The following is a 72089-nucleotide window of genomic DNA, read 5'->3' as shown; positions in this document are numbered from 1 at the left end:
AAACAATTGGCTGTGCTGACAATTATTCTCTCACAGATGGACAGACACCATACTGATAGCTACCTACTCCTGCTAGATGAATAAGTTGAAAGAAATACACTCAAAATATGTTTCTTGCCCTCTGCTGCAGGTAAAAGGTTTACCTTGTCATTAGGCATATCAAGCTGTCAACAATATGAATGCAATTCAGCCATTTTCACTTCTCAGAATACAGTTGAATGGGGTACACACAACCAAATGTCCATGCATTCTACAATTCAGCATGACTCAATAAAGATGAGATTAAGATCACAATTTTTCAAGTGGCATCAGGCACCCGTGCCTTTGCTTTACTCATCTTCCTGTCAATAAAAATAAAAATAAAACCACCTTATGCACACCAATTTTAGTTCTGTCTACTGGGCTTCAACGTTACATGTCTTTTTTTTTTTTTTTGCTGATGTTGCTTTGCAGGTGTTAAATAAGATGAATTAAAAAAAAAAAAAGAGCAGAGAGTATAGCAGTTTACTTTGGCCAGGTTGTAACAGAAAGGGGAAAAATAAAGAATGCATGTCCTCATGTGAGGATTGTCTACTTGTGTGGAAAAGCTGTTATTAAAATACTAGTACTACAGAAAAATTCATGGTTCAGATGAGCTAATAAGAGATTTCCAAGCAATCATAAAAACTTGTACTTACATTACACTAACTGTTAGCTTGCCATTACATTTCTTAACAGTCATAGCCGTTAACAAGCAAAATCTTCCCAGGAACGTTTTCCCCAGTGTGTCATATCACTGGCTTAGTTATACAGAAGCACCCAGGACTGCCAGTGTCAGCTATCTACCATTCTGCATTTACAGAGGGGTCAAAGGGACCAGTACTCGGTCCCTTCCACTTTGATTTCTGGGTCCTGGCTGCAATTCAGTGCTTGAAGCTTTAGATCCTGGGAGATAAAAGGAAAGGAGTTGTGCAGAAAAATTGACTATCATTTTGAATTTCCTCATTAGCATGAAATTTTCTGACAAAATCCAATACAAACAGAAATACCAACCCCAGTTTGGTCTCTAATCCCAAATCACGCAGTTGGTCTAAGCCCTATTTGGCCATCAGTTGGCCTCTCTAATGCCAACAAGAATATTTTGAGCCATCCAAAATGATCCGTTTCACTTAGCCGCCTACGCTTTGCCATGGTTACGTGAAGTAACTTCATGACACATGGCTGACATTTATTGCATTTGTTTGTTTGTTCAAGCTCCAGGAGGCTATCAGTGATATACATCTGAGAGCGGAGGCTTGAGTTGACATCCTTCTAGCCCCCGGACTGTTAATTTTAACAATATGAGTAAACTCACCAGAGTTTCCCCATTGAGTGTGTTTGGGGCATACCAGAGAGAAGGTGGTGCAGAGGGGGCCTGCAAAACAGCAGATGAAGGTGGTTTCATTGCCATGGGAACCAGACCGCCCATGGGGAAGGGAGCAGATCTGGTAAACTGGGGAAGGGGTGCAGAAGAAACACGTCATTATCTAGCTGGATTTATTTTTAAAATTGTTTGTGGCATGGAAATGTCACCAATGCATACTCGAGTTTGGAGAGGACTAGGAACAACCTTGGTTTAAGGTGTACAGCTCTGCATCTGCTATGATTATCCTTACAAAGGTCCAGGCCACAGTGCTCTTCTCTGATACGTTTCTGTATTAAAATTGGTGACCTCCTGGATATATTTTCTTATAACTGACAGCAGTATGGCCTGTTGGGCATTCATTGTGTGGATGCTGTCTGAAAAAGCAAGCCAAATCATTTTGGTCCTCGTGAAAATTAAGATTACATCAAATGCTGAGCATCTTTAGATGCTGCTTATGTCATCTGCGTAGCTCCAAAATCAAAACGTCCTTCTGTCCATCGCTGTTATGACCCTTTGAGTTTCTGGAGCATTCAGATTTAGGATAGATAAGTTACTGTTATATTACTATTATATTACTTCAACAGTGCAGAATCTCCCTTGTGACTCAATCAACAATGCTTTCATTGCAATGAAACCAACAGAGATGAAACTTAATTCAGGTGATTAAATCATCAGTATTATTTATGATTCTAATCAACAAGCAGGAAGACTGAAATCAATTAGTAGTTCTCCACTTGCTTTGCATTTGCAGTGTTTTATTTAATTCTCTAAAGGGGAGTTGATTCCCTCTCTCTTGTAGCCATTACAGATGCCAATTGCAACTGAATAAAAATTTCATTTGATGCTTCTCTGTCATAATGGAAATATGCTGTGGGAAACATTCTGAACATTTATTTAAGAAATTATGTTCTGTAACTGAAACTGTATTTGGCTCTTATTTTTTAATTTTTTTACCTTTTTCAGTTTTTTTAACCTTTCATTTTATTAGACAATCACAAAAAAACACATAAAAAGGTCATTTATCATTGAAAGAATATTAACTTAGGTTGCATCCCATCCCATTATGTTTTGGTACAAAGTAAGATTCAATTAAAATGTACAAAAACATCTAAAAACATCAAATCAATAAAACTTTATAAAAAGTGTTCTTGAATTGTAACTTTTTTTTTCCTATACGTCTAAACCAAAGCAAGCATTACATATCATTAATAAGCAGACATATCTTGGTTAACATGTTTGTCAGTGTTTCAGAATTACAAGGTCTTACTGCAGTTGTTAGGGTGAGAAAGACAAGGTACTGGTTCCTCATTTTGTAATTAGTTCATAGCGTTGTATGAAATATTTATTGAAATACTTTCATTGAATGAGTATTCTTTACACCTGCAAGTAGAGCTTACTGCTGCCAAAAACTGCCACATTGCTTCAATAAACTTTCAGTTTGCATACTTAATGACTTCTCCTATTGATCTGTAGTTTGGCCTGTTTTAAAACTTCAGCACAAACACAATCTAGTCAGTACATTAAATGTTAAATTATATTTTGAGGATTTAAATAAGTTGTAAATTTAGAGTTTAATGTACATTGTCTTGTTTTAAATTTTTATTTTAAATAGGCATATTTTATGAGATGTTAGTGAGCATAGGGTTTTTTAGAATTAATTTTTACACCTTTTGAATACTGATTTATTTGGTTTTGCCCTTGGATATTTCCTCAGATATCAAATAGCACTGGACTGGGTCCTGTATATTCTCTAAAACAGATTTTTTCAGTGAATATTCCTGTATTGATTATATCTATTTAAATACAAAGAAAGTCCTTGTTAATAGAAGGAAAATAGTTTAATGATTTCAGCAGGGCTAATAAAATCATGCTATTGCTTTCCAAATTATACTGAAGAACTTTTCAGTCAAGGATAAAGCTTGAAACTAAGGAACTATGACAAAAATATCTGATTTTACTTAGCATCTGTTTAACTCTTATGTATGTTGCTGAAGCCTATTTACTCTGACAAGAAATGTAACAAACTAATAGTAGATTAAAACAGGAGATGTGATACATCTTTCCTATCCTTTTTGATATCTTGGCAAGGAATGTTTTGTAGACTACTGAAATTCAAAGGAGTGGTCACATATTGAAAAATAGTTTTCTTTAGGAAAATTCCATAAATTTAAGCTTCTGTATGTTATGAAGGTTTTTCATAATTGCAGCTTTTTATGGTAAATAGCTAGTACTATGTACAATCCATTGCTTATATCCAGCACTAACTCTTTCTTTTCAGATGAATTTTTTTTTACCCCCCTTCTCTAGTTCCATAATAGAGTGAAGCATTTGATATTAGGATATATACGTCTGATGTATGTGCCTTTTATAATATGATCCAATTCCTTTCTATAGACAGACCTTCATGATTAAATACTGGTCAGTTTGTACTGTTGCTTTTATAATCCCTGAAGCTTATTGGTAGCTGCATTAGACTATAACTACCTTAGATCAAAGAAAATTAAATTTTTATTTGCTAATTACATTTTACTCTCTTGCTTGCTTTAGAAAAAATAAATCCATCTATGAAACAACTGGAATAACTATTTAGAAGTTTAATTGGATTCATAAGAGGTGGGGAAGGGTAGGTCAATGCTAGCTCACCTCCTCCAATGCTCTTCTGAAATAGCAAGGTTTCTGACCTGCTGGCCATTTGATGACCGCTCCATAGAAGACAAAGCAGGAAAGTCTTCTGCTGCTTTGCACCTGGTTACACTCCTGATTTTAAACAGAATGTAATCATCCAGATGACAAATGACTGTAGTAAATGGCTTTTCGATACCTCTAGAGAAGCTTCACTTAAGATTTCTCCTTCAGATTAGCAAAGATTTTAGCCCATGATTTACAGAAATTATATTTCTTAAAGTGTTGCTACTTCCATTTATAAATGTAGCTGTAAAAATCAATCAGGCGACTGAAGTAATGTGAAAAATATTTATTGTGGTTCTTACCGCCTTGGATTTTATAAGTAATCCCTCTTTACCCAGGATAGTTGTGTGACTGAGTACAGGATAATCTACTGGTTTCACAGGATTTTTTTTTTTCAAAAAGAATGACACCCGTGTCAACTTAGAAAAGATGAAGGAAAATATATGCCACAGTTATCACAGCTGCTTAAAAATTATCAGAATTTTAAATCTGCTAATGAAATACTGAAATATTTAATAACCATATTGGAAGGATTAATACTGCTAGAATATTTCAAACAGACATAAAATGTTTTGTGGTGTGAAAAGCCATCCCAATATCTAAGCAGAACAAAACAACAAATTTATTTAAAATGTAAGTCTAAAGAAAATTCTTTAAAAATATATTGACAAAACAAATCTCTATGGGAACTTGGACTCGTGTGTGTGCATTTTAGAGGTGGCTTTTCTTTATTTATTTTGGTAGGGGCAAAAAAGAAAAATACACAGTAGTGAAAATTGGTGTCAGAATGTTGGAAGAAATAGAATAATGAAGTATAATTTAGCTGAATATAGAATAATAGACTCTACACATATCAATTGACAATATCATGTCAATTTTGATACTGTGGCTTTTTGACACCGTTATTATTTTCTAAGCAAATCATACCTTTTTACCTCAGCTATGTTACTGACTTTCATGTACATTAATTCACATTGTCATCTGAATAATTTTAAAATTAAATTGTTTTCATTTAAAATTGTTGATAAATAATGGAAGTTGGGATTTTTTAAAATTATTTCTGAAGAGCCAGTTCTCCAAATATGTTGTTTTCCTCATATCTTTCCATTTGTTTTTAATTACTAGCTACATTTCCATGAAGAATGCAATCTTCTGTTGTTTATGGGTTCCTCTGCCCATGTTGCTTATTTCTTTCATGCAGACTTAATTTGTTGTTTCTGGCAACCAGGTTATCTTTAAAGACACATAGTAATGTTGCAAACAGTGAATAGTGACTTCAAGAGAGAAATAAGTAAACTTTTCAGCAATGTACAACATGGATCAAATCTTGAGGTGTTGTGATCTGATAGAGTTTTTGACTTGAGCCAGACTTTTAGTTTTCCACTACCTGAGTATTTATCTGCTTGTTCTCCCATGTAAATGTTTTCAGTAACAATCAAGAGAGGTAAAAACTGAAACTCCATTGTGACAAAGCTTGTAAAAATAAAAAATATAAAAAAAAATCAGGCCTGCCATACAGCATTCCTTTGGCTTTTGTGGTTGACTTTGGACATATAATATAAATATAGTGATTGTATGAGATGGGTTTCAATGAGAGCAATATGTATATCGCATGAATTAACAGTAGTTGTATCAGGGCTGGATGAAGTCTTAATGTAAATGGGAATGCTGCTCAGCTGCACAACTCTGACCACTTCACATGTGAGGGAAAACTGCATTTTACTCAATGGTGCTAGTAAGGCTGGAAGGGAAAGTTAAAGGATCTCTTACATTATCCATTAATAAGCAATGTTTTCTACATAGCTTTTTTCATGGTTTGTCTTCTATTTTGTACTTTGATTTAAGATAGCAATCTTGCAGACCAAGCTTTTCCTTCCCAAGGTAAAAAAAAGTGAAAAAAAAAAAAATTAAAAAAATCCAGAAGATATTGCTCTCCAAACCTACCTCATTGAATGTGATCCTTTCTTAGGAACAGTGCAAATTATATAGCCATCATTTTTCATTACAAAATACTAGGCAGCAATGTTAAGCAGCTGGCTATCCTAGTTCATTCCCACTTCTGTGGCACAGGTCTTGTCACTGTCCTCCAAGCTGTGCTGGCACAGCTGTTTATGGGACAATCCTATGAACTAGATCAGGGGACTGTCTACTCTAAATAATTTGAAAAAGTATGATTTGAAATTGTCACCTCACCAGATACTATCAGTACCACAGACTGAACATACTTTGACAGGTATGGGAATCTCACTTAGCAAAATAGTCCTACTAAGGACAATTTGGGTGAGACCGACGACATCAAGCTCTTCTATTCTTTATCAGCATCTGATTCATTTGTATTAAAAGCTGGCTAGATAGCTGGGAGTGTTGGGAAGCCAGTATGCTAATTACCTTACTTTAAAAATAAATGCATCAGAGCCACCAGGGCATATCTGTTGTGTTTTAGATTATTCATAGAAATTATGAGGTTATCAACAGTGAATGTGAAATTGCTGGGCATATGCTCAGATATCATCTTCCTAAGCTGTGCAATTATTCAGGATGTCATCTCAGTCTTCCAGCAACCAAGAACTTCTGTTTCTACATAAAACATCATCAAGGTATTAGAAAGCCTTTGGCAATAGAATACAATTAAAATACCTCAAGCAGTGAAACCCATTAATATGAAAGAGGCTAAGTTCAAGAGAAACAGTTATGGCATGTCTACTTGACACAGACAGCAGCACAGAGCCCTTAGTGATTAAAACACCCTGCTGAGAATCTGAGGTCTGTGTTGTAATGGAGACAATACAGTGCAAGAGTCGCTACATTTAAAGCTAATTTGGACATCTCTGTGCTACACTTCAGTGGCTACAGGCTCCAGCAGTACTTCTTTTGTAAGGGCAAATCATATCAAGGCAGGAATAGTACAGATGTTTATGTCACCAGCTTCAAACTCAGTTGCATTACATTCATGCATTACATTCCCTGTTCTGCTACTGCTTCCCTCTCATGCCACAGCTGAGTCCTTTCAGCGCACCTGTATGGACATGTCCAGCTTGGGCAGCTTGGATATAAACCACAGGTTCTGCAGGAGCAATAAAAGCAAGGAAACATTCACCCAACTCACAACTAACAGTATCCTTTGAGGTCAAGAATTCTCTGTCAACATTATAGTTCTGGCAGCAAATTACGCGGGCTTCTTGTTAGCATTTTACATTACTTTTACTAGCAAGCCTATGGAGATAATGAAGTTTTCATCTTTCAGAATGAAAAGGATGAAATACACTGCACTGTAGAGAAACATCTTTACTTAGATGCTTTGCTAAGGTATCTTCTTGGATGATTTTTGAAAACCATACTTAAATGTTCAAAATGTTATCCAGATTCTTAAAATTCAAATGAAAAAAATATGTGCAGGAAGCTTTCACTTCACTGTTACTGCATTTACTTTCTAAAGTTACAAAAAAAAACCAAAACATTTGTATTTTCTAACTATAGAAACTTCTACAAATAGCAGCTTCAAACCCATGACTTTCTCTACCCATAGAAGCACAGAATATACCACTGCAACATAGTTCTACATGCTATCTTGCTGATGTGTTTGGGATCTGACCCCAAGCAAATATCTCTGTGCAGATGAATGTGGGGTCTGTGTGCTTAGTTCTTGAACTCTGCTGAAATTGCCACCTGTGATGATTTCTGGAATCCCATCATTGGAAAGAGAAAAATCTATTTCTTCTAAACTAATTTAAGAGCTTCCACTTAAAGATGGAAACCACTCTCAGACATTACTTGTATGGCCTGACCTCAAGAAGATCATCACTTTTCATTTCTTTCTATATAATAAATGAATTACTCATTTCAATTAATGTAGTATGACCTTAAAAATGGTGGACCTATTCTTTCTCTATCATCTTGCCTCATGAGACTGTGTTTTCCAAGATGGCAATGTCTCTTGCCATCACAGTGGTTATGGAAGAGTCAAATTATCAGTGGTGCTATCTAGATGGAAATCTTACAGTTTTGTATGGACAAATTAAAGCTGTATATCCCTGTCCAGTGAAATTATATCTTTTAATTTAGCATTTTGCCTTTTATTTATTTATTTACTTATTTGCCATAAGGCCTGTCTGCTATGGGCAACCAAATTATCATTGAAAATGATCAACCTACCAATAATAATTTTAACTGTAAAATTTCCTTTCCTTCCTCTCAGCCTTTCTCATTAATTGAACAACAACAAAAGAACAAAATGTCGTGGTTTTTTTTTTTTAATATATAAAATATTATGAATCAGTGTACCAGGTCCTTTAATAACATTTGCATTTAATATGTGCTGTACTTCCATTTCATAAGTTGTTTTTATGATTTGATCAAATACCTAGTCAGAGCCTCTGACATTATTTATTAACTGGTTAATATTCATAACTACAGTTTCCTGTAAGTACTTACAGACCTTCTTATTAATATCTCTGCAACCATCACAAGTGGTATTATATAGCAGATGGCACTTGCCAAAATCATCTTGTACCCTGCAACATAGCCTGGCATCCTGCAGGTCTCTGCAGTCTCACTGAGCTCTGAGAGCTGCCTTCCATCACGATTGCTGGAGCCCCTGACTGAGTGTTCGTATTACCAGTCATAGTCCACAAACTGTTTTTTAGAGGTCACCATACTGGTGTTGGCTCTCTTAAATTTCTTAAGTAATTGCTACCCTTCCATTTTCATTTAGGTGAAATAGAAGCCTTTTATTTGCAAAGTATAAAGACATACTCACTAAATAAGCAGTGTTACAAATGAATGCTTGAAATAATGTGACAAACAACGATCTGAATAGCTCAAAGATATTTTTATGATCTGTATGAGATTGATGTGTGAAATGGGATCTGTGGCTTCAGTGAAGAAAGTCTCTCTTTGCTTGGTGGCTCTCATTTTTTCCCCTAAAATAAACTCAGACAAAAAAAATAAATAAAAATCAGGTTTTCAGATTTACAGCATGTTTTTAGAAATCTGCATGTTCTATTCTTGCATCATCTTTATATTCTGAATCTCTGCTTCATGTAGCCCATTTCTTGAATTTTTCCCTTTGATAATCAGACACCAGATGACCTGCAGCAATAGAATTCCCCACTTCCCTGTCAGACCAGGGTAGGTGTAAAAAGGGGGGAAAAAAATCCAGCTAGGTCATTTCTGTACAATGTAACCTCATTGATGAGCATTTGTATTGACTGAAGTCTGTCACTTTGCTTGGAATTTGTTTAAGCTATATAAATGACAGTGATGATGATTCTTAGATTTGTGAAAGTGAATAGGAAACTGCCAGATATGTTTTAAAGAGTATCATCTCACTTTTGCATTCAGAGAATGCATAACAAGACTGATGCTCAGCAAGTACAGCAGAGTGTAGAGGCTGGTGGACAGAGCATGAATGTTACATCATTACAACCAAAGACTTGGAATACGACTCCAGGGACTTTATCTGAGGGTCTTGTTTCATTCTGAGGTTTGTAATGGAGATTTTGTGATCTGAGTGAAATAAATGTGGGGAATATGAGGTGGTTCTGAGGTGGTTTGGCAATGAGGGATGGCCACTTTGGAAGCACTACAGAGTTGACTTTAGAGCACTTTGGGCCATGCAGCTGGAAGCATAGCTGTAGTGAGCAGATGGACCAACTATTAGAGCATTCACACTAAACTCAATGGTGCTCTTTAGGGCTAGAGCAAATCAGCAGGAAAGAGCTATGCTTTGATGGATGCTGATGATGATCAACACTAATGACGAGATTTGAGGTGTGTGGAATCTACAGGGAGGGTAATCATGAACCCTGAGTTGCAGTTAGCCATTTGGACAGTAACAGTTTGAAAATGTGCTGTTGGCCAAACAGCTAATGTATGGCAGGGCAGCATTAGATGTGTGATGGCAGTCAGGAGCATTAGACAGACAAGTGTGTATGGGACCCATGCTGCAGGAGGGCTTAGGCTGGAGGAATGTCTGGTGAAAGTATCCCCTTCCTGGCTGCTTTTCAGGTGTTCTTCACATAGGCAGAGAGCAAACAAACACCAGAACTGCTGTGCATATGAAGGAGATCATTGCTGCAGTCATAAGGCAGACCAGTAGACCCATGGATGTATTACGTGAACTGAATATATCCACAGTAAACCAGGGGTTGCAATGTCTGCATGGTAGACCCAGGCATATTTCAGGAATTAAGACACTTAGGGCCCTAAGTGGCCCTGTGTTTGCAAAAGCCAGTCCATAGAGGGCTATATGTGAGAGGCATTGGTTACTTTATACTTCTTCCCATGTAAAAAGGCAGCTGTGTTGTTGTGCTCCCAAAGGATATCTGATTTCTTATGGGTTGGAAAAATCAGCTACAAAATAACTAAGAAATGTAGTTGAATTTCCCAAAGCCCCAAATACAAGCATGCTTATTTAGTACAGATAGACTGAATCTAGCATGTGTTTCTGCTATAGGTAACTAGCAATAGAGTTGTGTTTGGACAGATAATTCTATTGTCCAACTTCAAAGCCCTGTTGTGGAGAAACTTTCCTTCCTTTAAAGGAATGTTTTCTTCTGATTAGGTTGTCATTGATGAGGTTATGATTAGCTGTATCAAAATAAAGCTTGCTATATGTCATAAGTCAAACAAGGCACAGCCTCTTGCGTTCCCTTCCTCAAAAACAGGCAACCCACAGTGTTGTCATCAAAAAAACAAGGCATACACACACCACAACAAGGAAAGATTCCTCAGTTAATCTTGAATTTGCAGTTGATGTTCTGGTTGACTTGTTCAGAAGCTTATTCACATCTCTTGGATTCTGTAAGACAGAGTGATAACACGATAGATTTTGATCTTGAGGTTTTAAATGCTATTTCTTCCCTCAAATCCTTTGGTATCTTCTGTGTTTTCATGAAAAAAAACGTATTAGCTAATTTATTTAAAACCATAGCCAACTGGCTGGTTATTTTTCTAACAGTGTTAGTCACTTGTCTGACTTTTAACATGACTTACTCCTCTTTCAAATGGTCTTCTATTATGTGCCACTTTGCCTGAATTCCTTTTCTGAAATTGCCATTAGTGCTTAGGTAATAAAAGCACAACAGCCTGTACATACTTCACATCACCCAAGAATCTAGCTGTCAGGGCTGTTATTTTTCTTAGTAATCTTTGTACAGGTAAAAACAGCAACATCTGAGAGGCTTTTATCAATGATTAGCCTATTGTAGAGCATATTTCATATACTGGGAAATGTGCTGTGTACCACTTTGGGATGGTATTATGGTATTAAGGTTTCATAACATTCCATCAGCATGTAGATATTGCAGTAAGATGCACCTGATTCTGACTTTGCACTAACTTTGTACTGGCATAACTCCATTGCTTCAGATGAATGGAGGAGAAACCAAAATCAGGTCCAGCAGAGTTGCATAGATAGGTGGCTGGCTAAGGAGAATCTTCTGGACTTTTTTTGGAAGCTATAAACATCCTCAGTTTTGCAGGTAGGTTTGACATCTTCCAGGGTTTTACTTAAATGTGTTCATAGAATCACAGAATGGTTTTGATCAGAAGGGACCTTAAAGACCATATAATTCCAACCTCCTGCCATGGGCAGGGACACCTCTTGCTAGACCAGGTTACGCAAAACCCCATCCAGCCTGGTCTTAAACACTTGCAGGGATGGGGCATCCACAACTTCTCTGGGCAACCTGTTCCAGTGCCTCACAACCCCCTGAGTAAAGACAGAATATCTTATCTAAATCTACTTTTTTTTTGTTGTTTGTTTGTTTTTTTTTTAAGTTTAAGGCCATTCCTCCTTGTCCTATCACTACCCTCTCTGACAGAGAGTCCCTCCCCAGTTTTCCTGTAGGCCCCCTTTAGGTACTGAAAGGCTGCAACGAGGTCTCCTGGGAGCCTTCTCTTCTCCAGGCTGAACAACCCCAACTCTGTCAGCCTGTCTTTGTACAAGAGGTGCTCCAGCCCTTTGGTCATCTTCAGTGTTGCAGGTTTAGTGCTTGTAGGGCTCAAGTCTTTTGTCAGACAGTTTTATTTGGCTCCATATGCATTTTTCCAAGTGTCGTCTTTCCCAGCACCAGGGGAGCAATGAGTAGAGCAGTGACAAGCATCACTCACAGTGGGATTCTTACTTTCATGATGTTACTGTTTTTCATGTAGCTTTTCCTAAATTAGCTTTAAACTAGCTGCTTGGGTCCTTCTAAGAAAATAGCTGCAATTGCATAGAATATAGTACAGCTTCCAGAGAGACTTGGTAAATATCCAGCCCATTAACGTCTGCTGAGATCCATGCTGCTGTACCTACGCAACTGTCAGAACCTGACCTACTTAAAGTCAGTTTGGGTAGAATTACTCAGGATGCAGTCAACCCTGTTTGTTCAGGGTTTGTTTGTTTGACCTGATGAACTCTCAGGTCCAGTGTCTATCATTGCCATCCAAAGCACAATTTTATCCATATCCTCATACGTTTCTGTGTAGTTATTTGCATAATTTCCTCTCTATATTACCGCTAGTGTAAGTCTTAGTTAATGAGATGACTGTATGTTGGCAGCCATTTGCAGATATTAATTTTTTAAAAATACAAAAGCTTTCTTCACTAAACAAACTTGTTATTGTGCAAAGACAAGTAAAGACTAATGTCATCAATTTTTATATACCGTTCCTTCTCTGTGGTGGCTAAGGCTGTTTGTGTTATCCTGTATGGTTGCACACTTTATGCTTTATGAAGTCTTATAGCCAGCCAAAAATTACAATATCCTAAACATTCTCAGAAGAGCACAAGTGTGTCCACTTCCTGCTGTCCATTACCTTCCCACTGCCCCAGAGTCAGAAATTCTGGATTAGGGATACTTGTGGGTACCTTCCTCTTTGTATCCATTTATGGTCCTCTTGTCCATGAATGTATGCAATTGCTTTTTGAACCTATCAATCCTGTCTGCCTCCACTATTTCCTTGGTGAGTCTGGAAGGGAAAAAAATCCTCTCGGAATACCACAGTTACACAAGATAAGTTTTCTGAGTGTTTGTTTAAAGGTTATTTTTACCATAAATATCATCTGTCAATATTTTGACTTTTTACTGCAGCAGGTAGCTGCACAAACCAGAATGAATTATTCATTTTGATTTATTCATATGGATTTTTAGTAATGCTATTGACATGGCATGTATGGACCTACTGCCTGACTCCTATCATAATAAAGAAACACAGACAGAATACTGTGGATGGCTCCAACCACATATATGAATTATAGCAGTTATACAGCTACAGGCCAGTGTAGCTTTATCTTCACATACATGTAGAATCACAAGTCCTTCTTATAGGCACAGCGGCTTGTTTGGGTGGACCCAAAGGTGGAATAGCAGATTAAACTTCAGAAAACAACAGACCTGATTCTGCCAGACCCTTGATAACGTGCTGCAATGTAAATGTGGGTTCCTTCCCACTGCAGTCCATGGTAGTGCTTATCTGAGAAAGCCAGGCTTGAGCCTGGAGCCCCCTGCTGAACTGGAGCCTGTCGACAAAGCTAGGATAGAGAGTAGTGTGGGGAAGGTTTGTAAACAGCTGAAGTGGAGTCTTCTGGGTTTAATGTGTTCCATAACCAGTTCAAACAGGGCAGCGACTGAAAACCCCAGATGTCAGAGTTACACAACAGCTCCTTCAGAAAAGCAGCTTTAAGTTTTCAGTGGGCTTTATAATAAAAAGCATGCAACAAAGGACTGAAATGTTCACCCACAGATAGTGAAGTGCTGGCTTTGCTAGCAGCACTCACCCACTATCAGCTCTCAGCTCATCCTTTCATGGAGGGAGAGATGGATCTAATATTCTTCTTCATCCCTAATGCATGTTTTTACATTACCCTTATGTTATTGTACGTGGGCCGTGTATAGCAGACTTAATGCAGCAATTTGTAGACCTGCATCAATTTAGTGCCTTTTTTTTTGTTTGTTCTTAAATAAATGCTATATTGAGTGCAAAGTTTGAGTTTTTTTTTTTTTTTTTCTTCCACCTGGACTAAGGTTGGGGTCTTTAAGGAGAAGGAGGTTCTTTCAAAACTAACAGAAGTTTAGTATTTTCTATTCATACCTCTAGCTTCATATCCGAGCAGTACCCAATTCCGTCTGATCTGTTTCAGCCACCAACCATGGGATGTGGTAAGATGCAGCCTGTGAGCAGCATTTCACCCCCCCCCCCGAAGGGAGTCATCGGTGAGCAAAAACATCAACCCTTGTTCTGAAGCTGTTTAAAAAAATTCACCCCAGGTAAACAGTTTTTAACTTTCTAACATGTCTAAAATTTTCCTGTGAAGCTCTGCAAATTTCATCCTTCTAGGGGACCATTAGGTCAGGATTCTTCTACCTGGCACTTGTATTTGGCAAGGTATTCTTTTCTACGATATTATGGAACTATAACAGCATTGATGCTTGTTTTACAGTCTAGCAATTTAAAATGTCCAGTCTTTTTAAATAGCAGAAGGCTGTTTTGATACTGAAGAATGATTTAAAAGGATTTACACCAGTCTGTGAATTCTGATTTTGTATGACTAGAACTTTGGTCTGGTTAAGAATCTAAACTGGAGTGAACTTCCGTTAACATGGACCCACACAGTCTCCAACATCTGTCTACATAATTATCCTTACTATAATACAGCCTTTTCATACAAGGGAAGAAACAGCCTCCAGCTCTGCCATCCCTTCAAATCCAAGCTGCTATCTCCTCCAACCTCACAGTGCTGGGCCTTCTTAAAAGGGGACTACTTCTGGTTCTGAAGTCTACAGGATGCAAACCTTCACCTGCATTCATTGCAAAGCTCTGCTGTATCATAAATTGTCTCATTATCACACCCAAGACCCTTTAGCTTTGGTGCTTCCCATCTACTTAGACCACCTTCAGACTGCCTGGAAGGTTGTGAGATGATCAGGACTTAGCTGAGCACTGTCATCTTTCGCTTTGCATTTCTCTTTGCCTTTTCCCTCCCCCTTTGACTCTTTCTGTCATTTATCACCAGTCCACTGGTCTATACCTATTTGCGCTAATGAATTCACGCCAGTGTTTTAATGTGTCTACAGTGAAAAGCCAGTCAGGGTGTCACACCTCTCCTTCTCACACCTCAGTATGTCCCTTACCTTACCTCTGCCTCACTAAAATAAATACTAATGCTAACATCTAGAAAATCCATCAGGAAAAAACTTCTGCTAAGAGGAACTGTTTGTAATTGCTGACTGTTCATTGGAGCACTATAAGTGCATTTTAATAGGTTTCTTTTCCTATCAAGGCTTAGTCAGTGAGGCTTGACAATTTTTTTATTAACAAGGTGTCTTATTGTTCCATGGACTGTTTGCTTTTTTATTGTACTTACTGAACAGTGTAATATTCTAAAAAGCATGAGGACACATTGGTTGCTGATTTGATTTTATATAAACCAGCAAACATATCATCTTACCTGATTATGCCATTTCCTTCCACAGGTGTGACGAAACAAATGACAATTTCCTGGGTAGCTTTTCACCTTTCCTATTTGATCAGCTGCACAGCACACTGTTTTCTGCTAAATGCCTTGGACTCACGGAAGTAAGAACAAGAAGAATCTAACAGCTATCCCTAACTAGCAGCAAACCTTGTGTGGCAGAATATCAGAACAGCAGCTAGCTGTGGTCTGGTTCTGCAGTTAGGCGAGGAAGGTGCTCTCAGTAACTCCCTCAGAGGCATTCTGCATGTAAGATCCTGAACTGCTGTGTTAGCATTTGTTAGTGAGACAATGTATGTGGTTCTTCACAGATTACTAGGTCCTACTGTATGCCTGTGCATCAGAGGCAATGCACCAGAGTGAAACCTACCCTGCAGACTTCATGACAAAAAATCAGAATGAGCCTCTGTTTCCTATCAAAGCTTCACATTTTTGGTATATGGAAAGTATAATGGTCTCAAAATCTTCTCCTACTGAGTCATCAGTGTAGTATCTACATTGTCCTCTCCATTGAATTGAATCTGTCTCTCATTTGGAGATTGAATTTGGGATCAAATCAAATCTGCCAGTCATCTGGGGATGATACAGAGATTGAGAACTATGAGAACTAAGAGTGCAATGCGCTTCCATTCATCTATTGTCTCAGCATGTTGTATGCTTAGAACAAAATCCGTGCTTTGAGCTAGTGGAGATGAAAAGGTATTAATCGGCATTTAGCAAAATTTATCCCAAAATCTGAACTTAACCATCCTTGCTACTATGAGGCAAACCACAAAATCTATTTTCAACAAACTTTTAGTTATTCCATCATCTCTGGTTCCTACTTCAAATTGGAACTGCAACACCACAGGTACTAATTTAAAAGCAAGCTCATTTTTCTTCATAATAAGACCAAGTCTTTTTCTGTATGAAGTTCTTTTCAGTGTCCTTGATGCAGGAGTGTGAAGCATTTTTTAAAACAGATGGTTCTAGCTCAGCACTGTAGTATACTGATGGCTGCTGCTTTATCCAGGTGGCCAGGACCCTCTTCTCTAGAGGAGACTGATGACAGCAGGCAATGCCAGTGAAAGCCTAAAAGGGTTGAGAAACATGATGAATTGCCCGTTCTGCTCCCTCTCATCTTATGCCTTTTTTCCCCAGACTGTTTCCTTGAGGGAAAAGCTGTAGTGTATGAAGGAATAGGGTAATTCATCACATTTTTTTCAACTGATAAGGTCCAAGGAGTCCCTACATTAAAACTAACAAGATATTCTTGCTTTAACTGAACTGGCAGTTTTATTTATTTGTTTTTCTGGAGTAGAGATGCTTGTAGGGTCAAATTCACTTTCAGTTTTGTACAGTGAATGTCTCTTCACACAGGGGCAACACAAACATTCCTGCCTGTTTTGAGGACATAGTCCTTATAGTGTGTGCATCCCCACCAACCTCCCTTTCAAATGCAAGAACCCTACGCCACAGCAGATAAACTGACTTTGTTACTTACTTAGCTTTCTTGTGACTACATGATTTATCATTGATTTTCTGTCATAATTTTGCTTTTATGGAGAGAGCAACTTAATATAACTGTAAGAATGACTGGATTGTGGTATGGAGCACCTAGAGCTTGCACTGAAGGGAATTTTGAAAGTGGTGACTTTTCCAAGAGCTCCTGAAGGAAGCCAGGGCTTACTTGAAGATCAAAGGCTTTGGAGTTCAGTCTAAGTGATCACAGAATGCAGGTCACTACATATATCTGCCTGCTCTATAACTGACAAGGTTGTCATCAGCCTTACCCAAACATACTTTAGGCAGCTTAAAACCATCTGGGAGAGTAACAGCACAGAACTCTGTACAATCTACTGTCTGAATACTTAAACTGGATGAAGGTGTTGGGAGAGAAATGGAGAGGAATAAACAAGTTTTGGAACTCCCAATGAACGCCATATGATTTACAGTGATGCTATTGGTGATACTCAGTGTAAGTAATACAGAAGATAGCTTGGGTGCGTTCAAACAGCTGTCATTAACTCCTTTTGATTGCAGTTGTGTATATTAAGTGTGGTAGCTAGTGTCTTTTGCTCTGATTTTTTTTTTTTTCCAGACCTGGAGACCTCATAAGATGTCACATATACCAGCAAGAGTAACAGTATTGTTTCAAATTTTGGGCTCTTCCCCTGGACAGATTCAAGCTGGCACTCCAACAGGAAGAAAGCTCTCCAAGGTATTACTGTTTTTCCAAAGCAGCTAATCATCCAAGAGAATAATATGAAATATGATTAGCTCTAACTACTCCTCCAATCTGTGGCTTATTCAGTGCTCTTTGAATTCAAAATACAGTCTCCTTTTGACTTCAAATAATGTAACTCTTGTCTTTTGTAATAATTTTCTAATAACCTCAGTCTCATTCACTTAACATGGTAAGCACTCCTATTTTGTGAACTGTGTTTTGTTTTGAATGCTCAACTCTCATCTAAATTATGAGAAATACTTGAAAATAGCACCCTCTTCTTCTCAGCATGTAGATTTTTTTCCATAATTCTTGTGAAATAAAAATAAATATACGGTAAAAGATCAGTCAGAATTAATGTAGTACATAACTCCGGAGGCATTGCTATCTGGCAGAACAAATCCTAATGAAATCATCATTCAAAAGAAACTCTGCTCCCGTGTTGCAGAATGAATATGAAAATGATCAATTAATGTGCTTAAACAAAAAGTAGATAAATAGACAGAAGGCATGGTTGAATAAAATTCAGCTAACTTGGGTAGTTTGTATTTCATTTTGTGCTTATAAATTCATGTTATAAGTGCCTAGTGAAGACTTGGTATTTTCCCCTGGTTTTCCATCAGTAAGTCATCACTGTACATTTCTCTGATGCATCCCTGATTGATATCATATCACTGACTATCCTGTGGCAAATACTCCCAGCAGTTTGGTGCATCCATATTACTCAATTTTAATCAGATAAGCCATTTCATTCAACAGCTGCTCTCACCCTATGCTGGCTTTAAACTTAAATAATTGATACTGATAACTGATTTAAGTATAGTGTGGTAATTAAGGTATTCCCATTTAAAAACAAAAACAAACAAAAAACAAAACTATCTTCTTGCAATGTAGAATAAAATTTACTCACAGTTTTGATACTTTAAGGGACTATTTTATTATCACATTTAATGGGTTTTATCAGTAAGTTATACTGATTTCACTTGGAGTGGCTTCATATACTTACATTCAAGAAGGCACAGCCTTATTCTTGTAGTATGACTCTTTCTGCAACTCAGACTATTCTATCAAGACTGAAATTGGGCAGTTTTCAAGTGTTTCTCATAGTTGTTCAGACAGGAATACTATGCTAGTTTCCCTTTCAGCAATGCTTGTAGTTCCTGCACTCCCAGAAAAATGTAGGTATGACTGAGAAGACTGCTGAGGTGGTGCCTGAGGAGGAGCTGATATGAGTTACTCCACAGCTCTACCAAACTCCATAGGTTAGGGTCACCCTCTGAATTTCTTCTTCCATGATGAACAACTGCCTCTCACCAAGGATGAAAAGGCATTGTTCAGAATGAGTCCAGAGTACAGTAAGGAGCAGTATTTTTATTTCCCTCGAGGAACAGTGGTCATATTACACAGTTAAAACAGTCCAGGTTTTGATTTTTCATTTAAGAGACAAAATTATTTGTGGCTAGCCATAGTTATGAAAGATTTACTTTGAAGAACAATATAAAACTGCTGATGCAATTAAAACGAAAATATTATTCAGAGGTAAAGCTATAAGAAGTAGGATGTATAAAAGCAATTTAATTTCACTGGTTTCAGAATCATTGCCTTTCATCTATTTTAGATCTATTTTTAGTAAAATTTTGCAGCCTGGAGGTTAATTCATATGTTAATGTATGTTTGTCTTTCAGAAGCTTATTGATTTGAACCACGATTTCTACGGAGGTGGTCTAGAAATATTACTTTACATGCACTGTATCTATATTTCCTCTGCAAGCTACACAAAAGGCTTTTTATCAGAGCTTCTTTCATTTACTCACTTTTCTGGAAAACCGTGCTAAATACAGGTTGGTACAGTAATAAGTTTCTCTGTGATCCCTAACGTAATGAAGTTTGCTTATAAGGGTCTGAGCCATGTGTCCTTGACCTTCCCCACTAGGATCTTTCCCTCCCATGTCATATGCTCAGATCACTTGCCCTACTGTGCTCTTTATTTCCCTCTCTTGTCCCTCAAAACCAACAGGTCATGCCATGGGCCTTGCTTTCCTTCTCTGGCTTTCTGGCTGAGCCAGAGACAAAAATACCTGCCCACTGTTTGGCTGGCCAGAACTCATCTGGCTTCCTAGACACAACGTCTCTTCGCGTTAAGTAGTGCTCTGTAGAGTTACTTAACAGGGTGTTCATTTAACTCACAGACAGTGACAGCTCCTGCTTTGAGCCAGATCCTTACTTGACAAAATCATGTGTAACTCTAGATAAACCAAGGACTTAAACCTAAATCTAATCCTTAGAGTGGAAGTAGTAGGTGTGGAGGAAACTGCTGGGTGATATAAACTGAAGTAATCAAGTCTTTGATCCTGCAGTTTTCTACAGGTTACTGTACTAGCTCATCATTGCTTCGATCCTGCCCAATATTTGAATGCTGCTATTGCAAAATGATTCTTTCAGAGGTTCGGTATGTTCTAGGATTTCTTGGAGAAATACGATGATAGCTGTTGTTCTGAGTTTGAAGCCTGAAGGTATCCAGATGAAGAAGAAACTATGCTCATTTTGCAGATAATTTTAAAGGGACTTTTATAGCTAAAACCTTATTTTAAAAACGTACGTATGGTTTCAAGCATAGCCATGTAAGCACCAAAGTGCCTGCATGTATAATGCCAACTGTGAGACTAAAACAGTATGAAGCAGAAATTTGTTTGTTCCAATTTTGCCAACATTTGTTATTCTCATTGCAAACCACGTAGTGTTTGCCATTTTACATACCTATTCTTTGAGTCATGTATTTTTATTTTGTATTTTTACATTTCTTACCTTTCATTTAAAATGCAAAACAAATTTTATTCTCACAGTTATTGAGAAAACAAGAAAACACGAAAATGGTGTACTTCAAACAAACCAGAACAAAGACCACAAACCCAAAAGTTCAGAAGCCCAAAGTCTAACAAGAAATGCAGATATGCTCATTCTTAAATCCCAGAGTCTTTTTTAAAGTCAATTTTGAATTATGATTTTAGGGAAACACTGACTCATGAGTTTTGATTAATATAGACCAACAACAGTTCTGTATTATAATCAGTTATTAAAATGGAGAAAATAACCAACCATTCATACCTTGTGGGCAACCTTAAAGAAACAATCAATGCTTGTGTTTTCTAAAACAGTGGCAACATGGATTGAACAAATCACATCATCAGTGGAAATAACTATATTCAGGTATCGCTATTGAAGTGTCAAGCACTAAATAGAAAAGAACAGGCAGTCCATGTGGTTGCCAAAGAAATTGTTGAGGAAATGTATCAATCAGAATGTAAAATCACGTCTGGAAAGTCGGAAGTCCTGGAATTACACCTACTCATTTTGCAGCCCCTGTCTGATAAATATTGCTGGAAGTGCGTTTCTGAAGTGCCGGGATGCGGCCGTTCCCTCCTCTGCCGAACACCAAACTGCTTCCACCTCCCCTTGTCCTAGCACCTCAGTGCAGAACACAACCTCTCAACTCTTTGAAACTGAGGTCCATCTAGTGGGCACCGCTGGATATTACATCAGCAAGAAAGTCAGCTTCTTAAAAGGTACATTAACATTGTCTATACATACCAATGTGATTTTTCTTTTTTTTAAATGAGATAGACTTATTTGAAAATTGTTCAAGCCTGCTAGAGAGGTTCTCTGACAGATTGCATTCCTAAATGAGTCAATTGTTCTTGACAGAGATGTATTCTCATTTTTCTTTCAGGTTCATACCTACATCCTGATGATGCTGGTGGCTTTTCCTTCATGTTCAAAATCTGGACTTTGGCTGGCCCCCAGCTGATAAATTTGCTCCCAGCTGATAAACTTAGTCCCCAGAGAAAAAGGAGAAATTTTGGAGAAGAATGATTGATCATTTCCTGAGAGATATGACCCATATAAATGAATTAAAGATGCAGTTCTGCTATCCCTCTCTGTTTCCTTCAGCAGACATTACACCAGGAAAACTCCTGGGAGACTTAATCGAATCATCTTGCTTGTGTGCACTAGATCTTGCTGCCTAGGAGATGTACAACTGGCATATCTAATAGGCACAGTGTTCCCAAAGTGTTTAAAAATAGGAACCCCGTGACACACAAAGGTAGAAATTTTAATTAGCATAATTAACAAACATTTTCATATCAAATTTACTTATAAAGAATAGTTAAGAGTATCGTGAGTCCCTCATCATCCTTGACTATGGAAGTAAACATGGGTCAGAGGAGAGGAAACATATTGCAAAACCCTTTTGAAAATATGATGTGATTTTGAGACCATCTTATCAAAATTAATAAAAAATAAAGCTTTTTCCAGCATCAAACCAAAAGGATGTCCTGCCAGAAATGGACATGCTGCTGCATTTCACATCTGCTCATGCCAGCATGGAAAGGTAGCACTGCTGTACCCATCTACTCTCCATGGAGCCTCTCTTCACCCTTACTGCTGGAGTGAATGAGTAACTGATGAATCTCAAGTCTCTGGATCACAGCCAACACACTGATCAACCCTCCTAACTCATCTTGTCTACTTCAGTGATTTAACAGAAAGGCCATGACCACAGAGCAACTGGAATGTGGCTGCAGGTCTTGCTTTGATGGCCCCTGAGCACTGAGTGACCTGCTGTGCCTGCTCTTTTTCTCCTTCATGTACCCATATCAGGCTAATTAATTGCCCATTGGGCTGTGTTGCCGCTAGTGCTTTGCATAATGAGTAGGGCAGCTTTCCCCTGACCATTAATTTCTTTAAAAATTTATGTTTGCAGCTTGACAAGACATTTTCTGTTGGTAAGTTTTGAATGCTTGTTACAACAAAGAATTCCCATTGAAATAGAATCCTTGGAGGAAGAAACTTCAGGTTTACCAGCTCAGCAATTCTTTCTGAAAAATGCTCACATTCTGAACAAGTTTTAATTCTAACACCCTTTTAAGGCTGCTTTAGACAAAGACAGTCAATGAAACCCTACTCAAGTTGTCATCTGGGCAACTCACAAGCATAATAAATAGTGAGACAAATGGTAAGTGACATGTTGGTGTATGTTGTTGCTTAACTATACACAATGGCTTAACTTTCTGATTTGGCTAATTTAAATTCAAAATTCACTTTGTACTTTTTTTTGGGGGGGAGGGACGGGACACTATGGATGAGTGTAATAGCATTATTCTCTTTTGAACATGATGGATGTTAGTTTTTGTTATTAATACTAGTATTCATATAACACCAATTCTATTTGTTGCATATAAACATGTTTAAATCCTTCCATGATAATAATATTTACATTCTCTTCAGAGAGGTGAAGGTGTGAATGGAAAGAGTTGGTTTGGTTACTAGACTAGCTATACACATCACTGTGTGTCTCAGAGAAAGCAATTCCTTACATCTGACAGAAAAAATATTGAAATTTGCAATTTTTGCATTTTTATCTTCAGAATGTTTTGTCTTCTGCAGAGACTTGTGGCACCTTTGCTCTAGAGCTCAGGGAGCTCTACCCTCATTCTGGAGAGGCAGAATCCTCATGCCAAAGAGGCTTTGTTTCCAACAAGGAAATGTCTTGACCAAGGTTGAATATTCTGAGGAAAGAGCAGTTACCTTTGTAAATATTGTGGTATGCCTATGGGGCATTTTTTTCCTACACGGCATTAATTTTAAAAGTAATCAAGTCTCCCAGGAGTGCAGTGTCCCATGAAGCAATCTAAAGTGTCAGAAGACAAACATAAAAGTTAACAGATCCATGTTAACAGATCCATTTTATGTTTACCATTTTCTCTGTTATGCCCATACTTTATAAAATGCAACAAGGCATGTAAGAGATCTGGCGGTCTGATGTCTGTCCATACTGAGACACAATGGAGGGAATTGGGAATGGAGCAGCTGCCTGATTTCTAAACTGTCTTGCTTTTATAGGCTCTTACATAAGCCCTTTTTTCTTCTGACTCCGTATTTACCCACTCAAGGGTCTATCTCATTGTTCTATTAGTGCACTACCTGAATTCACAGCAATGAAATATGGCAATAAAGCTTATTAGATATTGTACGAGGAACACAGCTCAGAAACACTCTTCTGAAAGAGCCCCATCCCTCACAAACAGATATCAAAGCGAGTAAGATTATATGCAGCAAAACAAAACAACTAACTACTTCAAAATGGTGGTATCTAAATTGCATGGTGCAAATGCTATTCTTTGGAAAAACAAGATTTTTCAAATGAACTGCATATAAAACCACTGAAGGGATGTGTGAGTAGAGTGGAGGATGTGCTCCTGTCCTTGTTCCTGGCAGGACTCTGAATGGGACAAGGCCACAGGGGCTGCTCCTGTGCCTTCAGAAACCACAGTTGATGAGATGGCGCCATTAGTCTGACCTGGGTCCCCCTCATTTAACGGATTCATTTTCATTCTTTGGTCTGAAGGGAGAACATACAGGGATTTAAAAACATGCTTCTTGCCTTGGTATGGATGGGTTCTGTGTCTCATTTGTCCTTCATAATTTGCAGCTCCAAGTGTTTTCAAGAGCTTTAGGACTGCTTCTCGGCTGTACTGCTTCCACTTGTGCAACTCCTGAGTCTGTGACATGCCTTTGAGCAGACCTGCTTGCTTGCCACTTTATTATTTGTAATTAGGCTGACTTTATTTATAACCCATTCAAGAGATGCAGGTAGGCTTTCAGATGCTCCTGTGCACTGGACAAATGTTCCTCATGGCTAAAACCTCTCAGGGAAGAAAGCTGCCGTAACTCCTGGCTGCTGGCTGGCTTAGCACTGAGCAGTCATGAGCCACCTTAGGCACATCAGGAATAAAATGTTCCTTGGCACTCGCAGAAGCTGAATGCTAGGCACCTAGAGAACTTTAAAACTGAAATAGGTACCCACTTAGGTTTAAGAGCCTTCAGAGTTAGGCAGCAGCTGAGCAGAGGTTTTTAATATCACTGTTTGTAATTGCAGCTAAATTCTGCCTAGCTGCCTGCTTAGGCACCTAAATACCTTTTTGGGATCTGGCCCTAAGGATTTTTTTTTAACCTTCTTATGCATTAAATAATAAAGAGCAGGCAATTAAGAAGTCTTACTTAACTGTGTTAGCCTCTTGAAGAGAGCTACAAATCAGCCTCATTTCCTCCTCCTGAGGATCATTAGATCATTTGTTACAAGTGCAAAGGGAGCCTCTGCGGTATGCCTTCAGCATATTTCACTGTAGCAGTGTGTAGAGCTGCTCTGTGGAGTGCTCTGTTCATTTGTTTACAAACCATATGTGCTAGATTGAGCATCCCAGTTGGATGTTTAGTTTGCAAAGTGATATGTCAGTGGCTGCTTAATTAGGAGTCTGCAACCTTCCTTTCTCAGATGCTGCTGCTTATTAAAGTGTTCCCTGATTGGGAATAATCAGATGCCATTGGTAGAATAGTTGCCTTTGGTCTGAGTGAAAGGACTTTACCACCTCTAACTTGGAGTTACGGCAGAAGGCTTGGACCCCAGAGGTTAGGGGCTAAGGACAGAAGAGACAAACAGCCTTTTATTCTCCTTCCAAGGCAGGTGCTGTCAGTGAGGAGTGTTGTTGCACTCTGTGGCCTAGGAGAGGGAATGTTTCACCGTTGCTGCCTGTGTATCCCGTTCAAGGTGCTTCCTGGGGTTTCTCTGAAAGTGCAAGAACAGGTGAGTGACTTCTCTTTGCTGCTCCTCGTTTGGGCTGGGATGTGAGGACAATAGCAATCACAACAGTTGGTGTTCAGCACCTCTGTGGAAGGCCTGTAGAGAATAAGCTGCTTGTAGTAAATGAACGTGGCTCATTCTCTAGTGGTGTAACCTTCTCTCATTTGGAAGGCAATTAGTACTTCTCAAAATTAAAAGCTTCAAGACTGTTTCTTCAGAGATGCTCCAGTATGCTGTACTGAAACTATAAAGATACCTCTGAAATAAACTGTTGTGTACTATTCAAGTGCTCTGGATTAATATTAATTTTGTTAACTACTTCCTGTCTCTCTAATTCATTACTGCGAGCTTTAGGTGGGGGAAAAAAAAAAAAAAAAGGCCTCACCAAAACTGATGGTGCTCATGGGAATTGTGGTACTGATAGACTCAGAGAATTAAGTTGTTTATTCATACTGCTCTGCCTGTGTTCTTAGGCCAGGCAATTTTTCTGCCTCTAATGTACCTTCCCAGAGGCAACAACTCTCTCTCACTTTGGAATAAGACAGATGAATTTAGAGGAAAATATCTAATATTTTAAGGAAAGCTGGCATAAATCAAAGAAAATACAAAGTCCTGGCACGTTGGACTGATCTCCTCCAAAAAACTGAAATACATCAGGTGTTCCTCAGTGCTCAATTCTAGGACTAGTCCAATTCAACATATTTTATCAACAGGAGGCTCAACATGAGCCAGCAGTGTGTCCTGGCAGCCAAGAGGGTGAGCCACCTTTTGGGATGCATTAAACACAGTAGAGCCAGCCAGTCAAAAGAGGTGATTCTCCTGCTATATTTAGTACTGGTGCAGCCTCACTTTGAATATTGTGCACAGTTCTGGTTTCCACAATGCGAAAAGGATGTTAAGGTAGTGGAAAGCATCCAGAGGAGGGCAACAAGGCTGGTAAAAGGGCTGGAGGGCACCCTGGTTGTCTGGTCTGGAGAAGAGGAGGCCAGGAGGCAACCTCTCTGCTCTCCCTAGCTTCCTGAGGAGGGGAGGCGAAGAGGGAGGTGCTGGTCTCTGCTCCCCAGTAGCCAATGACAGGACACAGGAGAACAGCACAAAGCTGGGCCTGAGGAGGATCAGACTGGGCATTGGGAACAATTATTTCCCATGAGGGTGGTCAAGCATTGGAGTAAGCTTCCTAGTGAGGTTGTTGGTGCCCCATGCCTGCCAGCGTTCAAGGTGCAGTTGGATAATGCCCGCAATAACATACTTTAACTCTTGGCTAGCCCTGAAGTGTTCAGGAAGTTGGGCTTGATCTTTGAAGGTCCCCATCAACTGAACTATTCTATCATAAGTTGTATGTACTTTTAAGGCAGAAGCACAGAAAATTTTCTAGATGTTAATGTGTGTATGTGTATAGGGATATGGTAAGAAAATCCTGTTGTGGGGAAAAGGGGTAGATGGTGGGTGGTGAAGCTTAATCAGCTCTCTTATTCCTGACTCTGGGAATATTATCCCTATTCAGTAGATTACTTTAGCTTGGGAGGAAGCAAAAGCCATTTTACTCTTTTCCCCATCCTCTGGCTCTCTGAATAGTGGAGAATCATCACTGTGAGCAGTATACTTCCTTCATAGATGGCTTTTTTCAGGCAGTTTCAGGATGATGGTTTTGCTTGCTTTAAGACATCTTTTTTCATTAGGGCAGTCACATCCTACAGGATAGAAACGCCTATGGAATAAGGAATAGACATAGTAATGAATCTTGTTTCATACAGGAGACTAAACAAGCTGCATGACTTAAGCCAATGGCTGGATGGCAAAAAATCTGACCATGAGCTTGAGCTAATTAAGTCCACAGCCTCATCCAACTATAGCTCACGTAGCCATTGTGGAAATTAGTGAATTAATACGTTGTATAGTAAAATGTGTAGAAAGTATTTTTATGCATAAGTGCTACAGTTTGACTATTTGCTTTCCTACTAATACAAATTACCCTGAGAGTAGGGAAAAGTAATGATGCGATAGACAACAGAGAACAGCCAGTTAAGTGTTATTAATACTTGCATTTTATTCACTAAGAGACTAGTAATGCTCTACAAGTATTTTTCTAGCCATTTCCTTCACCATTTGCACATGTTCTTTTGATGAGTGAAGAAAAGCTGATGAAAAGCCTATGATAATGAGATAATGAGCAATATGAAAAGAAACTGGAAAATGCTGACAGTCTTGATTATTAATCTAGCATAGCAAATTACATTATTAATATACACTCGACAAAAGGAGTAAAAAAACAACAAGCAATTTTTAAATTGTTATAGGCGTTTATGAAATTGTGAGTTACAGGAACAAAACTACTTTTCACTTGCATTTAATGTACATATTTAGAGTTGGGAAGTGGTGCTTGGTATTAAAAACATGGCAGCATCTCTCTTAGTAAATGCTTTCTGTCATTTAAGCCAAAGAAAGGATTTGCATTTCCATGTTTCTCCAGTCAGGAGTGTTCGTCAAGTGCTCCTATAGTCACTAATCACATCCAATAAATCATAAAGAGTGGTTCTAGATGAATAGTTATAGAAACCACTAATATCAAGCGGGGGTAGGAGGAGGAAGTAAAGTGAATGCAGCTCAACTGGTTGCAGTATTGCAATTACTCTGTTTCGTGACAGAGTTATCTAACACAGTTTACCTGGGAAAGATGGATTTGCAACATCTGGTGGCAAAACTGTACAATAGTGATAGAGGTCTGATGGTGAAACATCTATGTAAAATCATTTCTGGTCTCCTGCACATTGTGATATCAGAACACAAGGTAGAGGTGGGGTCAGAAGAACTAGCTATGCCAGCAGGGGTGGCTGTAGAAAATCCAGGCATTATCTGGATGTGGAAAAGTCAGATTTTAAGATTACCTTTTTTTTTTTTTTTTCCATAGCAGTAATTAATCTCAATTAAAACTGTGTTAGTCCTAGCTTGGACCTGTCCTATTAAACTTACACGTGCCTGTATCTGTGCTGACATGAGTGGAGGTGAAGGCAAGTGAGGAAAATGTGATGGTTTAATAATAATTTCAGTAAAGTGTCATCAAAAGCCTTAGTCCTACCTTAGGGCTTGTTGGACTGGATCAAAACCTTTGGAATTAGCTGATGCAAGTGTGCTCTGCTGCATATTCACTTTGCTGGTTCAGATTTGTTCTAAATGTCCTGCTGAGCTAATGGCTTACTGTGGGCTTCATGTCAGGCCAGGCATTGCAAGCTTGCTCCCAGCTGCATAAAATTGACAAGCATTCTGTATTGTGTTCTGGCTAATTCATCAGAAATGCATCTGTGCTATTCAGCAGTTACAGGTGTTGTACCAATGACAGGAGGACCACTGTTGTATTCTGTGGGTGGCTATGCTGAAGACAACAGGAGGCATTTCAGAGCAAAGTGTCAGTGTTCATGAACAGGTCACCAGTCTCCAGCCCACAGAATAATAAAACCCTGTTGTCCCAGGGTTTTTGGACATTAGGAGCTGCTGGGCTTCATCCCCAGTTTCTCTATATTCACCACTTTTGCTGCAGCCCCAGGGTTTGGCAGGGGGAGCAGGGAGCAAGTCTGTGCTCAATCCGCTGCCAGGTAGGCACCAAAACACCCCTCAGGATGTCTGGGAACAGCACTGAAGCTGCCCTGAACTAGGCCAGCTGCTGCTATTGCACCAGCTGGAAGGAAGACCTCAGTGTGCTGCTTGTTGTTGTTGTGAGGAGGCTGGAAGCAAAAGGCATCAGCTGGCATCTGAAAGTTTCAAGCCATTTTATCCACTTTCTCCTTCTTTTACAGTTACTGCCCAGCTTCCTTGCACTTCCCTCGCAGATGCAACAGGGCCCCAAAATTCAACTGCTGAGATGGAAACATGTTTAACAATGCATTATGAAAAAGACATGGTGAAAAATTCCAGTGTAGATGGGGGATTTTAGTGACAGATTGTGCCCTGGGATTCCGGTGCATATCTTCCATTAAAGCCATTGAAAATGTTCGCGTTTCAAGGAAGAATTTGGGCTGTTGACACAATTCTCTCTCTTTCTTTGGGAGCCAGACATTTTCTGTGGTAACAGAAAATATTATAAGAAGAATAAATATAATGCATTTAGGCATTAAAATGAATAACAGTCCTTGATCTATTGCTGAAGATTACAGACATGAGATGTGAAAGCTGTTCTTAAAGTAAGATAGACTTTTGCTCTAATTGGCACTGCAGCTTTCCTTTTATTACAAAATATGAAGGAGATGACTAGAAAGGTGTCTAGATCCTTGCAGCACACAGAGAGGTTGCTGTGCATCTGATGATCATAACTTTGGCCGGTAGCTTGCTGTATTTCATTGCCCTTTGAATCAAGTGATCCTAATCTCAGGGTAGCATACCTGCTGCACATGAGCTGCTGCCTCCAATTCCAGAGAGGACAAAACCTCGGTGGTGAGTGTATAATTGTTATATCTATAAAGGAAACATTAAGCCTACTGTACTCCTAAGGTGCTGTATGAATGAAAATGACATTGAATGAATGGAATATTACTCCCCCCCCCCCCCCCAAACAAACAAAAAAACCCTTCAATTTCCTTTTTTTTTTTTTTTTTTTCAAATTGGAGAACTATAAGTATGTATAAGAGAGAAACTTTGTCCTGGGAAAATGAAATAATTCTTATACTTCTGTTCTCCCTCCCCAGATGCTTGGGACAGTCTCAGCATATTTCCATTCTGCCTTTTCAGGAATGAAATGGAGTGTCTGCCTGCCCCGACCTCATGCATCTCCCCTGGGGACTGGGGATAGCCTGAGCTCAGCCCAGTACTTGTAGAGCTCTCTGGTGCCTATTGCACTTCTGGGACTTGCACTGTGTCAGCTGGAAGTGTAGGTCATGGCGATGACGGTACTGCAGCTTTACAGGAACATGCTTAGGAGCCCTTGAGTCCTTAGGTCAAAGTAAACTCCCCAGTGGGAGTTTACCCGTCATCGTGTAAATCGGTGTGAAACCAGAAATGTGTGTGGCAAGCTCCATGAGAAACCTAATTTGCTTTAGACGATGTTTGTCAAAATCGAGTTGTCTGTGCAAAACCGCTGCTCCATCGAAATATATATATATATATTTTTTTGCCATCTTACCAGAGAATTTCTAGCTTGTTGTGGACGAACATAATCTCCACCCTTTCTGTTCCTTTACATACAAGGCATAGATAGCACCTGGTGTTTATTTCCTCGGGATATAGTGTGTGTCTTTGGAGCTGGGCTCTTCATTTAGGAAAAACAAGACACCCTGCATTTTTGACTGTTGAGTGGACAGTAACAGCAAAGCCAAGGGGCTTTGCCTGTAACTGCTAGCCACAGCTAGCTAGGGTGTGGTTTAAGATGATTTAAATACTTATAGGATGCCAGCAGAGGGTGAAACGAGGAAGGGGGGAAATGAAGAAGACTTGTTTATTTTAATCTCTGTAGAAAGGTTAAATTTACAGTTATCCCCTTTAAAAAAAAAAAAAAGGAAATGATTGTGTAGTGGTGAAAAGGGAGGGGGAGGACCTTTACTTTCTGTTGCTGTTGTTCAAAAGTTTTGCAATGCTTGCAACAGTTTTCCAGCACTTATTCAGACCTCTAAATTTTCTGATCGGTGGAAGTGGTGAGCACCCACAACTCCAACAGTAATAGGTCAACTCAAAACACCCAAACCTGTGAGTTCTTGCTGAGCCTGTGCAAACTGCTGCTTCTACCACGTCTTTGCACTGTTCCTTTCTGTCAGATTTATAGCACAGCTGGCAAACCATGCTTCCTTGATGTTATAACCCATAGAGCTGATGTACCTAGCCACATCTGGCTGTGGTGCTTACCTGGTTTTCCACCAGGATTTTCTGGTCTCTATTTCCTAGGGTTGCCCTTGGCATTGCTGAATTTCAGCTGGTCTAAGATGTAATGTAGTCTGATGGATTTAAGAAACTAGAATACACAGCAAAGGCAAATGCAGTTTACTTTAAGTACAGCTAATTGGTTATGTTCCTTGTTAAAGAAACAGATTAGAGCAGGAAGCTGGTATGTTGCTCTTCTGTAAAGATGATATTGAACCAGTCATACCTTAATGTGTTCCCTTCCTCTCCTTTTGTCAGTGTGATGCATCAGCAAGCTGTGCTTTTCACTTCCAAGCAGTGAAAGGGGACACCAATAAATTACAATGACTTTAAATATATATATATATATATGAATCTTACCAGGTCTTACACTTCATCTGGGCTGTTCTTTAATGGAATTATTTTACTACCACATTGATTGTCACTGCAATTTTATGGTTTGCTATAATCTTTGGGCTCCTATTGCTTGAAGTCACTGTTGTGGAAATAATATGGAAGCAGAAAGCAGAGGGTTTTTGTTTGTTTGTTTTATTTTTTTGAATGCTGTTTGTTTTATTTTTTTAAATGTTCCTATTCCTTGTGAAATCCACAAATTCAAAACTGCCCATGCCTCTGAAAAGTGACCCTCTGTATACCCTGGAGCACTGTTACACTGCTAAAAACAGAAACTTGATGCTTTCTCATGGGGTGGAGGGGAAAGAGTTGAGAAAGGTGGCAGTTTTACCCCAACTGTCTCATAATGCTTGAATGCTGGGAGGCAGAAAGCAACATAATAAATATCTGAAAATGCAGACACTTACCACTCTTTTATATAAATTCCAGATTACGGGCCAGATTCACTGTTGACATAAGCAGATGCAAATCCAATGAAGTCACTGCAGTTGCTTCTACTTATGCCAGAGGTGAATTTGTCCCTATTTTTGGAACACATTAGTTTTTGTGCTACAGCACTGACACACAGTGTCGTGTCAAAACCATTTTCAACCATGGCTTAGTGCCACTAGCTGACTGACACGATGTATCATGTCAAACATCTGCCTAGTAATGGTCCTGTTCTGCTTCTCGACATGATGTATCGTGCCACTGTGTCGTGCCTGAAGGCATCTGATAGGAATTGCAGCAGGATCTGAAATAATGAGGAATGCGCACTAATTGAATATCTGAGCATTTTTGGCATCCTGTGGGAAACAGCGCTCTGTATGTCAGCCTATCTGTAAACCTCTTGTGAACTCCTCGTGTGCTTGGGTGTAAAGCGATCACTAACGTACTCCCACCTTAACACATTGTGTTGGCACAGTAAAAGGCCAAAATAGAAATTTGTCAGGTTCTGCTTTAAGGACAGGTACTGGATTTTCTCCACAAAACAATCCATTGGTATGAAAAAAAGCTTGCTCCTGCTCATGATTTTACAGCCTTCTGTTACTGTGCATTAAGTGTAGAAGCATGTTGTTTTGTTTCACGTTTTATTTTTTGATAAACCAGCATCAGGCCTTCTAGCCGCTGTGCCTGAAAGGGTTTTCCCTCAGCCAGGGATGGAGCTAAGCGACGTCTCCCCTAGACTGGGAAGACCGTTCCCTGCCCCGAGCAGCTCTGCTGGGCAGGATTATGCCCGGCACTCGAGCGTGGGAGCCAGGGGATGGAGCAGCCGCAGGAGCACCTAAGCGTGGGTGCTTCCGTGAGCTGTTCCGGCACCAGCCTCCAACACCTGCCAGCTTCACCTTTGGGGTCACCCTGTGGCAACAGGAAATGAGGGAAAAAGATTTCTGAAAGTAACAGTGCCCGGGCTGACTGGAGATCAGTGACAGCAATCAGCACTTGGATTTTCTGTTTTCCCCAAAGCCATTCAGAAGACTATACATGCGGCACAGTAAAGTGCATGTTGTATGTGTGCTAGCCACGCATTGAAACTTCGAACTGGCTGCAAAGGTTGATGTAGAGATTGACTCCATTTAGGCAGATATACAAAATGCAACAACTATCAGGAACAAATTACTAGGGCTTTATTAAAGGGGTATATAGCTACCTTAAGACCTGTATACCCAAAAATAAATGTGCCTGCAGGAAATTGAATCTTTTTTCAAAGTATTGCAGTTGAATGCTTCAGAGAAATGCTTTCTATAAACAGGGAATCCTAGTGGGGTCAGACAGAGCTATTTTAACCTTGTGTATTCATCTCACTGTTCTGGCAGAGGAGATGCATGTGTGTTTGTGTGTGTATATATACAGAGAGAGAGAAGGTATAAATTTAGAATATTTGATTGAAGGCTTCAATTTCAGAAACTATTAAGTATAGGCAAACTTCAAAGGATTTTTTTTTTTTTTAAAAAAGAAAATTGAAATAATTCATTTTAGGCCAAAGAAGAAGAAAACAAGAGCAAGCAAGTGTGGCCGTGCCCAGGCTTATAAGCTGGGATAATGCTACTGAGCCGTATGCTGACTCGTTTCCATGTGAGGAATGGTATCAAAAGCCTTCAAGTACGGGACTGCAGTGGGGCGGCTCACAGGCAAGAATGTGTGCAGAGGTAGGCCATGAACATATTTGAGTAGGACTAGAGCCATTACAGTCAGATCCTGGTTTGCCACATATTTTTTAAGTCAAGCAGTGCAGTTCTCTCTCTCTTTTTTTTCTTTTTTCTTTTTCTTTTTTCTTTTTTTTTTTTTTTCTTTTTCCCAAAAGTGGGGAGTGAGGAGAGACCTTTTGGGCAGTCAAAGATGCGTGCAACCTGCCAGCTAATGGGGCAAGTGGGTTCCTCCTTCCTCCTGGACAAACTTCCAGGCAGTGCTGCAAATCCTTTGGGAAGTGTTGTGTGGCCCATGTGGGTGACTTGACTGGTGGACAGTCCCCTCTTCTCCAGCTTGGCCATGCTTCCTGAGCACCTGAGGGTCAGGAGAGAGAAACTGGGCAGTGAGATGCTCCCTGCACCCATTGCACAATGAGAAGGGAAAGGGACCTGCACCACCACCACTAAAAAAAAAAAAAAAAGTTAGTAATTAGTAATAATAAAGTAGTAATGAACATCTATTCACCAGTTATTAACTGCCACCCGCTCTCTGTGCAGCACCTGATTTTGGGGGGGGGGAGGGTGTAGAGGATGCGCAGGTGCTTCCGCGCCCGCGGAGCTGCAGCAGGGGCGGAGGGGGGGGTGGGTGAAGAAGGGGGGCCGGGGGCGCGGCCTCCTTCCCCCGCCCCCCCGCGGCCGCTCCGCGGAGCCGCCGCGCTATAAGTGCGGGCGCGGAGCGCGGCGGGCGCCGAAGATGCGCTGGCAGCCGGCGCTGCGCGGCGCCCCGCCGCGGCCGCCCTGCGCGGAGGAGGAGGAAGAGGAGGAGGAGGGGGAAGAGGGGGAAGAAGGCGGTGGCGGCGGCGCGGGGCGGCCGCGGCCGCGGCCATGAGCTGCTCGGACGTGGCCATGCAGCAGCCCGCCCCCCCTTCGGCGTGCGGGGCGCCCCGCTATCTGTCCGGAGCCGCGGCGGGCTGCCCGCAGGTGAGCGGTGGGGTTGGGTGATGGAGGGGAAGGGGGGGGGCTTTGCGGAGGGACCCCCCCCCTTGGAGGGCTGCACGGTGCACCGCTGGCTGGCCGGGGCGGAGACCTCCGTCCCGGCCAGCCAGCGGTGCGCCGTGCAGCCCTCGGGTTGATTTGGAGATGCGGGGAGTTGGTGAGGGTGTCCCACAGCAGCGGAGCCTGGTAAGACTTAAAAAAAAAAAAATCAAAAAAGAAATAAAAATCCAAATTCTTATATTTGGCTTGCTCGGCTGGAGTGGGGCGGGACGGGGGAGAAAGTTGCTTCTTGCCTTCTTGTCCCCCCTCATCCTCCCCACTCGCCCGTGCGGTGCGCTCCCCAGGCGCGCACACGGGAGGGGACCCGCGCTGCTCCCTGCGCTGCTCCCCGCGGAGCGGGCGCGCCTCGCCATGCTGAGTCGCACAGCCCGGCTCTCCTGGAAGAGCGGCTCCGGCGAGTTTCCAACTGAATTTGGTGATCAGATGTATTTGGAAGAGAGAGAGAGAGAAAAAAAAAAAAAGTGAATCAGGAAATTCTTATCAGGCTGACAGCATTTTTAGACTATGCAGTGCGTGGGTGAAGTGGGACTAATATTGACTTGGCCCTAATGTAGTCATCTGAGAATACATTTTTTGGTTGTTGCTGCATTCCATAAGGTTTTATCATTATTATCCACGAAGATTGTTTTCTCCGTACATGGGAAGTGACCCCTAATATCAACTTGCCTGGGAGACATGAATATGGGCTAAAACATTAAAATTCCTATCACTTGTTATTGTTTTTTTCTTTATTGTTGGGAAAAGAGCTTTTGCGGAGATGATACCGAAGCTGACTTTTCCAGGTCGCTCACCTTGTTCACTGTAAACACAGGCTCTGGAAAACTTGCGAGTTTAGTCTGTTGCAGTGTGCCTGCATTATTATTTCTTCTCTGATCTAGGTCACGGCTTGCAGAACCCTCACCTTATTCAGTGGTTGTTAGTCATGAACTTTGTATTTGAGTATCTGGAGCTCCAGTTGTTAGCCCGCCTGAGTTGGAGGGAAAAGAAATAAATAATCTCGAACAACTTGACTAAGAGAACTAGAAGCAGAAAAGTGTGATTGAAACTTAGGTGGACTTTTTAGCACTTAACTTTGTAGGCAATTGGCTGTATTTCTTTTCCAGCACTGGAGCGCGGAGCACCTAGTACGTGAAAATCTATCTAGTGATCGCTAACGGCTGTGTCACACTCCCGTGCAGTTGCTTTTTGTTTTTAAAGAGACTCAAGAAGTTTCTCCATCAGCTATAAGCAGCACCACATCTGAAATGTCCCAGAGGCACCCTAATGAAAGTCAAAGTTTCTTAAAATTTCATTTTAAATAAATTGAGTTCCTGTGGCTTATGCTATTTATGAAATGTGGAGGTAGATATGCAAGGCAAGAAACATAGCTCTGTCGAGCCAATACAGCATATGAGTCGTGGCCAGTACAATATATCCTGTAACCACCAAAAAAGCATTCTCAACCTTGCTATCCTACAAGTTATTGACAGTTTGTTTTAGTTAATCCTGCTCGCGCCAGTTTTTCTGAAATGTTTGGAGCTGAAGGGTCTTCACAAACCAGTCAAGTGTCAGGCTGCAAAACTGAGCTGTTTGTGCTGAACTAAGAGTGCTGCGCCTGCTGCCTCTAGCAGCTGCGGGCTTTAGAGGGGTTTAGGTATTCTCTTTTAATCCAACACTTTTTTAAAAAATAAAAAGTAGTAAACACAGGATGAACTCCTGATATATCTATAGTCATAGTGGAATGATTTAGCGATCGGGTAACACATGACATTTTGCAAGTCTCTGTTTCTTCAAAATCATCCTGTCAAGAACATTTAATCAAGTGGTAAAGAGCCTAGGGAAGAAAGAAGAAGAGTCTGTTGCCAGGTTTTTGTTTCTTCTTACACATGTGTTCAACATGTAAAATGCTCCTGCGCTCTTCATAGGGATGATGACCATTTTAAAGAATGTTCTCCTTTGCTGGAATTAAAACTGTGGTTTAAAAATAACAGTGAGGGAAGATGTGTTAGTGGGGCATCTTTAAAATAAAGCTCTGCATTGGAGCTGACAAAGCGGAGCTCACCCTTAAAATATCCAAGGACTCCCTTGAGGCGTTTTTTAGTGCCATCGTACTGCTCTGTCATCTTCGAGTACCCAGTAAAATGGTTTGTCTCCTGAGAGAGAGAGAGCACCTCAGCCTTTCCTTTTAATTTCAGGGAGCTGGAGGTGTGTTATTCTAACTAAAGCTTGTCCGTCCTCGCAGGTACTTGTAATAAACCTGTCACAGATGTAATTGGTTATGCCAGATTTTGGCATCAGTTTTGTATCTCTTGAAGAGCAACGCAAGCTCTTCAGTGGTGGAACTGCCATTGCAGCTATTTAGGCTCAAGTTCTAGATTACAGTACTTGTCTGGAGAGGTCATCTTCTCGCCTTTCTGTAGGTTGCATGCTGCATACGCAGGTCAGGAGAAGTGTCTCCGACAAGCAGCTAGTGCTGTGTCACTGCTCTGCACTCAGTGAGGCCTGAATGATGGTCTCCTTTTTACACAGCAGGTCTTGGATTGCTTTAAACGATGGATTAGCATGCAGCTGGAGTGTGCAGAATTGAGTTTTTTTTGTTTGTTTTCTCCTTAGAGAGTGCTCCATCGTGCCTTCTTAAAGTTACCCCACTCCAAAGTTATTCCCACATTTCTGTACATGTAGTTGTCACTCAACTAAATAAGCACAGAGCTGATTTTGCCTTGCACAGCGATGCGGAGTTTGTGGAACCTCAGCTTTAAACAATTCACAGCCTAGAAAGGACTTGCTGGCAAATTAATTTAGTTTTTTTTTTTTTTTAAGTGCTTAATGGACTGAAGCCTAAATTCCTATTGAATGTTAATGGGAGTGGAGGCTTAGCACCTTAGATCTTTGAGATTGCTGAAGTCCAGGGACATTGCTGGCAGGAAGTAAGAGAAGTATGGATATATAGATCCTTACATGATGCCAGAAGGAACTAATGAAAAGGGGTTGCAGCCCTCTTTCTACAGGTAAATTGGGGTTTCCATGTTCCTTTGCCAAAATACAGAACGAATGTGTGATGGTGTTACAATAAGAACACATTCTTGTGCATGGTAAGGAGCCGTGCTGGCCCGAGTGTAAAGCTCTCCGGAATGGTGCAATAAAAACTCTCTTCACTGTACACTTTTTTTGAGGAGCTCTGAAGCTGCAGTAGTAAGTTTTGGATTTCTTGTGTATTGGGTGAGGAATGGGTGTAACAGAGCTGCTCGTTCGAAGAGACTGGAAACATAATCGGTGAAGAATCCTGTTTTATTCTTGGCGTACAAGACACGCAGTGACAGCTTGCCATACCCTGTCGTCTAGGGACAGCAAGCTGCAAGGCTGAGGCTAAGGTAGGATTCACACTGGCTCACTAACAGCTGATTTTAAGACCTTTGAAATGGGAAGTTACAGTAAATGGTAGTTTTGGAACATCTCCATGGTATGTAGATGTAGAGAGCTAAGCCAAACACCATCCTTGCTAAATCAGTCTTGCATAAAGAGTTGTGATATGCTCAAGTCAGACTTTCTGCTGGCAGTGCTGTAGACAGACTTTTTCCAGATAAGGGCTTGTCTCCATTAGCAAATTAGGTCACTAACTCAACTCTTCCTTCCAGACGAACAGCGTTGCAGACAAGGACAAGTCGTGTGTAGTGTTGTGTCAGCTGGCCGTAGCTAAACCCTTGTTCACATGCTGTAACTCAGTTTTCCAGTAAAGTTATTTGTATTGCCTATTTGCACCCTTGAGTATGGGTGTGTATTACTGATGCTGGGTGTGTGTGGCAGTCCACGGAACCTGACACACCAGATAGTAGCAGAAGGTAGCTTCACATTTCGTTTTTGTAGTTTGGATGGTTCCTCAAGGTTTGTTCTGAAGTCTGATGGGTCCCCTGCTGCTGACTTCGCAAGACACTGAACAGCTTCAAAGGCTACTTTCAAAATTACGGGATGTAAAACCTGGATTAAGTCTTGCTCTGTGTGTGGGTGTATTTGTTTTTGTTTGGCTGTTTTTTAACCCCACGAGACCCTGCTGATTTCAAAGATATGGCTTGCTTTACCTTGTTGTTCTGATGGGACCAAACCATTTGAATTTCCTATATCTACATGAAAATAGAGCCTTAATGGCACAGCCTTGTTCAGATGTACTGCAGAAGATGTATAAATTTAGTCTTCCACTACTTGTCTCCATCAGCTGAACACTGCAGGGCTTCCAGGCTCTACTGCTGCAAACCCAGTGGATCACCTGAAAGAAAGTGTGGCTTTGCTATCAGCTTGCTCTTTGCAAGGGGGGAAGTTACAATTTCCTATATCCGAGGCATGCAGTAAATGCTGCTTTCAGGCCCAGCATTCCATGCCATGATTGCTTGAAATTGTCTTCTTCCTTGAATACTTTCAGTGTTATCAATAGGAGCCTGCTTGGCAGGCAGCTCCACAAATGCGGGACTGTCCGTGATTTGCCTAGGGTTTGTTACTGAAATTCCTTCTCAGAAGCTTATGCCGAATGACAGCCTTTTTCTCAGGATAGGGTCATATAGTGTTTCCTCAGTGTAGTTATTCTTTATTTTTAGTTTCTGTTCTTTCTCTCATAATGGAAAATCTGTAACAGGTGGCCACAGGCACACCAGACTTTCATGCTCGGGAGCATACAGGACCATATGCTGCATGATGGCATGTATGGAGATAATAAGTTGTAGGATCAGACAACCAGCTTATATGTAAAATAAGAGCCGGCTTGAATTTTCAATTCAAACTCAGCTACACTAAAATTTTTCCAGCCTCAGCTGTGTTTGGTAGTTTTTATGTTTTGCTGCCTACTGGCTGCTTTCAGCTGGAAGTGAATTTTTTTTCAGTTTGTGAAAAGGAATGCTCTGACATTTTTACCAGACACCCCGGCTGAGATCCGGGACCCTTGAAGTCAATTGGACTTTTGCCATTGGCTTTCATGTGGCCAGAGTTTCACTGCATGAGAACAGTTTTCCTTGGTTCTGGGCAGGGTATGTTGGAAAATAATGGGAATCATCAAGACAGGGGTTTTGTGTGAGATTTTGGACTGCGTGCTTTCTTGGTGTAAAAGACCCAAGTGGTCTGTTTTCCTCCAAAAGAGTGGAGGATGCTTATTCAGCGTGAACCCTCTCTTTAATATTTCTATATTCCTGATCTGCTTTTGACCTTTAGCTTTTTTTTTTTTTTTTAGGATACTTGTAGTAAGAGTTGAAATTTTCTTTGAAAGAACCTGTTTGTAAATATATGAAACAAAATTAGCGTCGGTTTAAGTTGAATGCAGCCCACGCTGCATTATTTACCCTGAGGTCCTACCATCCTGCTTGTGTCTGTTACTGAAGATGGGATCAGATGCTATAGGCATTAGATTTCCCATTTCTTTAGCTATTTTCCAAAATGCTAAGATGACTTCTAATTCTATATTCTGAGTCTTGGCCAAAGTGAGATATTCTGTGTTTTTATTTTTATTTTCAGATGCTGCTTAATCTCAGTCTCTAGCTTTTAGTGAAGAGAGAGGTATAATTCATGAATATATGAAAGCATTATAGAACTGAAAAAAGGCAAGACATATGCGGAGTTTGGTCAGCACTTACACTTTTATAAAGACCTTACAGATACTGTTGAGTGCTTAAATGTATGCCAGAACTGTTTGTATGAAAGAAGTACAAGGGAAAGTGGGCTAGCCCAGACTAGTTATCAGAAACCTAACCTGATGTTTTTTGTTTTTCTTTGATATTATTTTTCTTCTCTCATGAGAGTGGGACAAAGTCACTTAGCAGTTGATGGAAAAAGTAGATACTTTCCCACTCACACAAGTGCAGATAGAAATGCTGTGAAAAGATTACTGTTAAGGTCAGAATGAATGATGCAGAATTTGCATGTAGGCAGAGGTATCACAAGAGAGTAAGGGAGAGAAAAAAACTATAATTTTTATTATAGGATGTATAATATGTAAAGGATGTATATAAGTTACGTACAAGGAAAAATCACTTTATCTCACTGTAGCTTCATATTTAAAGGGCCCTGTAATCGCAGGCAAAAAATTGGCTGATAATTTCAGCCTGAAATACAAACTAAGTAGATCTGTATCTGATTGCAGGCTTGATGTGGTTTTGAAATATCTTTTAATTTAGAATTTTCATTCTTTGCAAAAAGTTCACCACAAAACATATTTTTTCCCTATAAGTAACTTTACACAAGCCATTGTACCTGTCCATCAGTACTGCCATCTTTTTTGACATTAAAAAAAAATATGAAAAAAATAAATCAGATTCATTGTTTTCAAAAACAGAGCAAGTACTCGGAATGTCTTGTAATGACTACCCATGGACTGGAGGGGAGGGAAGAAAGTTGAAATGGAAAATGAATTAGATTCTTAAGCTGTGGAAGGGGGAACATTCCTGCACAGAGAAGCGACTCTGGAGATAAGTTTTAATTTCCTGAGCTCCAGTCTCTATATAGGAACATTGAAAGACTTCCTTCCTGATAACCAAGTCAAGCCAGGGGCTATATTAAACGATGTGTTTCTGTATATAATTGCATGCTTGTGTATGTATCTGTATACTTGCAGCATAAATACAAATAGTGTACCTGTAATCACAGAAATCAACTTTTAAAGTGTGTTGTATGTGTTCAGGGTCCAGCATATGTACAGTATCTGAGATGTTGTAATATATCAATATCTATTTAGACACCTTTAAAGTACCTCTTTCATGCTTTCTATCTACTTAATAAATAAATGCATAATATAATTAAAAAGTGGTTCCCAACCTCTTGTCTTACATTTTTAAAGAGGATCTGGGTTGTGGTGCATCTTTGAACATCATTAAGTCATTTAAGTAGATGTGTTATAGATTTTTAATATGTATATCTACTGTATATGTGATATTGTTAAAACTGTTTCTGTCCTATTGAGGTCTCATCCTTCAGAGATTATTTAGACAAAACCATGAAGCTCCCTGTGAGTGATATCTTAGTGTTTCAGGAACAAATGTCAGGAGTTTTTAGTTTGTTTAGAGAAGGCACAAAGCGTTTACAAAAAATTACGGGTCACCTCAAATTCAACACTTGCAAAACTTAGTTTGATAGCTTCAGACTACCTTTCACCTTAGCACTTAGGTTCTAGAAAAACTATTTATTGTTTTAACTTGCTGTTTTTTGTTTGTTTTTTAACGTCTTGAGAATAAAGCTGTATGTCTAAATAAGTGATACTGTACTAAGCAGAGCCACTTGCTTTGTGAAGCATAGATTTACGTGAATTTCAGGCTATTGTTTAGATCTCCCAAACTGCAAAATAAAATTCCTTGTATCCCTTGTTACAGTTTGTGCAATAGAGTCAGAGTTAAAGGTATTACTGAGCTGGTGTATGTTTTTCAGTTAAGCTACCAGAATATCTGATACATCACTTAATTGCTCTGAGCTTGTAGTATTGTAGGTTTTAATTTCATTTGTAAGTATCTCTTTCTTACAATTAATTCTTTTAGTAATCACTCATAATTGAGAATTAGCTCTGGAGTTTCTGTTTTGTGTTACAATAAGAGAATTTGTATCTGCTTATGGGATTTTAGAAAGCATCGAATGTAAGTACATTTTTGGTGTACGAGATTGGAGAACGACTTCCAATTATTTCTAAATCTGACAAGCGTATTTATTGTATAACTGGAACTTTATGGACTGTGTAGTTGTTTAACTTGCTCTATAGAACAACTTTGGAAAAAGAGAAAAAAGATGTAAACTTAAAGAGATTCTGATGGTGCTAAAGTGTTGCCAAGCAAACCATAAAAGACAAGTCAAGCTGTAATTCTATAGAAAAGCTATGAAATACTTCTGCATATGTGCTGTAGTTGTTTTTGGGTTCCTGAAGGTTCTTGTGTGTAAAGTCAGCTGTGGAAATGGCTAGCTAGCTAAAAGCTATGATTCCTGCAGCTTGACTGTTGTGGGGAGCTTTTTTCTGTGAAAACAGTTGTAAAGTGGAACATCTGAAAAATATGTTCCATGCAAAATGGATCTTCACACACATTTATTTTGACATTTAGGTTTGATTTGAGAGAGAGAGAGAAGATTCTGAAATAGCTGTTCACAGATGGCTTGTGCTGGCTTTATTTTTTTTTAATGCTTCTCAGTGTTTTTGGTTTGGGGGGATTTTTTTGCATGTGTTTGCAGACTTGTCCATCCCCCTCTTCCCCCAGATCACATGCTTAATTTTTTAAGACTTGAATTTTTATTCTTTACTCCAGAAGCTGGCATTTAAAAACAAATAATAAAACAAAACAACAAAAAACCTACCCCAAAAGAACCCTTTCACCACCTGAATGTGTAGATTCTCATGATAAAAACAAACAAAAAATACCTTTCCTTGCCCTAAATGAGAATTTATGCATTTTGTGGACTCTTGGAATACAGTGGGAGACTTTTCAGGAATCAAGTTCTCTCACTGTTCCTGTCCTCTTGCCCAGGAGAGCAAAGCTGGGTGGATGTTCAGCCAGAAGGGTAAAATACAGCAGTTGTGTAAGTGGCCACCTTTCTGCAGGGCTGTACAACCTCTGCAGCCCTCGCTGATGGGAATATCCTTTCCAGGTGGGAGTCAGCAGTAAATTGTCAGAGTCTACCTGTGTTGTTTTTGAAGGTATTGGGTGCAAACCATTGCTGTTAAACTACCTGTGGATGTGAAATGTGTCTGAGGAGCAGGTCCATCTGTGTGTGAGGAATCAAAACTCTTAAGCAGCACTGGTAATCTCTTTTCTGTAAAATGTTGGTGCAAAATATCTCTGTCTTCCAAGTGCAATGAATTGAAATGAATATTCAATGCATTCAATTATTTTTCTTTAAGGAAACCAGATGTTGAGCTTGCACCAAATGCTTTTAGTGATACATCTCTTGTTTGTTTTGTTTTTAATCCCAGAAGAAATTAGCTTTATACAACAAGATGCAGGAGTCTCTGGAAGTGACCCTTCCCAGCAAGCAAGAGGAGGATGAGAAAGACCAGCCTGCAGAGATGGAGTACCTTAACTCTCGCTGCGTCCTTTTCACTTACTTCCAGGGAGACATTGGTTCAGTAGTGGATGAACACTTCTCAAGAGCTTTGAGCCAAGCCAGTAGCTTCAACCCAGAAACTGCCCTCACCAAGAGCAAGGCAGGGCTAAGTCCGTTGTGGAGAGGTAAGAAGGGAGGTAACCTGCTGTCTGTGGCGTAGCTTACTTGGTCTACGTCATTGTAACAAATACTGCGTTGCAACTGAAATTTTGCTCCCTTGTGGAGGTGGAAAAATCACCCCAAATATGGAAGAAATGAGGAGCAGCTTGGGGTTGAGTGGTCTGGTGTGCTAAAGGGGGAAAGAGGTACCAAAGGCATGGAAGAAACAGTCATCTCCCACTCTTCCCATAGCCTGCAGCTCTGCCAAGGCCTGGAAGGTGCAGGGCAGAGCTCATGTGGCTTCAAAAATGTCTGCTGCAAGATTTGAGGCTTATTTTTAAGCTCTAAGTGTGAAACTTGGCCTGTAAGGCAAGAGCAAAGCTGTTTGGGATGCTGGCCTTGGAAGTGAGAAGACCCACGCAGCCTTCTTGGGTGACTTTGCCAGGTGATTAAGATTTGTCTACAGCTGCTTTCCAGGTAGGGAGGAGCCAACACAGGCTGGAATGGGCCCGGGCCCTGGCCCACGTGGCTGGAGCCTGCCCATCAGGAGAGCTCACAGGAGAGAGACAGCCAGCGTTACTGACTTCCTGCATGTAAAATGGGGGTGGCTGTGCTCTGTAGCAGGAAGTAGAAACTTTAACGGTCAATGCTGTGAAGTGTTTGAACAGCACCATACACTCTTTGCCTCATAATGGACGTAAGTATTATCAATGTAATGAAGGACAGATCTTGCCGGATGAACTAGGTAGATCTTATGGATAAGATTTTTAAACTGGTGGCTGTAGAAAGCCTGCCTGTAAGACGTTATTTCCGTTTTGTTGAATGTGAGAGTCTATGTAGTTTTTCAGATTCACAAAGGCATTGCTTCTGATCTTTTCTTCACATGGACTGTCAAAGGGACGGTGAACTAAGAACAGTGATTAATGACCTTGCATCAGGTTTAGTGGGAGAGATACCATGAGGATCCTTGTAGGACTGGTGGTATTCATAATCAGTGATGCTATGGTGAGAGTATATTAATGAAAGTCACAGATAATAAAGAGAGGATTTTTTGGAAACCACTGTGAAGAGAAAAATAGCACAGAAGGTCTTGCTTTCCAGAAGAATGATGACAGATCCGAGGAAGTTTAAGCAGAGGTCAGCACAAGTGGCTAGGGAGCTAGAGGAATTTATGGCTTGAGCTGGGACCATTAATGTTAATGGGAAATTTTCCGTTGACTTGACTGAGAGCAGGATTGAATCTATGCTTACTATAAAGAAGATTGGAGCATTTATAAATGGCCCAGACATGCTGCAAATGTTTTAGAGGTGGGATCAAGGCAGTCACTAGAGACACGTGCCTACAGCAGACCCTCTTCTCTGAGTGTTGAGACATATCATGAAGTGAGGGTTGTGGCCTTCTCTTTGGCCTCAGAAATTCCCAGCTCTTTTGCCCTGACTCCCCTCCCAGTTGCACAACCCCCTGCAGAGGGCTCTGTAGTAGACAGGCCAGGGTGACCTGGCACACGGGCTCTTCAGACAGGCTGCTTCCTGACCTGGGTTGCCCCATGCCATCAGTGGGACATGGAGGTCTGCATGTTCTGAAGGTGTTCCAGGAATAAAGTAAGGGGATATGCCCTCTGCTGTTGCTGCACCTGCTGGAGCAGTATGAAAATACTCAGGGAGGCTACTGGGCAGAGCTGCTTGCTTCTGCATAGGAGACTAAGAAAGATGACCATGTTTGTTTCTCCAAAGAAGAGAACCTGACAAGAGCTTTATTGTACCTAAACAAGTTTCTGAAATACAACTGCTTGAAAAGATGGTAATGCCTTAGTCTTTTGGTTTATATGCTTCTGTTGAAAATGCTCAGTTGCAGCAAATGTATATGAATTTGTATCCCATTGCCTAAAGGAAAATATAATTAGCTTGATTATTTTTTTATGAATAAATTTCATGGAAAGTTAGATATTTTTTACAAGAAATAATAAATTGACAATAAATTATTAAAAGATCAATTAAAAAAAACAATTAACAAAGATTTTGCATTTGCAAATAGCTGTTTTAGAAAGTACAGATTTAAGTGAAAAAGTCTGTGGGAGTGTACTTGCTATTTAGCTCATTGCATTATTTCTTCTTTACCTGATAGAGAGGACAAGAGGACAAGGTTTTATGTTTTTTTTTGTTTTGTTTTTTATTTAAGTTGCATTTTTTTAGTGTTGTGATAGAAAAGCAAATTGCAATTTCATCATTACATTAATATTGTGTTTTTTGGTTTCAAGGAGGGATTTTGCTTGTGTATAAAAAATAGAACTTCTGTATATTGAAAATACAGATCAGTCTGATCATTTTAGTCTGAAATGAACTTAAAAACTGCCTTTTTATATAATATAGATTCCTACAACAAATTTGAGTAACGGGGATGCTAAATACTTAATGATACTTGAAATCTTTTGCAGGGCCTATACTTGAAACTAACGTTACCTTTATGGAGTTTTTATCAACATGTTTTTCCCAACTGAAAGGGATTTTTTTTGTTTTCCTCCTGCCTTAACTGAGAAGTAATGTTGTGCTACAGAGAATTCCATACATTGTCTTCTTTAAAGCATGTGGGCTTTGGCAGGTTTTCAGTGCATGTTGGCCAACCACCATTAACATTTGCATTAGTCACCACTTTGTGGTATCTGAGATGTTGCCATCTCCCTGCCTCACTGTACTCAAAGTAGGAAATTGTGGTAACTGAGTATCTTTCCTGGCAGACAATTTTAGTTAAATACCCCTTTCCCCACTCCCAAAAGCCTGTGGAAGCTATTCAGATATTTTTCTTTCTCAAGGACAGTGCTGAAATAGCTGTTTCTCCATTGCCATGTTTCACAGAGGCCAGGCATCCAACATGACAATATTTGTAAAAATAATTGTCTGTGCTCACTGCTGTAAAGGTAGAAAGGAAAGAACAATCTTCAAACACGGTGGAAATGTGTGGTGGTTGTGGTTCAACACAGATGGTTCTTGTTGAAGATGTTGCTGCATGCAATATTTAGTAGCATCCTCTGTGAGCGTTCAGACTGGATGAAGTTTTCTTGCAAGTTCATGTAACCTGGATGGACGTTATATCAACAGTGACATGACTTCACCTTGGCCAAAGAGGTCGTCATCTGCAGTTACGCTCACTGGTGTCTCAGTGGTGGCTGAACCGTGACAGCTTCTGACAGTGGTAATGGCTTTTGCGAAATGGGCACAGGTTTGACAAATTGAGATGACCAAACGTGTTTTCTGTGTCCTAGACCTATTGCATGATTGGTAAAGGCAAACTGATATGCAATCTGGACTGAATTCGTATTGCCAAATCCAGTGGTTTTAAGTGCTCTCTCCTGATATTAAATTTGTCCTGCACATACTCTGTGGTTTTCGGCACTTTTGTGAAGTGAAATGGTTCGCATTTAGGGCTTTTCCATGCTGATAACAGCCAGAGAGTTTTCAAAAACTCTCCATTACAGTGACTAATTTTCCAGAATACTGGCAATGCATTGTCAAGCTGCGTTTCTCTGTTAGGCAGTGAGGAAAATAACAGACTGGACATGAAGAAGCTTAGTTTGTTGGTTTTTTTTTGACAGCCCTACTGCCAACACTAAGCCATGTGCACTCTGTGTCTCAGCATAATCCCCTGTAACAAGGAACAGTTTGCAAACGATGAACAATAACAATTTCAGAGGGGTGCTGAAGCTTCTGTTATGTGCTCGAAGCTCTCTCCAGTCTTCTAGTATGAATTACAATAGAAATACAATGCTAAAAAAAGAAGCAGCCTTTTGAAGGAAGCCATATTGGAGTTTTTTTGCAGCCTCTGAGAGTGTTTGGCACAAAGATAAGTTCTTTACATTTGTCCATAGAATATTTATGAAGTTATTTCCAATATCAGAAGTCATTCAGGCTCAACGAACTGCCTAAACTAAAGCCAACTGATGAATGGAAAAAATGCTGTTATTTTAAAGGATTTTAAAATAGATACATTAGTGTCCTAGTGGTGCAGTCAGAAAACTCTGAGTTTTTGTTTCCAAAATATTTTTGTGTAAGCACAGTTCAGAGGCAGGAGTGTCTGAAGAATCTGTTCATTCTCAACGATGTCTTCACCCAAGTCTCATTCCAGTTGCTTGTTAAACACAGCAAAACAAAAAGTCATTTAGGAAAAAAAAATATAAACATTTTTTATAAATGCTATATGAAGGACAGAGGTTTCCTCACCTTGTCAAATATTAAATGACCTTGGCTTTATTACTCTGTAGGCTATTTTTATGACTTTGGTCTTTCATCAGAGGTAAAGTCCTGTATTTTTATGTTTCCATCTTCGACCAAAAAAAAACCACCTATTTAAGCAGAGGCATATTGCATGAGGCAGTACTTTCAAATATGAGTTGGCAAGAGGGATGTGAGAGAGAAGATGCCAATACTTTCCTACACATCAAAAATGTTAACTGCTTCTTCAAAAGAGGAATTTTTAGAACATGATTTCATAATGTAGAGGTATTGGAATGCATTTAAATATAAGTCAAGCCCTAGCTGTAAGGAGCAGCAAGTGTTTTTTTTTTTTTTTTTCTGACAAAAACTTCTTTCAGTTACATAGACTTCATGTGCCTGATGCTATTGGGGACTGAGTAACATGATACAAGAAACTAACATAAGATGCATTAGAGATGATCCCATCAAAACATGCAATTAATTTGAAGAGAATTTTCTAAATGATATGTTTTGGTCTGGTCAGGAGCAGAAGTTAATGTCTCATTATTTCTGTGTCAAGATCCTGAGAGATCTGTGATCCTTCAGCCTGAAGAAGACAAGTCTCCTCACGGGGTCTTATCAATGTGTGTAAATACCTGATGTGAGAAAACGAAGATACGGGAGCCAGACTTTCGTCAGCAGTGTTTGTTGACAGGACAAGATGTAATAGGCACAAATTAGAAATCAGGAAATTCCGTCTGAAAGCAAGAAAACATTTTTATTTTTTTTTCTATTGTGAGGGTGATCAAACACTGGAACAGGTTGCCCAGGGAGGTCATGAAGTTTGGATTTGGGCTAAAATCTGACTGAATGTGGTCCCAGACAATCTGCCCTGGATGACGCTGCTTTGAGTCCTGAGGTTGGACTAGCTGATCTGAAGAGCTCCTCTCCAACCTCAACCATTCTGTGATTCTGTAACTTGAAGCTTGAGTTCAGCATTACAAATTTGACAGTAGAAAATCATTGTAGGGTTTCTGTCATTAAATTTGTTTTTCAGCTTCAGTCAAAATTAATTTCTCTCCTCTCTTCCAGAAAACTCAACAATTTCAAGCCAAAGGAGCAGTTTCCCAACTTCATTTTGGACCAGCTCTTATCAGCCTCCCCCACCACCATGCTTAAGTGGAGTACATCCTGATTTCCCCGTTACTGCACCAGGCACCTTCCCAACACCAGATCCCAGCAGCTGGCCAGGACACGGCCTTCATCAGACTGCCCCACCTCCTCCCCCTGCTGCATCTGAATCCTGGCATTATCCTTTAGCATCTCAGGTGAGCCCTTCGTATGCACACATGCATGACGTGTACATGCATCGCCATCACCCTCATCCACACATGCACCATCACCATCCCAGCTCGCACCGTGACCCCCGGTACGGGTCCCTGCTGATGCCTTCAGTACGTGCAGCCAGGATTCCTGCTCCCCAGCGTGACGTGACTAAGACAGATCCTGCTGCTGTCACCAGCGCTACCTCAGCATGGGCTGGAGCCTTTCATGGAACAGTGGACATTGTGCCAAGTTTTGGGTTTGACGCAGGTAAGATGGTTCAGTTGTGTCTGTGACTTGTTTTAGCAGAAAGAACTCAAGCAATGAAGTGGAATCCCTGCAGCTCAAGTAGGGTTTGTTCTCAGAGCCTTCTCCAAATAAATTTCCAGGTAGGAATCCCTCCTGAAATTGCTGTCAGAGCAGATGAGCTGTGAAATATCCATCTCCCTCTGCCTTTTGCTGAAAGACCCTTGTCTCCCTTGGTCCCACTCAAGACAAATGAGTTGTGACATGATGCATGTTTTTTTTGGTTTAAATCTTGTGGGAAATGGCTAATTAAACTTTCACATGGAAGCTTCCAGCTTATTCAGCCAATTCATGTTTTCATTCACCAAAATATAGCTCCAATGAGGACTGTATTTGTCAGTACATGAGGATTGCATCCTACTCATGTAAATTGGAAAAGCGTAGCATTTCCTTCCTGTGTAGCATCCAGGTGTCACATAAAGAAGAGATGCTGTTTAAGCTGTGCTCACCATCATACTGAACTCCATTCTTGTAGGGGCTAGGCAGAGGTCTCTGAATCAGATTCATTTTACTCCATCTATAACTATGGGACAACCTCCATAAACTACATCTGCTGCATCACAGGCAAGATTTGACTTGAAGGCTCTCATCTCAGCATTAGGAGCAGTCTGGTAGCCCTCACTGTTTATAGCCATTTGATATCAAAGTGATGGGTGACTTATCTCCAGAATGTCCATCTGTGCTCGTGTGCTCTGTTATGGTCTCTTTTTTCTGCGTGATGTTTATCTGACCAGCACGTTAGTACTTCTGAAACACCTTTTGTTACTTTATTCAGGAAATACTGGGTTTGCATCTCTCTTCCCTTTTCCTTGAGGTATCTGTTTCTCTGTCTTTTTGAGGATGTTTTCTTGATAGCTCTAGCTAGCTGATTCCATGTGTAAGAAGTGCTTTCTTGCTTTTGGTTAGTGTGTAAGGGAAGAAAGAATTGGTGGAGGAAAAAATGCTGTTTCTTAAATATGGAATAATAGAAACCAGAATCCAGTTATAAGTGAGTGAACCTAATACAAATTTCTTTCTTCCCATAGTAGCAACTGGTAACCAATAACCTCTTCTAAGTACCATGCCACTTACTCCTTCAAGAAATTAAGAAAAAGAGTAATAGGATTCTTAATACTGGATGATTTTATATTTATTAATAACACTTCCAGCCAACCAGATGATACAAGATGTATTATTACATTTTATGCTTTTATGTATAAGAAGATAACCTAACAAAATCACAATAGTAAGTTCTATCTTTCTGACAAATTCCATAATGGAAGTTGCTTTCTCTGAATCATGAGCAAATGGTCATTGCAACTGATGGAGGGGACGAGCCCACTGGTCTGACAGTAGCCCCAGCAGTCCAGCTCCAGAACTCTGTACTTGACTTACCTTTTGGGGGATGGAGCAGCAAACCGTGTAAGGGATTGTTTGTCAGGAAGAACCACTGCCAGGCTTCAGTACGAGTCTCACCTAGGCTGTGAGTTGTTTCGGTACCGGGCAAGCTGGCTTGTATACTGTTTTTGGCACATGCTTGGTGTGTAGATTATAGTCCATGAGTTCCTCTGGGGAGAAAAGAAAGATGAAAAATTATGTGTGACCAGTTTATAGAAACAGAGGATCTCAGCAGACCAGCGTCTCTCTTGTTTATGACTATTGAAAATGGCCATGCTCTGAAACACAATAGCACAACCTTATTGGGCAGCCTCAGCTTGATACCTAGGGCTTTGGAAACAATGGACCAAACAATGGATGTCACAGCACATAGTGGTAACCTGTGACATTACAAATATTGGTTTGCTTACCCTGCACACTCCTCTTCTATGGTCTCCAAGCAGAGACTCGCTGGGAAGGACGGGAAGTCTTGTTCAGAGAGACTCCCTTTCCACATCTGGTGGATTTGAGACAAATGCTTTGGTTACAGCTATTCAAGGTGTGATCAAGGTGGAAAGAGGGAGGTTAATTGCTCCAGTGTTTTCCATGCATGTCAAATGGAGTCATCCCAGGGAATGTGTGTTGTGCTGCAGGGGAGAGGAGGGAGCTGCTGAAGCACCATACTGAATCATATCCAGCACTTACCATCACTGTCAGAGCTTTTCTTGTTCCCTGTCCACTCTGAGGTAGGGTTTTCACTGTTTAAGTCTCCACATCACACAGATTTTTATTGCATTTAATGCTAGCGCAAGATGGCAGTCTCAGCAGAGAGGCTAAAAACTGGAGGGCCTGGAGAAGAACATACTCGCCTTCTTGTAAGCGGATTCTCCTGAGTTGGGTAAGGTCATAGTGGCAAGAAAACTTCAGTTCTGGAAGTTTTTGACCACATCTCCCTGGAGAATAAAAGACATCAGCATCTGGAGCTGTCGATATATTAGATTACATAAGCTTCAGTTAATTTATTTGGAAAAAAGCTAACACATATAGAGGATGCTTTTCAGAGTCCTTCAGATATGCAGATGATTTTTTTTTCCCCTCTTACTGTGAGTCACATTTCTTATGCTACTGTCACATGCGATTATAGAAACATTTGCAAAATTCCTCACGCTGAATTAGATGGAGTGATAGGGTTAGGATCAGGGCAGGCTGTCTGTAATCTTACCCTCGTCCAGCTACATTGTTGCATCTCAGCCATGCAAAGCCAAAGACTCCATCTTCTGAATGGACAATGCTGAACCACTTCAAAGGTTAAGAGAGGGCTCCCCTTGCATGCAGGGTGTAGTTTGGGAATTGGTTTCAGAGCAGATTGTATGGGACATTAGCATCTCGCTGTTTGCAGAGCAAAAAACAAAGTATCAATCTGTCATGCACATCTGTTTGAATTTACATGGTCCTGTTTTAGTGGGATGAGATGGGATTTAGCTACCTGATTCCCATTAAATGTGGCTTAATTCTTATGCTGTATGCTGCAAATTAACCCTTTTAGATGCTTCTGTGTTGGTACAAGTGGGATTAAAGAAAACGCTAGCCTAAATCAAAATCTGTTGCAACCTGTTACATTTGTGGCTGCTGTTATATGGTGCCTTTCCAAAGCTGAAGTGCCCAAGCTATGGACCAGCTCGATACATTTGATATCAAGCACCGAGCACAACGTGTTTGTGCATTGAGCCTTAATTCTCTGTCCTACTGATGCCAAGCAAAGCAAGGTCAGCCTCTAACAGCATTGACTGCAGTTCACAGCACATATACGTAGACCGTTGCTGCAGCCACAGTTGTACAGTGTGGGGACTAAATCCTCGCGTTCATGTTAAGGGTGAGAAAGTTGAGTTGAGCACTTAAAATTGGGGAGAAACTGCTGTCTCATTGCCACTGGAGCTGGTGGTTGCAGCATTCCAAGCTTGCCTGTGGGCCTTTGGGAGCAGAGCAGTGGGCACAGGCGCTCTTCAGGTGGTCGGTCAGATCCAGCTGGCAGCCCTGTGGATAGAAGAGCAGAGCAACTTGCCCTGCTACTGCGGAGTCTGCTGGTAGGATATCCTGCCCTGCTGTTGGACAGATGTGCTGGAAGAGGTTTCCTGTAACCCCAGCATAATAAAAGCAGAGCAGGATTTTGGCATATCTGAGGGCTGTAATTTTGTTTTAAAATTGAGGTGCACATCTGTCTGTCCTTATATTTGGGAGAATTAATAGATATTCTCTAGTCCTGGCTAACTATGGAAAGTCCACTTCGGAAATGCTTGTAAATCAGTGGGTCATGTTGAATACAGAATTTGAGCGGTCAGTCTGCTGCCTTCCGTAGAGTTGTCTCCGTTCACACATGCTACAGGTTGGTCACACTTCATCAGGCTGGTTTAGATGTTCCCACATAACCCGCATACCGTGTGTGTGGCAGTTAGCTGCATCGGCATCTCAGAGATGGAGAGTTCTGCTGTGGAATTACTGGCTTGTACAACACAAGCGAGGGTGTCTTTGCAAATGGGAAAATATTTGTTCTAGCGGCAAACTGCAAGCTACTGCTCTTGGTTAGTAGCAGGGCTGCACTTGGATTACATGTTAGAAGTGCAGATAGCCTTGCCATAAAGGATATGGGAATATAATGAGGAAAAGGCATGGAAAGTGTTTCACATTCAGTTCTGTAGCTAAGGCAACTTTCATTTTTTTGGATTGTTTTCTGTGGCTGTTTGAACTTAATAGCTATATCTTAAACCTCCTTGTTACATTTTTTTTTCTGTTTCTTGCAAAGACATTTAACTAGGAAGGTGTCTAGTCAGCTGGTTATTCCCCTTCTACCAGTCATTACTGCCAGGTGTACATCCTTTTAAGGAGGTGTGTGTAATATATTTTTTTAAACCGGTATGAACCATACAATCTATTTCTCTTCTCATCAGCTTGCGTTGCCTCCGGTGTCCTGTAGTGCTTCACTGGTAAACTTAAATGACTTCCTTGCACTCTGAAAAGTTTCTGCTGTCTGTCTGACTCCCCTTTTTATTATTATTATTATTATTATTTATTATTATTATTATTATCTTTGCTTTAAAAAAATAAAAAGGGGAAAAATAACAAAAAATTGTCATCACTAACTGTAAGGGAGCTTTGAAGGAAACTAACAGTAGTTTATTATGTCTCTGCTTGTGAGTGATACTGCCAGGAAAACACCTAACTCATAAGTAAAAAGGAAGCATCCTCGTTGAGTAAGAAGTCTGCAAGTGTGGCATGCTTTAGTTGACAGATGTCCTGTGTTTTGTTTTTTTTTTCCAATTTAAAGAAATAGGTGTAAGTGCATATGAAAAGGAGCAGAGAGCCACCCAAGAAGTGTGCTCTGCTTTCCCTTGTTGCAGCTGGACATGCAAGTGTTCGGGCACTGCTTGGGAGTCCTCACACGGATGGAGCAATGTGGTGTAATCTTTCACATGGCTATTAATAGCTTTGTAGCTCAGCTCTCACATGTTGGTCATCATTAGCGATATAACTGTACTTCTACATCGAGGATTTGGTGGATGGATCTGAATCCATCAGGCCTGTTGGAAGGCTTTCTAAAAACATGAGTCTTCCTTTGGGTTATGCTGTGTGATCAGATATGGAAATGGGTGAGCCGTCTCAGCACATCTTTAATTCTCACAGGTTACCGAACAGGCAACTTCAGCAGTTGTAACACCACTGTAGTCTGTTACAGTTGCATCTATTTATATTAGTGGTGTATTTGGCCTTAAAATCATAGCAGATTAGGTAGTTGGTGCATTGGTCTTGGTATAGCAGGACAATATATTGCACGATGCAGAACAGAGAATTGCTGTCTACACAGCAGTGGTTTATATTGGGAAGTGAACCTTCATTTCATGAAATTTAATTTTCTTGGGTCAAAACATCAAGGGACAGGCTTTAAATCAGTAAGGCTTAAGTTCCTTACTGCCTCTTAAAGTATGCGCCTGCACCTCTCCTTTTTACTGTCCCTATAAATGAGCAAAACCATATCTTCTTTGGGAAGTTTCATCCCCACCTCCCCCTCTATTGTCTGGATTTTAGGTATCCACCCTGTTGGGTGTAAATCTAGTGAAGATTGAATCCCTCTGGAGTAGAGAAATCCCAGATTATAACACAGGTTCCAAGTCCATAATGCTAAAGCCACAACATAGCACCACATTTATTAGATAGTCCTCACTTTTTATAAAGGAAAATGCTAGAAGAACTCATAACAAATGCAAGCTGAAAATCATTAATTTTTCCCATGTGGAAGCACTAGCCGTTCTTGGCTAAAAATCTGACATTCTGTAGGTGAAATTATTTGGGTTTTGTACTTGCTGCGGGAACATTTTACCTCTCTCCTCTGTAAGGTGAAATACCATAGAAACTGTGAGATCCTAAAGTGTTACAGATCTTTTTGAAAAGAGATAGAGTCAATAGCTGGCCCCTATCAGGAAAAATGATGTTGTTCCATAGTGGATAGCCTGCACAGACCTCGCAGGATGATTTTATCACGCCATGCTCCTCTCCAAATGAGGCCAAAACAAGGAAGCACACATTTACCAGCATTCCTGAACTGCTTGAGACAGTCTAAAACTTCAGTGGGGTTTAAGTTCGTCCCAAATAAACTATAAAAATTGAAGCAATAGCAATGTTACTAATGAATCCACTAGGCTGGTAAGTTGTGTTTGTTTTTGTTTGGGGAGGGGGAGGAAGCAGCTGTATCAGATTTTAAATGTTACTTTTCTTTTCTGAAATCCAGGTCTACAGCATCAGGACAAGAGCAAGGAAACTTCGTGGTTCTGAAGTTTAGATATAACTTAAGACCATCTAGAGCTGGAGTCAGCGCAGCTGGGCGGGCAATATAACCATCGTTGACTCCTTCTGCACAGGGCAAAGGACACACATGAAGATGAAGAGCCAACCATTCTGGTTTTGCTATTGAGCCTTTTATTTTTAAGGCCACTTATGGGTCCCACAGAGTTGGAAAACAAACAAACAGACAAACTCGCTTTTCTTTCTTTCCTCATCTGAGCCTGCTGCAGCTGGGCAACCTAACTCCTTTCTGCTACTTTAACAGTGTTTTGTTTTGTTGAGCTTGGTATTTTTATGAACAGTTTCAATTGTCAGGGAAAAAGACTCTCCCTTGACTACAGTGCGCCTCCTTTCAGGAATACGTTATTTTGTAGCTCTTTGTGCATCTATTTTTGTAGAAATACAGAAAGTTTGGGTAAGGATTGATGGGCTATTTTAGGATGACATATTTTTTTAAAAAAAAAATTGTAAAATTGTTAAGTTCTGTTTAAAGAACTTGCTCTCAGAGAAGCACTGGCAAAAAATGTATAAAATGCTATTTTTAGATGTCCGTGATGTGTTTGTGCATTTTGGGTTTGTTTCTTGTTTTGTTTTGTTACCTCAAATATCTATCTTTCCCTTCTTTTTAAAGAGCTAAACCTTCCTTCTTTCCACATTACTAGATCTTGATGTTTTTGTCCTCTAGTTCTAGCTTAAGCAAGTATAATTCACACCTAAAGTTTCAGCCAAACATTTTTCCTGCTGGTGTTAGATTCTAGTAAGGGTGTGTTTTTTCTTGTTTCTAAAGACAGCTTAGTGCTGTACTGATTGTCAGAAATTTGCAAACACCTTTAACATGGAGCAAAGCCTGGGGTTACAGAAACTGCATTTCCAACCCATCCATTCTTTCAAAATGGACCAAATACTTCTATGGATTTTTTTTATCAGACCTGAGTTTGGACCTTATCCATGATCCACAGAAGCTGATGAATGCAGTCACCTATGAGTTGTGTTTCAGATGCTCATAGTGATTGTAACTGCTAGCATACTCATATTTTAAGTCACAAGGCACGACTTTCCGCTAAGCTATTTCAAGGGTTTTAACCTGTAACATGAATGTTTAGGATAGAAATGTAAATTTTATAAAAATGTGTGACTTGCAGAAACAAAATGTTTTCACATGGCCTGATCTGTCTGCTGAGAACCTCATGGGAAGTGCTGACACTTTCAACGCCTGTCGATGTCAAAATCTGGTTGCCTAACCTAAGATTTGTTGGGGGCCTTAGGGGACCCCAGCTACAGCTCTTGAATGTCATAAGAAGTTGTATGTGCTCAGCATGCACAAAAGCTGGGCTTTGCTGCTGTCAGGGTAAGAATGAACTGGGAAATTATATGGCCATATCTAGCCACAGCACACTGCAAGGTGTTTGGGAAACCCCATTTCTGTCCTGGGCCTTGAGTCTGACCTGATTAATAATGACTTTAATTGAAGCCAAGGCGGAGCAGGATCCAATCCTGAATAAGGGCTGCAAGATTGCCCTCAACAGCCCACATCCTGCAATGGGCTGCTGGTGGATCAGCCTCCAGGCCCAGCAACATGGTGGTAACTCCAGCAACATGACAGCATGTGCTTAGGTGGGACTGAGTACAGGATCAGGGCCTAGGTTGCCAAATCCTGGCTATTGCTTGGAAATGTTGCCTTTCTACTCTGTTTACCTTCAGTGAATGAATATTTTTGGGATCCCACTGTAATATTTCCCAGGGCTCTCATATTATATTTCTGTTATCATTGTTTTCAGACGTAACTGTCTAAAAGGCAAACCAGCTACATGGAGATCAAGACCATAGACATCAAGACATTTAAAAAAAAAAATGCTTTTAAGGCAGTGAACATTGTGAATGTAGGCTTGTCAGGTGGACACCACATGGGGGTGTGTGTGAAAGGCGAGGGGGAGTGTTGGGATGTGTCTGCCAGTCTGAAATTCAGGCCTTCCTCCCTGCACTGCTTCTTCTCTCCAAGCTTTCGAACTTGATCCTATGAGGTGTTGAGTTCTCCCTTGACATGAGAGGGCTTGATATGCTGGCACTGTGGGCAGTAGGATTATATCACAGTTTGGTAAGACCCTTAATCATGTATCTTGCTGATACGACGTTTGAGACAGTGTAAAACTGTTGAAGGGACTATTCTTAAATATTACCTAAAAATAATAGGGTTGTTGTTAGTGTGTTGGGATGCTGAATTAAATATTATTCTCCCTCAGCCCCACCTCTTGTCCTTATAGTCTGTCAGCATTTCTTCCTTAAGGAGTTTCACTCTCATGACAGTTCTATATATTGTTGCTGCTCTGGTGGAGCTAGCTTCTCGGTTTGTCAATGAATTAGTGATGGAATGGGAAAAGTGCATGGGAAGGAAGGTAACAAAAGCCTTCATGGCTTCTTTATTTATCAGAACAGTATAATTCAGGAAATATCTCAGGAATATGAGTTTCTGAAATAGATTAAAAATTGGGAATTATTACAGTATTAGAAATACTGGAAAAAAAAACCCACAAGATTTATTATTATTATTATTATTACTTTTCCCTGAACTTGGCAAAGCTGGAAGGCAAAGAGGCAATGTGTCACAAGAGAAACAACAAGAAAAGTTGTAATTTAACTCTTTGAACATCAGGGTTGGAGATTTTGGGACAGGGTGAGCAAAACAAAAGGCAGTGTTTCTTTTTAATATGTAGTATGTTTGACTTCCTGAAATAGTTAATGTCTAGCAAGAGCAGTCTGTTCATTGTCTTTGTTTTTGCAAGCTCAGATGGTGAAGGATCTCCTCCTGTTCCCTGTAGTTGTCAAAGCAGAATGAGACAGGAACAATCAAGCCTGAAGTTTGCACTGGAATTCCTTTCTGGACTGTTTTATTGAGTTGATGGCTAAAGGGAGTGGATATGTGATGATTCTGTTGCTTCTTTCTTCAAGGACTACTGTCATGCACTGTTTTGCTCAGCGGCTTCCACTGCTGAACTTGTGACTGTGCTTAAAGTACTTGTATAAATATGCAAGGTTTTGGGAGACAAGTGCCAATAAAAAACTGCTATTTTCTACAGCTGTTCACGCACCAGTCAATTGACTTTGAAAGACAAATTTCCTCAGTAACTAACTGTCCCCTGTACTAACAAATGAGATGAAAGTAAAAGCACAAGTACATAGCAGTAGCCCTTCTTATATAACCTGTGATTTGAATGACAGGAAAGAAAAAAGGCTTATGACACATTTTTAAGTTAAATTCAGCAGATTTGCTTCTCTGTCATGCGTACACATATACATGCACACTTACACGCACAAATGTTCTTATGAGAAGCAGATGCTATGTTGGTATTGCTCTTGAAGGAAGAGGGGAGTGCTCGCTCATGATGTTGCAGTTACAGCTTATTGATGGCAGTGAAAAATAAAAAAAAAAAAAAAATGATAAGGCTGCTCGTGCTACCAAAGGGCCCTTAAAATCAGGTCACAGGCAAGTTATGTCTTAATGTGTTCCTAAAGGACTTGTTTCATTCTTTTTGTGTGTGGTGAATTCCAGTGATGTACTAAGAAAGTGAATGATTCATTTTTTGAGGTCTTACAAAAACATGATGTACTCTGACACTATTTCTGGGACAACACAGGGAAACTATTGTTTTATTTCAAGAAAATCTAAATACTAAACTCTTAAAATTGTCCAGGATTTTATTTCATTCTTATTAATGTTGAGAAATCTGCTGACAATTTTTTTTTCTTGTTTGCTTGAAGACTGGGGGTGTTCCACCTGACCACCAGTTTTTGAAAAGCAAATATCCATTTTGTTTCAGCTGCATTTTCCAATCCTAACAAGAGAATGCTATACTACAGCTATTGAACACCCAGCAGATCTGATTTCTGGTAACCTGAATAAGCTACACTTGACAGCAGTAAAATGCACTTTGTTCTAATTCCTCTCCTCACCAGTCACACAAATTCAGTTACCGGCTTTTCTGATGCCTCTTTCACAATGTGAAAGTCTTCAGTGAATGTTAGGGTTTTCTCAACCTTCTGCTTCTCCTGCCTTCAAACATGCTTTTGGGGATGAATCTCTTTGCAGCTTTCAGAGAGAGAGACTGATTGCACACCTCTTGAGAACAGAGATTGTGGGACGGAAGGGAGTGTTGTGTCTCCCCACCTGTACTTATGATCAATTGCCTTGCACATACCCAACCTTTCTGCTTCCAGCCTATTGTGTATGTCTAGCTCTTCACTCCCATTTCCTTATATATGTGTATATATTTACACACACAGTTATACCTAGTTCCCTCTATTCCACCCTCATGCTTCAAATGCATGTCATTTGGAATTGAAGTGAATGACATCACTAAATTTCTGACTGAAACAAACAACAAAAAAGATATTTTATTGCATTCTCCATAACCTCAGGAGTGAATGGAATTTTTCCATTCTTGTAAAAAAAAAAAAAAAAGTGAAAAAAACAACCCCATACCTCTCAGCCCAACCTTTCAAAAGCCCTGATTTGTTTTATGTATAAAGATGACCATGAAGTCAGCAGAGTTATGTAGAGAGGTGCAATATGTTGCCTTTCAGCAGACAAACATATCATGTTGAATACAATTCTTTTAAATAATTTCAGGTAGAATGTTTTTCTCCATATCAATGGACCAGCAACATACGTTTCTTTTAAACAGTTTAGAAATATATATATGTTAAATTGATTTCTTGGCTTTAATATGTTTGCCTTTGTGCTTTTAACGGTTATTTGAATGATAAATATTAATTGTGTGTGTAGATTTTTTTAAAAAGTTGATGCGTGTTGTTTGGAACTGAAATCTCATGTAAAGCAGGATGGTATTTAAAAATAAATACTGCTTTTACATATTAGCCCTATGGGCACAATCAGACAGTTATGATGCAAGAAGAGTTCCCTTTAAAGCCTAAGGGACTTGTGCTGGGGCGAGGTCAAAATCCCAGTCCCTGAAACAGGAAAGGCAGGAGGGGTCTTCTTGCAAAGGTTGAGCTGGTTGGTAATGCTGTTAGCAAAGATGATGATCTTCTCCAGCATTGTATGCTGATGGTTGGGCAGCCACTACACAACGCATTAACATTAGACTGTACTAGCAGGTTTACACTTGTCCCCTCTTACATGTTGAACTGCATGCCAAGGGGAATTAAAGATATCCCTGGAAACCTGTATTTTAGCTGCTCTTGGTCTGCAGAGTGCATGTAACCCTCTGGCTGTTCCCGCTCTGCAGTCTCCATGATGGGACCATCTTCATCCTCCAGTGCCTGGAGTTCCCTGTGAACTTGCATGGTGCTTTTAGCATCTAGTAGAGGTCATTTAGAGACAGTGATAATTAAAACATCATAGTTCTTATGCACCCACTCAAAGGCACAAGCCTTCAAGATGGATCAGCTGTGCATCATTGATGATGGTCATTACAGGAGCCCTATCCTTGCTTCCTTCCTTCAGTGTCTATGTAAGTCTTTGATGGCATTGAGATCATTGGGACCAGACGTGAATGCCTGAACTGCAGTCCAGCATTGGCTGACACAAAGTGGAGGCCCAGGGTCTGGTCCAACATCAGTGGATATAAATTGGAATCCTCCTTGATTCCAGTGGGCTTGGGCTCAGGTAACTAGTACCTATATAAAACCAGTATTTATAGCAGTTGAGGTTTACAGTAATCATAGTAAAGTATCTGCAGAACTATGCTGCACTTTCTCTGCTAGCTGTTTGTAGCTATCTTTTAAAACCATCTGTCAAATCAGGGTTTCTCTCCTTCCCCACTTGATTTCCAACCCTGCTTCCCTCAAAATTCCATTGAACATTTCATCCCTCTCATCAAAACTGGTGGGGGACTTTGTATAAAGAAAAATGTCACTGTTTTAATTACTGAATAAATAATTTAATGTGAATTTTATTGTTATATTTTTAATGTAGCATTTTTGGTTTGGTCTGTATTTCTCAACAATTAGCTAGTGCTTTATTTTTATTCTAATGCAACTGAAGAACTCATAAATCTCTTTGTAAATTACAGCATCCTGAGTTTCTATTCTTTTTATGAGAATAATTTTTACAGCTAAGGGTTTGTTTCCTGTTGAAAACCCTGGAAAACAAGTGTTCTAAGATGGTCCTCTACTGAAATTGGACAGAGTGAAGTCCTAGCATATAAGGCTTTCCAGTTCAGACGCTGTCATTTGCTTCTGCTTTGATGTCTTACTTGTTTCTTTATGTCTTTTTAAGTTGCTTTAGTACTAGAGGCTACTTTAAAATCACACCTAGTAGAATCACTATCTGATGCTTCTTGGTGTATGAGCCTTTTAATTTTTGAATTTTGTTGCTATTCTGATGGTCATCAAGTAGAATTTTTCCATGAAAGTTATTTACTCAAATTGATTTATTATTATTTTTTAACGGCAAAGTTCTGTGATTCCCATTAAGGAAGTAACTTTGCCCTTGCTAAAATTATTTTACAGCTGTTTAATTATGAAATGTTTGCATGTCTGTGTTCTGGATCGAGGTCTGAAGGTTTGATGTTTCGGTCACAGATATATCATTTACTGTTCCAGCAGAGGGGGTGGGGGGAAACCTCCAAAGCTTGGCCAAGCACTGAGCTTTTGAAAAATTGCCACTTGCACGCGATCAGCAGGGAGCTGTTAAGAGTTTAGTTGCAAAATTCTGTAAAGATCCTGACCATATGGGCTGTACTCTGTTTCAGAGCATCAGTAGATGAGCAGGAATTTCCCATATGTCCTGCTCCAGGCACCATGTCCAGGACTGGACAGCAAGCAGAGTGCTTTGTCTCTGCTCAAAATCACCCTCTTCTTTCTTGGGCCATGAGCAAAAGGTAGAGGAGCTGCCAGAAACTTAAGGAGAGGAAGGCCAGGGAAGGAGGAGTTTGGGTTCAAATCTTCCTGTAGGAGAGAATGGGGTTGGGAGCTACTGGGAGAAAAACAGTCTGCATGCACAGTAGAGATGAAGATGGGATGGGGACCACTTCAAAATAAGCAAATAAAGCCTAACGATTGCTTGGCTTATACATGAAAGAAGTAGAGGTGGATGTGACAGCCATCAAAAAATGCAAGAATAGTGTGGGGACTTAGAAATTTGGGACAAACTATGTGTCAAGAAAAAGTTAGGATAAACATTGCAGGAAACTTCTTTCTTTGAAGTGAGCTGTGTACACTGTGGTTTAGTCTGTGAGGAAAGATGAGAGAGCCCCGTTGGTTTAAGACAATCACATATATCCTCAGTGAAGCAAATGCATTTTAGGCAGCAACAGTACGTTAATGTGGAGGATGAGCTAGCTGAAGTGCTTTTTCTTTTCCCTGTAACATCTTCTACTAGAGCAGGGCTCCAGTGGCCTTGCCTCACATCTTGGTTTCCAGGTGCTCATGGCTGTTATTTCTATATGATCTCATTGTATCACAAAGCAAGAGGAGGGGAAGGGATGCTTAAGAGGGAGCATTATTTTGTCACTGGTTTTGTTCATGCCAAGCTACAGCCTCTGTTCATGTATATTGGTGCCACTCAGTTGACTTTAGTGATCTTACATCCATCAAGAATCTCATCATTTACATCCTAATAAATCTGATTCGGGGTTTTATTAGTTGGAAACTGGGTTCCAGACTGATGCCAGGGGGAGGCGCTTCCCTTGGTGCCAGGAGGGACCTCAGCAATGCTCAGACTGCTATGAGGGCATGAGGGAAATGCCATGGAAAGTGTGAGGAGCAAGGCTGGCATCTGCTGCACTGGTGGGGAGGCATGGCCAGGGGCCAGCTGCTGGGGTAGGGTCTGGTGGTCCAGGGGTTCCTTCAGCCCTCCATGGGGACCTGTGGCGTAGCAGGGCCAGTTGTCCCAGCAGGACCTCGGGCTCCGAGGGATTATTCTGCCTGCGTGACGTGGGAGGCCGGGTGGGGACTGAGACATCTGGTGAGAATTCCTCACGGCTGAGCTGTGCGTTGGGCTGGGATGCCAATTAATTTAGCTGATTTCTTTTTTGGGGTTGTTGGGAAGAGGAGGGGGGCTGGATGCTGCAGCCTTCCAGTAATTTTCTCTCCTTCAGAACATCACTTTTGCTTTATTTCAAGCGAAGTGAGAAATGCTATTTAAATTTAAAAAAAAAACAAAAACACCAGGAACTACACCGATGTCTTTGCCTTCACAATAACTGTACATCTGCAATGGTTTATCACTATGGCAAAATGAGTGGGTAATAACGTTTTGATGTTGGCCATTGTATGTACAGAGGTATTGCAGTCATTGAAAATGATTTGTTACGTGAATGCCCATAGTAGCACTAAAGTTCAAAGAGAGGTGGTTTGTTTTTCATGCCCATTTAGTTATGAATAACACCAGCTCTAATTTCCTCCTCCCACCAGCAAGCAGAGAGTTCTACATTGGAAGCCAAATATAGCAACAAAGATTTCTATATCTGGCCAAAACCAAGAAATCTGTTCCCTTTTAAGAATAGCACTCTATTCTTTACTGGTGGGGATAGATAAAGAGAAAATTCAACTTCAAGGAACTTTCTCAGTGGGAAACTCCCTAGTCTCTCTCAAATGTCCTTTTTAAGAGTATGAGCTTATTTTTTGTCATCTATGTCAATGGGAATGATTTCTGTAGAGGCTCATCAGTAAAGCAGTTTTGTGGTGGCAGTCTGTATAAATATTCCTCACTTGCTAGTGTGTTGTTTCAGCCCTGCTTTGTCTTCTGAGCAACAGAGCCAATGCCGAATGGAAACTGCAAGCTGCACAACTACCCCTGCTTTTACTTCACCCTTTTCTTTTAGGTTTGCTTTTGTGGAGAAGTAATTCCTTGGCTCTGGCAGATCAACTCCTGCTCCACCTGACAAGTAAGCTTGAGGAGGCGGCGTGCAGCAGCATCATCGCCCTCATGCTCCTTTCCTCATTGGCTTTCTCATCAAGGGCGAGTATGTGGGAAGCCATCCCTGTGCACTTTTTCATGACTTTTTTCCATTTTCAAGTTGTGTAGCGCCCACAGAAAGGTGTCTAGAGTTGGTGGGCTGCCCAGTTCCCTGCCTGGCTGTCTGGGTTGGAAGAAAAAGGAGGCATTGCAAACTAAAAACAGAATTTTTCAAGGCCGAATTCTTCCTCCACTGATTAGTTGATCTTTCCTGAACTGATCATCAAAGTGAACGTGGACATGGGTGTCACTCTACCTTTTTTAAGCTGAATTTTTCCTATATGAGAAGCTAAACAACTCTTTCTGATCTTGAGTAGATTTTTTGACTTCTCTACGCTATCTGAGGAAGGCTATTCAGCCCTTCCTTCGAAGGTTTTATTCCCATTCCAACCCACCCCCACCACCCACCCACAAGCAACTGGCATCTGTGACATGTGAGCAAAAAATCCCGTTCTCTAATGTACCAGCTGTCGTTGTTTTAGAAGCATTGCCTCATTCATTTTCAGACTGGTTGGCTGAAGGTCTTTGCTGTAAGGTGAACAGTTCAAGATTATAGATTTCAATCTTCTTCCTTTGGGATTCTGGGATTTGCTGCTGTTGTTGACTTCAGTAGAAACAGGTTTGGACACCTAATGCATCTTAAAACCAATGTGGGGAAGTGTCACGCGGTGAATCTACTTGCATTGGATCTGTTCTGCAAGATGTGTTACTGATGGAGTTTTAAATAAACACAGGGATGTTTGGAAATATTTTGTGTATGTAAATATGTAAAATATGCAAAACAAATTTAACAGCTGTGGGGTGTACTCATTGCTCACGTGAGGAGGCTTTGTGCAATGTTTTTTTTCCATCATCCCCTCTTTTTTAAGCCTCTGCATCTGTTCCAAGATAATCACTTCTCTGTGATTCCCACTGGACAAGGAGGGCGGAGGCTGGCTGGGTCTATGTGTTGCCCTAAAGACTGCCCAAACTTCCATGAAGAACCTCATACTTCATCATGAAGCATGCTTTCTACAAATCACAGCAGCATGTGCCCTGAAGGCAATGCACAGCAACCGCTTCTCAGTAGAGGTGGGTCACGGTGTGGGTCCAATTGATCTTGGCCACCCAAGAGTGGTAATGCAAGGCACAACACACAGCAAAAAACGAAACATTAGTCACCAGCATATGAGTCTTAGTTTCCTGAATTTAATCCTTTTCTTAGGAAGGGGTGACAGTTTTGCAGCTTCAAGTCCCTTATTTAGCCAGAGGGAGCTGAAGCCTAGGTACACATGAGATCCTGCCACAGACTTCAAGAGTACTTCAGTAAGAAGAAAGTAGCACAGAACAAGCTCAGTCCATAGCACTATTAGACTCTACACTTTTATTTTATTGTTGGTAAACAGTGTGCTTCTTTTAAGACATCTTTTCAGAGAGGGTAATGCATCCTCTATGCACATCAAGTCTCTGCATTGCTTTTGAATGCATCAATTCCACAGGATACTTTGTGTGACTTAGCTACCTGTTGTTTTTAATGATTTTTCCACCCTTATCCTTGCTTTTGTTTTCCATTTCCATTGCTTTAACGGCAGGCTTCCAAACTCCTGGCTGCCTTGCAATGTGGATATCTAGGCTCACGGCAGAGCAACTCCGTGTCACACAGTTAGCATCTGTGTGCACAGTCAGTTTAGCCTGTCCAAAAGCTTGGGCTCATGGGTGTCAGGGGGTGCAAAACAAATACAAGCTCCATTTCCTGGCTTGGTGGTTTCAGTCACAGCAAATGGAAATGCTTGGCATGAACAGCAGCCCTGGGTAAAAGGCAACGTGGAAGTAGAACACTGTTCGGCAGGAGCTCAGCAGGTATCCTGGCTACCTCAGAAAAAAAACTGCCCTTATTCTAGCAAGGAGATAACATAGTGCATTCTCCAGAGATTTATTGCTTCTTATTCTCCTTGCTCCCAGTTAGATTAGCTGCTCTAAGTATATGACTTAGGAGACCCTAAATATGTTTCTGCTCACTTCCAGGCCTTTTTGCTTTGTTGCCAATGACATTTTTGTGTGAACAGGCTTGAAGGGATTTTCTTGCTTCCAGAACTTTATCACGCTATGCAGCAGGTGCAGCATACCCATTCAAACCTTTATATGATGAGTAGACTTGCCAAAGTCTCAGTCATCCTAAAAGGGTCTTGAGGGCTTTTTGCTTCCTAGGAAAAAACACAGTGATAAGTGTAATGATTTGTTTGCTCTCAATGGACCTAACCTTTATAGATGTGGCTTTAAACATTTTGGAAGTATTCTTTTGCATGGAGTTCATTATGTGACTGGCACCTCCCTGGATTTTCCTACCACTACCAGTTGTCCGCATCAATATATGTATGTATCTTTATGAGATTAGTATTGTTAGGAAGCTCTTCCCAACCTTACTTGTGACCTAATGCAACAACAAAAATCAACACCATGGTGGGTCAGGGCATTAGCAATCTATAGCAATGCCTTTGTGCTATATTTTCCTGGTTTAAAAAGTGACAGGTTCCTTCAATCTTGTTTCATCAGCTCCTGTCTCATGTGACTTCTTCTAGAGATTGCATATATTCTACCACCATTTTCCTCTTGCAGTGACTGGAAATTGCTGCCAGCCTGGATGATACAGCAAAGTCTCTGAGGCAACTGTTAAAGCCTGTGACTTGAAAAAATGTGACTGTTGTATGGCTCATGGGTTGTGTGGTTAATTTTCTCTTGTTTTATGTGATGGAAAAGTAGTTACTTTTTGTATAAAGCTAGATGTGAAATGACCAGAATATTACATAGGCAGAAGCAGAAACAACTCAAGAGCAGGACCCTGAACTTCTTCCTGTCCCCACCACCAAAATGCCTCTATGTTGTCCTGAAGAGACCAGCACAGGAGATGGCCTTTCACTCCTCACTCCAAGATTACTAGCTAGAAAGCATTTTCTTTCAGTTGCTTTCTGTTTATGATGCTGTGCAGTATGTGCTGGTCTCATCAAATGTGGACAAGAAGCACCAAAAACATTTGGCTAGTGGTTTAGCTGCAATAGCTGCAGTTCTGCTGTTTTTCATGAACAAACTCATCATTCAAAGTGTGCACTTGTAAAGCAGTGTTTGCAATGTGAGGGTCTGGTAACAAACAGAATGATGTCAACCTTGTTATTTGGATTTCAAATATGGAGAAGGTTAGAGGAACACTGAAACTAAAAAGATGTGATTGTCAAGCTGCAAATCTGTCCCTTAAGAAATTAGTTACTTCTAGTATTTCAAACTGTATTTTGGTGTTTCTTAATAAAGTTTCTCTTTGGTAAAGGACAAAAAGTAGCTGTTATCCATGACAGACATTGCTGATTACTTTTCATGTGGCTTTTTGCTGATTTGAAGAGGTCTGAGAGGAAGTATAGAGAACCCAGATCAACCAGTGTCAAAACCTCTAGTTCCCCCATGCACAGTATCATTCATCATTGTAAATTCTCTTCTGCAAATCTCAAACCTGTTATTTTCTTTATATGAAATCAGCAAACATCATAATTTCATCTCAGCTGGAATATTACTCCCCCCCCCCCCCCCCCCCCCCGATGGGTCAGATTTAAACCATCTGCAGGCAGATGGAAAGGAAAAGTGGAATTAGTGGAATTATTGTTTTCACCAAAAAATTTTGCAGCTGTCAGGGTGTGTTTGACACAAGCCTGATGGCTGAAAACAAAGACAGGACACATTGTCCCGGCTGGATATCAGAGAGCATAAGAACTCTTCATGGCCAGCTCTTGGACATCTTGGGGCCAAATGAGGTAAACAAGATCATTACTTAGCCATACTCTAGGGCTTTCCGGAGAGAGCTCTTCACTGAATTATGTACTGCTTTTGCTGGGCCTCAGTGAGACCCTATCAGTTTTGGCATGAGGGGGTGACTCTCTAACTGATAGTCACAATACATCATAGAGACCACTGTTTTGTGACTGACATACCATGTGGCAGAAGCTGCAACCATCGATTCCAGTACCTGTCATTACGTATTGCTTCTATAATTCAGATAATTTATGGCCCTGTCACTAACAACTGCAGACAATGAAGAAGGGCTTAAAGCAGAGCTTCCTAGGAGGGACACCAGGAGGTATGGCTTAAGCCCTCCCAAAGTGGACTAGAAGATTACTTCACCACTTTGTAACCAAACACTAGTGGATCCTAGGTCATACCAGCAGTACTTCTTTTGAAAGCAGGCCTTTCCACAGGAGTATAGTCTGCCTGAAAACCAATCCAACACTTCAAGCATGTTTCTTCTGGTGGTTTTGTCAGTCTTCATTAAGAGTAACTGTTCCTCCTACTTGCAGCAAGCTAGGCATCTTCAAGAAACATAGATGAGTTTCCACCTGGACTAAAGCACTAATCTTCTCATGCACTTGTTGTCTTATATGTAGAAGTATGATTCTTCATTGGCAATGTGGTGTTTAAAACTGCAAGGCCTTCCTAATATTTTTTTTCCATTTGATGACAGACTTTTGCTGTGATTTTGTGTTTTTTCTTTTTTATTACTTTGTTGTTGTTGTTGTTGTTGTTTTAACTACCTGAGTATTAACATCAGCAATATAACCTAAGATAGTTAACAATAACATTTTTGTCCTTTTCATCATGAGTTTTGAGAGTGATAATCCTATGAAGTCATTGGGAGGACTATTTTTCTGCTCTGAAGTGACAACGATGTATTATCTTGATCTCCCAGGACTGACACTGTTGTGTTGGTATTTACTCATATTGTGTTTCTTCCCCAAATAGTTTCTCTGTATACATCTGTAGACAAAATGTGCTTGAGCTAAGCTAAAACTAAGAGAAAAAGTCATTCAGGAACTGTGAGCTATTATTTGTCATTAAGTCATCTGGACCCTTGTGGTGCACAAGTTTGGAGTTGCAGTGCTGTTATTCTGCGGTTACTGAATGTGTTGTATGACAGCTCAAATCGAAAGAATTTTGGAAACGGTTCATCATCTAGTTCAGAAGACCCAGATTCACACTGATTTTGGATCAAGGTATGATGGGATTGTGCTGCTACAGTTGTAATTTGGCTAGCCTGGAAGGAAGGAAAAGCCCCAAAGATGTTTCTATTATTTTTTCGCTCGTTCTGGGGGACCAGAATTTTAACTTCAACAAGAAAACCAAGAAATCAGAGAGAGATTGGCAGTATCACCACACAGAGACCCCCGAAAAGGTAGATAACATAGAGTAGAGGCCGAATCCTATTCACGTCACTCTCATTAATCCAGCAGGTATAGTCCTAATGGAAATAGTAAGAAGATCTAGTGCACCAAAACTGACTTGCACAAAGGGAATATTCTCTACTACTTCTGTACTTGATATACAGTGCTTGGACATGTACTATGTAAAGCCTTAGTGGGAGGATGTAACAGGCTGTGCTACCAATGCGGTACTCTGCAGTCATTTACACCTGCACAAAGTGGGTGTGAAATCTTCCCATTCAGAACTGGAGATGTTCATTCTCATCCACTTAACAGGGATGTAAAGGATCATGGAAGTGGCCAGACAAGGGAACACCAGGCCCAGCATCTTCCTGGCCCCAACAGTGTCCCCAGCTCATGCTGGTTTATCTGGCAACCAGACTCCTGGACAAGCCGGGAGTGCCTCTGCTCTCTGCCCAATCTCCATGAGCAGTTCTGAGGGGAAAATTATTATTATTATTATTATTAACAATGATAATAACAACAATAATAATAAATTAAAATAACTTGTACACTTATTCCTTTGCTGCTTATAGCTGTCTTTGAAATGGGAAAGAGAGGATACTAAATGTTGTCAATGAGGTAAGGTTGCTCTGCTCTCCCTGAGCCATCCATTTGCATGCAGTTTCCTACTATCTGTAGGTTTAAGAGATCTGTTCCCGTGTCAGATCCAGCTGTAAGTCCATCACTCGTTGGAATCTCTCAGAAGGTGCATCTGTACCAATCCCTGTACCTCCTTGAGAGGAGGATGATAACAGGCTCAAGTAACAAGAGAACCTGAAATAAAACTAAGAGTGGGAGTGTCGTAAGAGATGACAAATGTATTACAGAGCTTTGAATTAACCTGAGGTACGTTTAAGGAGGGAAAAACCTGGGACCATACAAAAGGAGTTTGTAGAGAAAGCATTCTGGGATACAAATGTGACTTGTAGGTGTTGCAAAATCGCTCAGCCTCTGTCTCTCAGGAAAAATGCAGAGATTTACATAACTCCTGCAAATGGCCAGCTGTAGAGGTGTGCAGTTCTGACACTGGTGCAGCTCTGCTTCTTAACCATAGATATTTAGGTCCGTACTGCTGCCCTACCAGTGGTGTCTTAAAGTTTGAATGAGAACAAGAAAACAGTTTTCTAATGATAGCTTTTCTCACTGTCTGCAAGCTGACTTATTATGTTTAACAAAACTGATCCTCCAATTTGTTATTTCTTTCCTTTTAAAGAAGTGTTTTAATACCTAGACATGATCCAAAAGCAATTGGATTTTGAAGACATTATCCACCATTTATTCTGGCTGTTTTGTGTGCATAAGAGTCCTGTAACATTTGTTGCTCTTTCTCAGACACAGCTGAATATGATCTGCCTTCATAGCAATAGTGATGTAAGGTCTCAGATGGGTCCTTCTCTATTTCTGTAGTTGTAGGTGCACTGAATGGTCATTATTAAAGCAGACTCCACTTCCAGAAATGTGATGAACATTATCTTTTGTGATCAGTATATTCCAATAAAAAGCAAAATATTTTGATTAACTAATTAAAGGTCAGGGTAATAGGGTAGAAATTTTCAGCTGAGTTGAGTACACAGCTGGCCGGGCTGAAGGAAGTGATAAAGGGCTTTGCTGCAATTCATCAACTCCTTACTAACAAAGATGAAAACTCAGGTAAGCCTTCTGTTTTTTACCATCAAATTAACTTTGCATCGTGTTTGTATGGATTGCTCTAGAGTACGGAAATCAGCTAAATGAATGTTATTGATATGACAGGGTGTTGTTTTTTTTTTCCCCTGTAAATCTGTTCCTAGAGTTGAGGAGGTACTGTCTCAATTAATACCTTGCAACTATTCATTTAATAGAACTTGCAGAAGGTGTCTGAGATGTTTAAGTAGGAAGAAGTGAAGAGGTAGAACAAGATATTATCGATGCATTTTCTGTGTTTTGAGGTATGGTTATCACACACATATTTGGTTTTAGTTTCCTTACAGAGGGAATCATGCAGTTTTCTGTATTTTTTTTTGTCTTCTCTGGGAAATTTCTGGAGAAGTTTGTGTTTGAACTGA

The 72089-nt window shown here is 40.3% G+C and overlaps 1 protein-coding gene across 17 annotated transcripts; it reads left to right on the top strand.

The window, feature by feature from the left end:
• The first annotated feature begins 14272 nt into the window (after window positions 1-14272).
• Window positions 14273-61815, top strand: VGLL3 (vestigial like family member 3). Of its 17 annotated transcripts, XM_080594374.1 has the most exons (12): window positions 14276-14325; window positions 15532-15634; window positions 17611-17730; window positions 19422-19577; window positions 20580-21299; window positions 21464-22750; window positions 25255-25378; window positions 33569-33738; window positions 43673-43928; window positions 49183-49418; window positions 49575-49683; window positions 55856-61815. In XM_080594374.1, exons 6-12 carry the CDS (start codon window positions 22748-22750, stop codon window positions 55897-55899), a joined length of 942 nt encoding a protein of 313 aa, XP_080450500.1. In that variant the 5' UTR covers window positions 14276-14325; window positions 15532-15634; window positions 17611-17730; window positions 19422-19577; window positions 20580-21299; window positions 21464-22747; the 3' UTR covers window positions 55900-61815. The 17 variants fall into 17 exon arrangements, with proteins under 17 accessions (XP_080450494.1, XP_080450500.1, XP_080450498.1 ...); XM_080594368.1 differs by lacking the exon at window positions 55856-61815 and having other exon boundaries at window positions 14273-14325; window positions 49502-49649; XM_080594372.1 differs by having other exon boundaries at window positions 14289-14325; window positions 21094-21299; window positions 49183-49683.
• Window positions 61816-72089: the final 10274 nt, after the last annotated feature.

Source organism: Anser brachyrhynchus (genome assembly GCF_964034855.1).
Source record: "Anser brachyrhynchus genome assembly, chromosome: 1".
NCBI lineage: Eukaryota > Metazoa > Chordata > Aves > Anseriformes > Anatidae > Anser > Anser brachyrhynchus.
The sequence above is the reverse complement of the archived record's forward strand: the minus strand, read 5'-3'. Positions and strand labels throughout refer to the sequence as shown.

Coding starts and splice junctions, on each gene's coding strand:
- VGLL3 (XM_080594372.1), top strand. Junction 25,379..33,568: donor CTCTGAAAGTGCAAGAACAG/GTGAGTGACTTC, acceptor AATTCATTTTAG/GCCAAAGAAGAAGAAAACAA. Junction 33,739..43,672: donor AGGCAAGAATGTGTGCAGAG/GTAGGCCATGAA, acceptor TTTTAATCCCAG/AAGAAATTAGCTTTATACAA.